General features: G+C 31.9%; 5 protein-coding genes across 7 annotated transcripts; 3 read left to right on the top strand and 2 right to left on the bottom strand.

The window, feature by feature from the left end:
- Window positions 1-8,251: 8,251 nt before the first annotated feature.
- On the top strand, window positions 8,252-9,997 carry LOC129885564 (uncharacterized). The gene is made up of 5 exons (XM_055959885.1): window positions 8,252-8,642; window positions 8,725-8,860; window positions 9,025-9,599; window positions 9,686-9,910; window positions 9,994-9,997. Exons 1-5 carry the CDS (start codon window positions 8,311-8,313, stop codon window positions 9,995-9,997), a joined length of 1,272 nt encoding a protein of 423 aa, XP_055815860.1. The 5' UTR covers window positions 8,252-8,310.
- A 29,658-nt stretch (window positions 9,998-39,655) lies between these two features.
- On the top strand, window positions 39,656-40,766 carry LOC129886817 (transcription factor HEC3-like). Its single transcript, XM_055961684.1, has one exon. The coding sequence runs from the start codon at window positions 39,808-39,810 to the stop codon at window positions 40,675-40,677; it is 870 nt and encodes a 289-aa protein (XP_055817659.1). The 5' UTR covers window positions 39,656-39,807; the 3' UTR covers window positions 40,678-40,766.
- Window positions 40,767-47,295: 6,529 nt separating this feature from the next.
- On the top strand, window positions 47,296-52,804 carry LOC129900926 (protein trichome berefringence-like 7). 3 transcript variants are annotated; one of them, XM_055976011.1, is made up of 4 exons: window positions 47,296-48,998; window positions 49,856-50,014; window positions 50,647-50,955; window positions 52,541-52,804. In XM_055976011.1, exons 1-4 carry the CDS (start codon window positions 48,184-48,186, stop codon window positions 52,557-52,559), a joined length of 1,302 nt encoding a protein of 433 aa, XP_055831986.1. In that variant the 5' UTR covers window positions 47,296-48,183; the 3' UTR covers window positions 52,560-52,804. The 3 variants fall into 3 exon arrangements, with proteins under 3 accessions (XP_055831986.1, XP_055831993.1, XP_055832002.1); XM_055976018.1 differs by lacking the exon at window positions 49,856-50,014; XM_055976027.1 differs by lacking the exon at window positions 52,541-52,804 and having other exon boundaries at window positions 49,856-50,094; window positions 50,647-50,745.
- A 209-nt stretch (window positions 52,805-53,013) lies between these two features.
- On the bottom strand, window positions 53,014-59,909 carry LOC129900915 (chromatin assembly factor 1 subunit FAS2). The gene is made up of 12 exons (XM_055976003.1): window positions 59,639-59,909; window positions 58,055-58,166; window positions 56,908-56,934; window positions 56,709-56,781; window positions 55,814-55,917; window positions 55,521-55,732; window positions 55,335-55,431; window positions 54,191-54,263; window positions 53,979-54,067; window positions 53,755-53,893; window positions 53,552-53,652; window positions 53,014-53,454 (listed from the first exon to the last, which is right to left on the bottom strand). The coding sequence occupies exons 1-12, from the start codon at window positions 59,750-59,752 to the stop codon at window positions 53,252-53,254; spliced, it is 1,344 nt and encodes a 447-aa protein (XP_055831978.1). The 5' UTR covers window positions 59,753-59,909; the 3' UTR covers window positions 53,014-53,251.
- Window positions 59,910-61,135: 1,226 nt separating this feature from the next.
- On the bottom strand, window positions 61,136-67,034 carry LOC129900906 (uncharacterized). Its single transcript, XM_055975992.1, has 5 exons — window positions 66,661-67,034; window positions 64,252-64,341; window positions 63,346-63,582; window positions 63,159-63,263; window positions 61,136-62,141 (listed from the first exon to the last, which is right to left on the bottom strand). Exons 3-5 carry the CDS (start codon window positions 63,527-63,529, stop codon window positions 61,411-61,413), a joined length of 1,020 nt encoding a protein of 339 aa, XP_055831967.1. The 5' UTR covers window positions 63,530-63,582; window positions 64,252-64,341; window positions 66,661-67,034; the 3' UTR covers window positions 61,136-61,410.
- Window positions 67,035-72,089: the final 5,055 nt, after the last annotated feature.

Genomic DNA, 72,089 nt, shown 5'->3' with positions numbered 1-72,089 from the left:
ATAATATTGAGCCTATGCATTTGGATGTAGCTGATTTCTTTAATTTTTCAGAAGAAAATACGAATATTAATAAAACTAATAATATTTAAATTATTTTTATTTTATTTTATCTGTACTACATATTATGTTTGTATTTTCTTAGTCCATGTAAACAAATAAAATTTGTGTAATAAATCATGTATTAATTATAATATTTACTTTATTTTCTTTTGAAGAGAAATATGGATATACCTCAAATTTTGTTTGGATCAATGATTAATCACGAGGATTTGTATAATTGATAGTGGAACAACTCATGCTATTTTTAAAGAAGAGAAAATATTTTTTCAACTTGCTTAGAAGGAAAGCAAATGTTAGTACAATTCCCAAGAAACTTGTTAAGTTTTAGAGATATCCGCAGAAATGGATATCATGTTGAGACACTAAATAAAATAAATACTGAATACCTTGGTACAATCAAGAGTGTCCCAGGCCAGAAATATGTTTTGGAAATTTTTTTAACTTTATCGTCCGACCTATATTATGCAAAAATTAGTGCAATTGAAGCACATTTGATCGTAAACCAGAAGTTTACTGATCTAAATACATTTGTGCTATGGCATGATCGAGTAGGTCATCCTGGATCGATAATGATAAGACGAATCCTTGAAAATTCAACTGGACATCCGTTAAAGAACCAGAAGATTCTTACGAATGATGAATTTTCATGTGCTACTTGTTATCAAGGCAAATTAATTGTCAGACCATCGACCCTGAAGGTTGGCATCGAATCTCCTAACTTTTTAGAGTGTATACATGGAGATATATTTGGACATATTCATCCACCTAGTGGATTGTTTAGATATTTTATGGTCTTAATAAATGTATCATCTAGATGGTCTCTTGCGTGCCTCTTATCATCCCGCAACTTGGCATTTGCGAGCAGGAGGTCCAGAAGATCATCAACTTACAGAACATAGCAAATCAAATGTCAAATGCATTTATTGATTTGAAATGGATAACTAAGTCACATATCCCCGCAGTAAATGTGCCTATCTGGATTAATGTCCCAAAAAGACCATCTACTAGTATCCTAGCTTTTGAATCTCAAACACGCCTGAAGCGTGGTAGACCATTGGATTCAATGGATAAAAATCCTAGAAAGAGAAGCGTAAGGAATGATAAATATGATACTACAAAAGAACCTCCTGAAGAAGGTCAATATTTGAGTAATCCTGATATTCTTGAACAAATCAGTGAATCCGAGACTCAAGTGAATGAAGAACTTTCAATAAGTTCTACCGGTGATGAGATAAATTACGACCGATCAAAAATTATGATGAATAATATTTTTGTATATAATATTGCAATTAACCTCATGCAAAATAGTGAAAGTTTTGAGCCTAAATCCGTTGAAGAATGTCGACGTAGATGTGATTGGCCAGAATGACAAAAGGCAATTCAATCAGAATTAGACTCACTTGCTAAACGTGAGGTTTTTGGACCTGTAGTCCAAACCTCTGAAGGTGTAAAATTAGTTGGCTATAAATGGATTTTTGTGCGAAAACAAAATGAGAGAAATGAAATTGTAAGATACAAGGCACGCCTTGAAGAAACATATTCACCTGTTATGAATGGAATAACATTTCAATATCTCATCAGTTTAGCTGTACATAAAAATCTTGAAATACATCTAATGGATATAGTTACAGCTTACCTTTATGGTTCACTTGATAATGAAATTTACATGAAAATCCCATAAGGATTAAAATTGCCTGAAGCATGTAATAAGTCTCAGGAGATATACTCAATAAAACTGCAAAGATCATTATATAGTCTAAAATAATTAGGGCGTATGTGGTATAATGCTTTAGTGAGTACTTAATAAATGAAGGTTATATAAATAATGTCATTTGTCCATGTGTTTTTATTAATAAAACGGAATCCAAGTTTGTTATACTCGCCGTTTATGTTAATGATATAAATCTCATTGGAACCCCTGAAGAGGTCCGAAATGCGATTGAATATCTAAAGAAAGAATTTGAGATGAAAGACCTTGGAAAGATAAAACTTTGTCTAGGTCTGCAAATTGAACATTTAGCAGATGGGGTATTTGTCCATCAATCTGCCTACACTGAGAAAATCTTAAAACATTACATGGATAAAGCACACATCCATTAAGTATTCCAATGATTGTTCGATCACTTGAAGTGGAAAAAGGTCAATTTCGACCTCCAAAAGAGGATGAGGAACTCCTTAGTCATGAAGTACCATACCTTAGAGCAATTGGTGCACTTATGTATCTTGCTAACGCAACTAGATCTGATATAAACTTTTCTGTTAATTTGCCGACAAGATATAGTTCATCCCCAACGCGAAGGCATTGAAATGGTATCAATCATATTTTGCGATACCTAAATGGTACTATTGATATGAGTTTGTTTTATACTAATAAAGGTTGTGTAGACCTTATTGGTTATGCAGATGCAGGTTATTTATCAGACCCACATAAAGCTAGATCTCAGACAGGCTATCTATTTACACACGGAGGAATTGTTATATCATAGCGATCTACAAAGCAGTCTATTGTTGCTACTTCTTCAAATCATGCTGAAATAATAGCAATTCATGAAGCAAGTAGAGAATGTGTGTGGTTGAGATCGATGATACAGTAGATCAAATAAAGATGCGGCCTAGAAAATGAGGTCAAAGTACCACAGTTATATTTGAAGACAATATCGCGTGCATAGCTCAATTGAAAAGTGGCTTCATAAAAGGAGACAGAATGAAACATATTTCACCAAAATTATTCTTCACACATGATCTACAGAAGAATGATGATATTGATGTACAACAAGTTCGTTCAAGTGATAATTTTGCAGATTTATTCACAAAGGCATTACCAACATCAACTTTTGAGAAGCTAAGATATAAGATTTGGAATGCACCGTCTCCAAAATATCAAATGAAGTTTTCATCAGGGTGAGTAAAATACGCGTTGTACTCTTTTTTCCTTAACTATGGTTTTGTCCCACTGGGTTTTTCTAGTAAGGTTTTTAATGAGGCAGCAGTCAAGGCATATTACCAGATGTGTGTACTTTTTTTTCTTCACTAGGCTTTTTCCTACTGAATTTTTCCTAATAATATTTTAATGAGGCACAAGATTTATGGATATTGAAAATAACTATATATATAGTTATTCTTTCGCTAAATTTTTTTCTTTATATAGACATCCAAGGGGGAGTATTGTGTATTGAATGTCATTTTTCAAGTAGTGAATTGGATGTAATCTTCCAAGTGGGCCCCACTTGTAAGTGGGCAACTTGCCCACTTGGTATTTGCTCTTCTTAATTATGCCTATATATATGGGCAAGATTGCTATGAAATTGGAATTGAACACAGATATAGAAATATATATACGAAAAACAATATTTTCTAAATCTCTCTCTATTAATCTTTCTTTTAGTGTTTCTCCCTCTTATAAATTGCTAAGTTAATTTATTTTACAACAAATCGTGTTTTCTTTAGTTTTTTTTATTAAAATTACAATAAAATAAATCTTCAATGGGGCTTTCTGACTTTTCGCTGCTCTAATCATTAGGTAAACTTTACATAAAATTATTTCTTTCTCCTATTCCTTCAAAAGTTGATGATTAAATTCTTTAGGATGTATGATATTTATGTTTTATATTTGAGTTTTTTTAAAACCAATTTGGGTGTTAAACTATTAAAATTTGAAGAACAAATATTTTTTGGGTAAATTACCGTTTTACACATATTCCCCTAATATATTTACTTTTACTCCCATATACACCAAAATTTTTCCAAATTCCCTCCTTTTCCTTTCTCTCTCTAAACCTCACTGATACATCCGCCCTATTCCTTCATTCTTGCCCTAATTTGCTCTAGTTAATTAGTTACTCTTCAACTGTTAATCAATTTCAAGGTTCCAAATAAGGTACTGTTTCAATCTTTCCTTATATGGAATTTTAATTCATCCTCATTCAATCTGATTTCTTCTAAAATTTGTATATTTTGATTTCTTCTGAAAATCTTTGAAAAATCTTCTTAATGTTTATCATTTGCTTTCTTCTGTAAATCTTTCTATTTTTGTTTCTCATACCTTCAATTATACATATGGAATCCGTTCATGGTCTCAAACAGTCCACTAAAAATCAACGAATTCTTGTTTCTCCTGGTTCTGATTCGTCTTGGGAAGGTTACGACGAAGTTAGATCCAAACATCGTAACGATCCAGCAGTGATGAATAAGCTACGTGAGAATTTGAAGTCGAAAGCTACAGTTAAACATGCACCCAATGAAACAGACAAAAAGATTGAAGGGGTTACAACACGCCCTAATCTCCCAAAGGTATGTGTTCAATTAAGTTTTTTGTTTTAGAATAAAAATTTTGTGAAGGTTTTAATGATTCTGATACATATCATTTATGTATCAGATACATAATATCTTTTTAAAAGGAAATCTTTTTGGAGATTTTCTATTTCTGATACATCATGTTTAAGTGTCAGTTTCTGTTGTTTTAATTTTTAATGATTCTGATACATATACATTTATGTATCAGATACATAATGTCTTTTTCAAATGTATTTTTTTTGGAGATTTTCTATTTCTGATACATCATGTTTAAGTGTCAGTTTCTGTTGTTTTAATTTTTAATGATTCTGATACATATACAGTTATGTATCAGATACATAATGTCTTTTTCAAATGTATTTTTTTGGAGATTTTCTATTTCTGATACATCATGTTTAAGTGTCAATTTCTGTTGTTTTAATTTTTAATGACTCTGATACATATATATTTATGTATCAGATACATAATATCTTTTTCAAATGTAATTATTTGAGATTTACTATTTCTGATACATTATGTTTAAGTCTCAGTTTCTGTTATTTCAAGTTTAACTATTCTGATACATCTACATTTATGTATCAGATACATAATGTCTGTTTCATATGCAATTTTTTTTTAGAATTACTATTTCTGATACATCATCTTTAAGCCTCAGTATTTGTTATTTCAAGTTTTAATGATTCTGATACATATACATTTATGTATCATACATAATGTTTTTTTCAAATGCAATTTTTTGGAGATTTACTATTTCTGATACATCATGTGTAAGTGTCATTTTTTGATGTTTCAAGTTTTAATGATTCTGATACATATACATTTATGTATCAGAATATAATATATAATTGTTTCTGATACATCTTCTGTATGTATCAGAATCTCATCTCATGCATCAGATATTTTAATGCATATGATACATCGTATCTATGTATAGAGTTCAAGTTGTATTTAACCATTTTCATGTCAATGCAGGGAATAAAATACGTCATCAAGAAGATCTCGTCCCACCCATTGAGATTCGGAACGGCATATAGGGCTAATTTTCTTGATGATTTTGAATCATTAATAGGTGAAGAAGGTATAAAGTTATTTAGGCAATCCATATTTGGTCACTACTTAGATATGCCAAACTGCAACTTTCAAGGGCAAATCATCAAATGCCTCTTACTTCTTGAGGTAGACCAAAAAAACAAAGAAGAACTGCACATTCGTCATGTGCAGGGTAATATACTATGATTTACAATAAATGATTTTGCTATCATTACTGGTTTGCGATGTACCGGTAATATGAATGACTTCAAGTATTCTGATGATCAAACAAGTAGATTATTGTCTTTATATTTTCTTGGTGCTAAAAATGGGGTCAACAAAGCTCGTTTCGTTGAGCGTTTTCTGGTTGGAGGATGGAAAACAAACAAAGATGCCGTTCAGATGGCCATTCTCTATTTCATCCATACTTTTGTTTTTTCTCAACTAGGTGATGCACCTATATCAGTTGATGATTTTAAGATGGTAGAAGATGGTAGTTATGAGCAATATCCATGGGGGAAATTAGCATATTCAAAATTGATAAAAGGAATGCGTCAGGAGTTTTCAAATGCCAAACAAATGTATCGTCTAGGCGGCATGCCATACGCTCTGAATGTTTGAATATATGAATGTGCATCTCAAGTTCCCTCTGAAATTGCTGTAAGAGTGGGTAATAAAATTCCCAGAATTCTTAACTGGCGTGTTGTCGCCGTGAAGCCAAAATTTGAGACCTTCATGTCTACCATCTTCAGTGAGGTACATGCTTTGAATATTATTCGTTTATGCACTGATTCATTATACATAAAATCTAAGATACATTATATATTCATGACCTTGATACAGTATAATTTGATTCATAAAGTAGATGTATCAGCTCATATATTTATGTATCAGGATATAAATGTATCAAGATATAATGTATCTGATACATATACTTTATATAACCTTTCTGATACATATAATTGTATATATCAGAAACTCATTTATCAGTATTTACAGCTCATTAAAACTCTATCTTATGTATCAAATTATAATGTATCAAGAATTACATCTCATGATACATCTGCATGTATGTATCAGATAATGTTGTTTTTCTATCAGTTTAGCATATATGAAGGATTAATGTTTCTGATACATCTTGTTTATGTATCAGCATTAACATGTATCAATTATTCAATTATTTTCTGACAATCAATCAATATTTTTTGCAGTATCCATGCTCCAACATTGTCCAATCTCAACATGAAATGGAATCTATTATCGTTCATGACAGCCAACAGAAACCTGAAGCTTCAACATCGGCTGCCAAGGTCAATTTCAGAAAACCTCATGAAGTCCCTGGATTTGAGGACTTTTCAACAACACCACCCACTGAATTTTTAAAGAGATCTAGGGATGTCGCTGATACATCTTCTCCACCTCCTTCCAAGAGAATGAAGACTTCCTCTGCTAAAAAGCCAATTCAAGTAGAAACAGCCAACATGCACAAGGATTTCATACCACCAAATGAATCAGAAAAGCCTGTTTCTCCTGACAATGAACCAGGGGCGAAGTCACCAAAGGAATCAGAAAAGCTTGTTTCTCCTGACAATGTACCAGGGGCGAAGTCAGCTGTAGGAGGTGAATCTTCCGGTCATTCGGATCAAATTATTCATATGCAATTCAAAGCATTGAAGAAGTCCATAAAGAAGTCTCTAAAGAGATACGTAAGTTATTACTTTAAGATGTATCACATACAATATACTTTTAATTAGGTGATACATTCTGATTTTTCATATACATGTATCAAGGTTGACTGGAAGTTCAAGCGATTGGAGAATAAAATGGATTCAAATCACATTGATCTTTTGAAAGCCATCGACAGTATGGCGAACCGAATGACTGGCATATCATCTCAAGTTAAAAAAGATGATTTTGATCAATCATTCCATGTGGTTGAACAACAAGAAGCACCTACTGAATTGGAGGTGCACAATTTTGCAAATAAATCTGACCCACCCCAAAAAAATGACAAATCTAATGTCCAGGAAGATATTAAGGTACATACATCATGTAATATTTGATATTTATGCTTTTAATCTTCTGGATACTTTTCATTGTCATTTATCAAACGTAAATGTTATTATGTTTTCAGGGACCTGAACCATCCACCATGATAAATCAGGTGGACAATATATCGGAACAAAGCATTTCAGCAGATGTTCCTGAATTATTTGATCAGCAAGTTTATTCTGATACATTAAAGGTAATGTATCAGAAACAAATTGATGAACAATTTGATTCTATATATATATTTTGTATAAGTTCAACCTCTTTAAATATATATATATATATATATCTAAACATTTAGTACATATATATCATAAGTAAATGTTATTATGTTTCCAGGAAGATGAACCATCCGTCAAGATACAAAAGGTGGATGATGTATCACAACATAATATTGTAGCAGATGATGTATGATATCTGCACAATTTTTATTAAGTAATTGGTTTTTTAAGATAATGTATTATATCCACAGTTTTTTATTTAAGTAATTGTTTTTTTAACATTTGTAGGAACCGAAAACATTAAATTTTACACCACAATTGAAGGATGTATCAGCACACCAAATGGAACCACAAAGAGCAGATACTGATCAGCTTATTGCTGATTCTGATACATTACCCTGTAATGTATCAGATACATTACTGAGATAAAGTCAACATTATTAATTTTTTTAATGACGTTATACATTACGTGTAGAACACTGGAAAGAAAGATGGAAGAGTAGCCGATGATAAAACTGACAAAGTAGAAGAGCAAGTTGAGGAGATTGAAAAAGAAAAAATCAAACCAAGCACATCAGAATCCAATACTTGAGCACCATTTTCGACCGAAACTCTGGATGTGATAGATGCTCTAATATACGGACTTCCATTACCAGCCATGCCATTGACAGCTGTTAGTCATGAGCAAGTTCAGGATGAATGTCTATTACGCGATAGCCAGCTACCAACCACTCTTCCATCAAAAGCTAATGTATTGTCTGACGATGCGAAGACACCATTTCGAAGAAGCAGGATTCCTTCGAAGATCTTACAGTCGCCGTATCTTTCAAACTTTGGGTCGAGTGAAAAGGGAAAGGAAAATTTGTCAGATGTTATGCATCAGACACACCCTTTTGAAGGTTTTGGTATATGCTATCAACCTCCATCCGAGCTTGTCACAGACTACTCTCAATGGATAGATAAAGGACTTCTAAAATCACATGGCAACAAGTAAGTATGATATATTCAACTTATACCCATACAAGTCGTGTATTATATTTGTTATGTTATTAAACTACAAGTTTCCATTCAGGAATTCGAAGGAGGATCATTACAGATCTAAGTGCTCTTCATTCGGCTTTGAAAAAATGGACTTTGTTGTGGCATTTCCTAAAGATAAGAACTGGTTCTACCTAATGTCACAGCCGAACAGATGCTGGAATGATGAGGTAAAAATTTCATCATAAATAATATGATACAACTCATACTAACTACCTGATACATACATATTAATGTATCTGATACATAGATAGATAAATGTATCTGATACATACATAATCTGATAGCCCTCATGCTAGTTGTTATATAACTAATACTTTTTTAAAATGTGCAGCACATCGATGTAATATTTTACTACCTTCGGAAGAAATCGAAGATGCAGTTGAGCAATCAGTATCGATACACAACGACAAACTGCATTTTCAAAAATTACATCGAATATGCACACATACGCTACTATCACCTTCCACCTAACATTTCAACACAAGAAGATATGGCAAGGGCCACTGTTACAGCTCATCAAGAGAGATCCGTGAAGAACATAATAAGAGGTTTCTCAATACCAGCCGGTTTGCCCTGGCATTTGGTAGATGAGGTATACATTCCAGTAAACTGCGACATGGATTTTCATTGGGTTCTTGCGGTAGTTGTGTTGAAAGAGAGGTTGATACGTGTGTATGATTCATCGACTAGACGAAGAAGTAGCAACCCTTCCCAAGAGATCCAAAAGATAGCAGCAATGCTACCAATATACCTGCAAGACAGTGGTTTCTTTGACAACAACGAACGTACTGATTGGTCGTCTCTTGATTCATACAAGGACAAATCAACCGGTAACATGCTTGAACCACATCACCCATTTGCAGTTGAGTATGTTGAAGGAATTGCGCAACAGGGAAGTGACAGCTCGTGAGTATTAACATCGGCTATGTATACCTAAATCATTCATATGTCAATTTTAATTTTTTTAAATTAGTGTATTCCTTTCTTTGCAGGGATTGTGGAGTTTTCCTGGCCATGTTTGCTGAATATCTTAGTGATGGAATTTCTATTCCAAATACCGGACTAAACGCTGAATTCTTCCGTTCAAGATATGCCATACTCTTATGGAGATATGGTTGTCAGAAGGCCATGGATGGTTATGTTAGCGATAACGACGATCCAAAAAAACCTAGGAGAGACATCTCTCCAAACCAAGGTGTAACAACCCCTAAAATGTTGTATGTCGGTATTTCAATTCTCGACAAAAATAATACAGCCTCTGTATTTTAGGTATAACTGTTCATAGGTTGGTCCAAATTAGGTGATTCAAATTTCTGGGTAATCACAACATCCTTACCTACAACTTTCATGAAGAACATAACTTCAAATTCGGAGTATAAGTAGGTCAAATAAATTAATCTTTGTAAGACATAGTGCTGTGACGAAATTGAGTGTTGATAGAAGAAAATTCATATCTCACTGTAGGTTTCTCCAAATTGGTTGATTCTTGAACGATATGAAACTAGACTTCCATATCTACAATTCTTATGAAGAAACCAAATCCTAATAAGGAATTTATCTTATTCAAACGTAGCTTCGAAAATGAGTATTCTGTTAAAAAGAACTCATCTTACCTACCATGGAAACATCTAGATGCATTTGACATCATGCATGACATAAATTGTCCTCCATTTAACATCATCCATGACATCAATATATTCCATTAAATTTTCAGATTTTTCTTTATAATTATTTTATTTATTGTTAGGTCCCTCTTTCCCACCTATAAATACCCACCTTATTTCCTCATTTTATTCATCAAGCTTTCCTAAGCATTTCTTCTCTCTATATACTTCTTCTCAAATATAGTTTTAGTTTTAGTAGTATAAAAATACTACTCCGGTTATTCTTATACTCCGGGTAGTACACAAAACGCTCCGACGAGAAGAAAAGGCTAGGGATCCAAGAGTATTCCAATTCGGAGTAAACCTTCGGATTTAAGGTATGTAAGGCTTTCATAGCATTGGATTGAGTTCGTCCATGCGCCCAATATTTAAATTTATTATAATTGAGTTATAGTTGAGTTTTATTCAAATCTTGAATTCTAGATGAATTAATTCTTCTTCTATTGAGTTTGATATATTTATGCATTAATATTATTATTATTGTTATCTCTCATATTATTGGAATTATTGTTCATGGCTACTTTCCCATGAATTCTAATTGATTTGATGTTCATGAATATTTTTACATATGTTTTGAGTAAAGATGTTGACTTTTTATTATTTTTATTGATAAAAAGAGAGTTATATGAATTAATACTATATATGTATTTTATTGAGTTTTGAAAGAGTAAAAGAGTTGAATTTGAATGAATTTGAGAAAATGATATTTTGATCAAGATGTTTTGATGAGATGTAAATGATGTTTTTGGAAGTATAATGATTGATGAACATGAAATGAGATGAGTTTGATGATTTAAATTAAAGTCCAATGAGACTAGATGATGAGTTCAATATGAGCACATATTTTGGGAGTAGTATTGAGCACCGAGTTGGGTAAGAGTTTAATTGACTCAAACCCCAGAACTACGTAGCCAGCGTAGGATGGAGGCTATGCCTCTTAAGTCCCAAAAAAAGGACTTTGATGAATGGATCCAAGATGGTGATGTCCTTTACCCTGGCAAGGTATTGGATGGATGTGGCAACGACATCGCTTCGTTGTATCATCGCTAGCTCATAAGTGATGGTTGTCGGTTAGAGAAACTCCCAACTGAGTAAGCATTGCTTATTACTATTATTTTTATTATTATATTTTAAACCTGCATTACATATTCATGTTGAGATGATGTTGAGTTCTGAGCTGAGTTTTATTGAGAGGAGTATCTTGATATCTATCCTTACCTTCCTGCCATTTTACATACTCGTACATTCCACGTACTGACGTCATTCGACCTGCATCGTTTTATGATGCAGATACAGGTGTTAGAGATCCTCAACAGGCGCATCGTTGAAGATCATTTCTTTTCAGCTATTTGGTGAGTCCTTCTTGTATTCGAAGGAACTCCTTATCCTTTTATTATTGTTGAATGTGATGTTTCTTTTGAGGTAGCCATGGACATGTCATTGGCACCATCTAAGAGTATTAGAGGCTTCATAGACAGAGTCTGATGATGTAATCGGAGTAGTTCTCCTTAGAAACTACTTCTTCTAATAATTATCTATTTTTCCTTTGATTATGACAAGCCCACATTAGTATTCTTAAGTCTTCCGCTCATGAATAAATAAGAAATGAGACCAAGTGGTTCTCTCAGAAGTCAGAAATGGTTTTTGAGTGCCGGCCACGCCTAGGGTACCCTCTCGGGGCGTGACACAAGGAGAACTGATTGATGTCGAATAGTTTTTTTTTGATAGTAGACATTTTAGGTGATTCTGATTCTTTCAATGTATCTGATACATAAAATATAATGTATCAGATTTTATATGTTTTAATATTTCCATACATCAAATTTACTATGTTTTTCTCTGGTGTCAAAATGGAATATAAAATCAAAGTTTATGTTTTATATTCTACTGTATCAAACTTGTATCGAGTATAATATTCATAAGTGTCACATTTTTTGAATTCTGATACATGAATCAAGTTTTATTTATTATGATACATCATGCACATGTATCAGATTCTCATTTCTCAATATTTAATGATTGTATCAGATTTAATATGTTTTAATATTTCCATACATCAGATTTACTATGTTTTTTCTATGGTGTCAAAATCAAATATAAAATCAAAGTTTATGTTTTATATTCTACTGTATCAAACTTGTATCGAGTATAATATTCATAGGTGTCACATTTTGTGAATTCTGATACATGATTCAAGTTTTATTTTATTATGATACATCATGCACATGTATCAGATTCTCATTTCTCAATATATAATGATTCTGATACATTAATTTTTTTTTGCATAAGAATTCTATGTCTCAAGATTTAACGTATATGATTCATCTTGCTTATGTATCAGATTCGCATTTATCAAGATTTACTGTATATGATAATCTACAATCTATATCAAATAAGATCTTATGTATCACCAACAACTCTTGTGTAATTATGGTTGTCGAAACGACAAGAATGTTTATGTTTGGGAAAATAACGATCCAAATAATAAACCATGTGAGATTTCATTAATCCAAGTCAAGGCGAACCGATGGACGTCCTGTATTTTATTTTAAAAAAAATTATAGCAATAAAATGTTCTAATCTTGATACATATCAACTGAAAAAAGATTTTTATATTTATTTCACGTGTCAAACTCAAATATAAAATATAATAATAGATGTTATTATATGATTCAATTAGAATGTATACCGAGATACCACAAACATCATTTCTATTTAGGAATGAAATTACAAGTCTTTCTGTTGTGGCCTTCGTGGCCACAACGTCTACAAGAATTTGTGCTACTTGTTATCTTCTCACTAGCGAACTTTTTTCTCCCTTTCTTTGGTCTTCCTCGCATCCTTTTGTATATTGGCGGCAAGACAATTTCTTCCAAAATTTCCTTCGGAGCAGTCCAGTCTTTCTTATCTGGCATTGGAACCATTGGTAATTCATAAGTATTTGCCAACGCCTCTGGTTTGTAGTAATCAGAACAATATGGGTGCAGGTCAGTAATGTTCTTGCTCTTCAACACTGCAATTGCATGTGGACATGGTATCTCATCTAGTTGAAATCTACCACAAGTGCATGTTTTTCTCTCTAGACACACAATGTATCTTATACCTAATTCGTAAACAGAATAAAGATACTCTGATGAAGCAACAACCTGCAGGAATTATATTTCAAATATATGTATCAGTACTGCTTCCCCACATACACAGGGATGTATCAGAACTGATGTAAAAGGGTAATAATTATCAGAGGATATACATAACAGATTAATCAACAGCCAGCAAGAAATAAATTTCACATATATGTATCAGAAAGTACGTATCAATTACAGAAATAATGTATCAGAACTGATGTATTAGTATGTATTTTAAACATGTTATGTTTATATGTGTCAGTACTTATGTATCAACTACACATTTGATGTATCCGAATTGATATATCAGTGTATAATGAGCACAGGCTATACCTGAATGACGAAGCAACAAATTGATATAAATAAACTTCACATATATCTATTAGTACTTATGTATCATTTACACAACTAATGTATCTACACTGATGTATCAGTATATATTTAGAACATGTTATGCATAACTGATTAATCATCAGCCTGAAGGAAAATAATCTTTACATATATGTATCAGAACTTATGTATCAAATGTAGAACTTATGTATCATAATTGAAGTTTCATTATTTAATTAGCACATGTTATACATAACTGATGAATCATCAGCCACCAAGAAATAAATTTAACATATATGTATCAGAAAGTATGTATCAATTACAGAAATGATGTATCAGAACTGATGTAACAATATATATGTATCAGAAAGTATGTATCATGTACCAGAACTGATGTATCAGTATATATGTGTCAGAAAGTATGTATCGTGTACCTTCATTCTCGAACACTTGATCGTGTTTGAAACTAGGATATCTTCGAATTTTCTACCCAAAATATGTTTTGTATAAGATGCTATTTCCCTATTTTTGCAGTTCCAAGAACAAAATAACATTCTCGTTTGCTCCAAAAAGTCAATTATAGGCAGCTCTCGTGCTTCAACAAGACATCCATTGATACATTCTGCGATGTTAGAAGTTATCATTCTACCCCTGTTGACAGTGGCATGAACCCTTGACCACTTTTCGTATCCTGCATTTTTTAAATATTGTGCCACCCGTTGATCGATTCTTTCAACTTTGGCCATTAATTTATCGACTTCATCTTTTCGGTATGCCTTGGCCATTGAATAGAAGATATCACTTAGTACAGCTTTGCTCCTTCTGTATTTAGTACACACATTTTTCCATATATGCCATATGCATGCAAAATGAGGAACATTAGGAAATACCATGCTTACACTCTTGATTATGCTTTCGTTCCTATCTGATACAACACACATATTGTCCCTCTCTCCAAATGCATTCTTGAAATTCTGAAAAATCCACGTCCATGATGAATCATTTTCCGTATAAACAATACCATACGCCAACGGCAATATGCAACCTAATAAATCAATAATAGCGATACAGTAGTTATTAGAATTCATCAGAATAACAACAAACGTGAAAAATGAGATGACACACAGTTATTCAATAAGAAACAGTATAAGAAAGTAATACCTGCCCCATCAAGTGTGCTAGCTGATACAAACGTCCCTTTATAAGGTCCATCAAGATGTGCACCGTCAACAACAACTACTGGTCGACAAAACTAAAACCCCCCCATCAAGGGCCTTAACGCTATGAACAAATACATGAACTCATCAGTTGATGACTTGTGCATACTTATGTACGAATTTGGATATATGGTTTTTAGAATATGTATGTATACAGGCAGCTGTCTATATCCATCAGCAGGTTTTCCCCTTAACATCTGCAAAGCATGCTCTTTTGAACGCCATGCTTGTTGATAGGTAATATCAATTCCATACGCTGATTTAATATCCTCTCGTATATCATTAGGGGTGACAATTCTCTTATGATTAACCAATTTAGGGACTGTGAATGCACTAACAAAAGCCTTTGTAGCATGAACTTTGTTGAAAATCCTATCTCTCAGTGCACATGAATGTTCACTATTGAAATATCTAACTTTGAATATATCCGATTTTTTCCAACATGAAGCTTTCATTCTCCAACAACATCCTTCTGAAAGGCATACTAACACATAACTGCATTTGTATAAAAAAATGACATGTATCATACCAATATTTTTTCATTTATAATATCAACAAATACAGTGACATACTGATAGGAAGTGTGTCAACCCATGTACTTGATACATGCTTCTTTGTATGTATTATTAAAAAAAAAACTTCTGATACATAGAGAATTATGAATCTGATACATACTGACAGCATTATTATCATTTTTTAACTGAGTTACAGAAATGGAGTTTTGATGAATCATGACAGGAAAAATTATTTTATTTTAAGAATGTATCAGATACACACAATAATATGTATCTGATACATATTGTTGGATACTATCAAACTTCAAAAATTCCAAATGCAGAAATGGAGTTTTGATGTATCATGACAGGAAAATTTATTTTATTTTAAGAATATATCAGATACACACAATAATATGTATCTGATACATACTGTTGGATACTATCCAACATCAAAATTTCCAAATGCAGAAATGGAGTTTTGATGTATCATGACAGGAAAAAATATTTTATTTTAAGAATGTATCAGATACACACAGTAATATGTATCTGATACATACTGTTGGATACTATCAAACATCAAATTTTCCAAATGCAGAAATGGAGTTTTGATGTATCATGACAAGAAAAATTATTTTATTTTAAGAATGTATCAGATACACACAATAATATGTATCTGATACATACTGTTGGATACTATCCAACATCAAATTTTCCAAATGCAGAATATGCGCATACCTTTTACTGTCGGATCTTTTAACCTTGAAATTAAATTCATTATTGATTTTATATTTGGACATTACATCAACTAGAGTTGCTTTATCCTTATAGAATTGATTCTCCTTCACTTCCGCACCATTTGTATCATCTATGTAGTTCGTCAACTCCAATTCTGCTATATAACAATTTGCAACATTACCAGATTCTTCTAAACCAAAATTGTGGGACTCATTCGCATTTGATTCGGCACAAACGATTGCTCCAGATGTACTGTCGAATGATTTTATCTCACATCTTTTTATATCAAAGCTTGATATGCACAGGGGATAATTCACGAAACCAGGCTCTTTCTTCTTCAACTCTATGTAAAGATTAACACCCATATCATTACGAATATATATTGGCGACGAGTTACCTTCAACTATGTATCGGATTTCAAGTTCTTTCTCTGATTCATCCACACTCAATTCAGCAGCGATTGCTGCTTTTAGATTTGAGTAAGATACATTGTCACCGACAACGATTCCATCACTTTTGTATTGTTCATAAGTAATATCGGATTGCCAAACTCCAGAATGTCTCAGTAGTATCGGGATATTCATATCGATTAATTGATGAAACGCGAAGTTTGCTTTGAATTGATGCTCTGTTGTTTTTCTTGGAGTCGATGCTCTGACTTTTGGCTTCAAAATTCATGTACATAACTGTCGCCTTCTTTAATAGATCAGTAATTGATATAAAGAGCCAATCTTTTATCCATAAATAGCTGATGTGCATTAACTATTCTATAGCTAAAGTTATGTATCAGATACATAACTTATGTATCAGCAAAAGTGAAAAAATAATTGAAATCAACTTCGGTATGAATTGATGCTCTGTTTTTTCCATTCGAGACGACGCTATGTTTTTTGGCTTGAAACTTCATGGACATAACAATTGATTTTTTTAACAATGGATGTATCAGATACATAACTTATGTATCACCCAAACTGAAAAAAAAATTGAAATCGAAGTTGGTTTGAATTTATGCTCTGTTTTTTTTTGCTTAAATCTTCAACTGCACAACCGTTCTTTTTTTAACCAAATTAATCCCATTAATTAGATCAATAATTGATTTAAAGAACCAATCATCCCTTATATTAAGATACTATCCATAAATAGATGATCTTCATTAATTACTCATTAGATAATTGATGTATCAGATACAAATCTAATGTATCAGAAAAGTTGAAAAAAAAGGGGATATCGGGTAATTTTGATACAATCAGGGATGTATAGTAATTAGACTTTTTCATTATGGGATTTAGGTAAAGTTTACATATTTTTTTGACAAAAAAGTTTAGCTACACTTCAGACACGATTAAAATTTTAGCAAACTTTTACATGCACCTTTAGTCATGTAAAAGGGTGAATATGGTACGATAGATATTGAATATCATATTGAAATAAAAAAATTTAACATCACAGTTTGATATTATGGTATTTGATATGATATTTGATATGCATTTTATAAAATTTGATATTCGATACGATGTTTAATATTTTTTAAAAAATATCGAATACCATACCGAAATATATAATTACATATAAAATTTATATATATGTAATCATATAATACTAGCAAATATATAAAATAGTAACTAATTATTTAGATGTTGAAATTGTGACTGCTCTACCTTGATATTAATGTTCTTTTGAAGTGATTGATTAATTAAGAGAATTGTTTGTACTTTATTTTGAATATTTTTAGATATGCAATGTATTAATATGATATAATTAAGACGTTTGAATAGCCAAAGCCATAATTTTTTATTATACGAATATATGTATATTGAAGTTCACCAAACTTGGTAATCGATTTACCGTACCGCAAAATGTCGAAATCGAATTTTAAAATAACCATACCTAATTAATTTGGTATGGTAATGATATAGTATTTTTTAAATCCGAAAACCTAAATTACCGAATCAAACTTTTTAATGTCGTATCATACCGTACCATGCCCACCCCTATTCATGCAGGCACACATGACCAATTAAAATGGTGTTTATAAATAAATTTGTTGTCATTTTGACAAAGTGATGATTGGGGTTTGTTTTTTATGATTTATGGAACTTCGTTTAAAATTTTATTTATTTGAAATAGATTTAGATATTGAATTATGTGTAAAATTATTGAAATTTGATGAACACATTATTCTTTGGACAAAAAAAATTTCAAACAAACATGATTAAAGTTCTTGCCAATTCTTATATGCTCTTTAGTCATATGACTGAAGCATATGTAAAAGTTTGGTTTTTGTTCACCAAGTGATCGAATTTTATCATCCCAGTAAAAAATGTTTTATATTTGGCCTTGTCAATTCTACAATTTTCAATATAAAAAAGTTTGAAGTTAGCCTTCATAAATTAGGTAAAATTTTAGTAAAAAAAAGTCCGCCTTGTCAAGTCCACAATGTTAATTAAAAAAATATATATATTCAACATTGGCCTTGGTCAGTCATATCAAATTTCAAGCAATTTTTTTTTATATTTAGGCTTCTCAAGGCCACATTCCAGATAGAAAATTCTGAAGTCAAACACAAAATTTTAATTTCGTGTCTGAAATTATTATTTTTAAAAAAAACACAAAACTTGTAAAAAAAAATAATTAAAAGAACAAACACAAATTAAATCACTGCCCAAAAATAGATATTGGAGCCCTTCTCCGATTAGAAAAGGCCTAAATGCCCATATAGAAATGACCCAATTTGAGACCTAGAAGCCGTTTGATTTGACTTATAATCTGCTTTCAGTTTTTTTTAATTGTTTGGTTGGTCAACTTAAAGTCATTTTGTGCTTAAAATAAGCCTCAATAAATAGTTGGGTTTATTTGGATAAACTTATTTTAAACAGTTTATAAATTGAAAACAATTTATAAATCAAAATTTTTTTTTGACCTGCACCTACTTTTTTTTAAACTTATAAGCAGTTTTCAACTTATAAGTTGCTTAAAAATAAGTCAATTCAAACAGGCTACTAGATATATTGGGAAAAAAAATATGAATATACTATTTAAGAGTCAATATATAGAACCAATAGTTATTGAAAATAGATGTAATTATCTTCTTTCAAGCTCTATAGATGAAAGTTGAGAATATTATCATAAAATTTCAACGGTAAAATTTAAAAGGGCAAACAACACAAATCTCACTAGTTCAGGAGTAAATATTTTTTAGTCACGTGAATTTTTTGTATTATGAATTTTATCAAAATTTAAACTTTGGATATATCTACTTCGAAAATAAAGTCAAAATTAGGTGTAATTTATTTCAGATACACTGTATCCAAGAGGATTCACATGTATCTGGCTCTCTCGCTCGCCTCTATCCCTATGTATTTGTATTTCATAATGTATTTGATATTCCAGATATATATATATCTAGTATGATTTGATGTATCTAGGATACATAGACAGGAGCGGACCTAGAGGTAACTGAGGGGGTTCACTCGAACCCTCTTGGCAAAAAATTACATTGTATATATAAGATATTTTTAAATTTTTTTATGTCTATATACAAATTTTGAACCTCTTAAACATAAGATTAGAGGTTGGCTTAGTGGTTGAGGGGTTCAAAATTAGCTTTAGGTCCCAAGTTCAAATCTTAAGCACTAAATTTTCTTTTCCAGAATCCCCTTAAAAGAAATCTTGAATGCGCCACTGTACATAGACTATCTCGCTCGCCTTCCTCCTATCTTACTCGTCTCTTTCCCTATTTCAGTGTATCTGCTAGTAAAAATACATATATTTAGGTAACTTAAAATCTGGTTTGAAATTATTAATTAGTGAGACATTATGTAATTATTTCAAACTATGAAGAGAAATAGTAAATATGATGGGAATATTTGTGTAATTAGGTAATTTTTATAAGGAAGGGTTACACAAATCCCATAGTTTTAAGAGCTAATTATATTCTATTCCTACTCTTTTTCAAATTACAAAAATCCTTTAAATTTGGTGAAATCCGGATACATCACAAAACGTCTTGATACATCACGTAAAGTGATGTATCTGACATCCCAATATAATGTATCCGATTGATACATCGCATAAAATGATGTATCTAACCGATATATCGCGTAAAATGATGCATCTGAGAATAAGAGAGAGTAGAGACTTTTGTAATTGTTTCAAATGGTAGAAAATTTTAGAGAATATGATAAAATAAGTTGTGTATTTAGATAATTTTTTCTTTTCAGAATTTAAAACTTTCATAATAATAACTATTTTTCAAGGGAAATTACGCGAATATCAAACATATACTAGTTATTTAGTAAATATAGTTATAGTTTAGTTAATTTATAATTCACCACTAATATTTAGTTTTAATTACGGTTTGAGTTTGTATAATTTACACGTTTGTATAATTTAAAATTTGTATACCTTTTGTATAATGTAATTTTGTATGATATAATTTGTATAACTGTTTAAATTTCAAATGTTTGTGTTTGTATAAATTTGTTATTTCGAAATTATACAAAAATAGCTCAATCATCTACAAATTACACAAAACCGCGAATTATACAAAAGAGACAGATTAAGCTATAACTACAGCTCGTAAATATGCAAACTATAGCTAAGGAGCCTAATTAAGTTTATTATAGGAAACATTACTTGAGTGAGTACTATTTAATAATTAATTACTAATTTTAGAGATACTTTTTATTTATTATCATTTATAGCAATACATAACAACACTATGATAAATCTACATTATTTATTAAAAGTGAATTATGCATGTGATATAAATGTATTATAAGTATTTTAAAAATATATTATGCTTTCTTTATAAAAAATTGACACAATGTATTATAAGTGTATTAAAGTGTGTGATAAATATATTATTCATCAATAAAAAATGTATTATACGTGTTTTATAAATTATTCTCCATAATATGTATTAAAACTGTATTATAAATGTATTATGAATATTTACTAAAAATAAAAATGTTATTGCTATAAATAATAAATATTTTCTTAATTAGTATATCTATATAAGTTTCCCTTTATTATATTAGTTATTTGTGAAATTTCCTTATTTTTCAATAAAAGATCCAAAAAGTGGTCCATGAACTCTATTTCTACGATGGCCCAATCACTTCTATTACTCAGCCCAATTTTCTTTATGATAAGTTTTCATCTGCCGTTGTGTTTGCTCTTTTCTAATTTAATTTCAAAGTTCAGAAATTTTGCTTAACAAATTTTTCCAAATATAATAATTTATTTGATTATGCTCTAGAAATTTAAGAAAAAGTTTTTCCTCCGAAAGTCCATTTTGCTTGTTTTTTAATGACTATATATTCACCGTATAAAATAATTTTTTAAATTACAATCTAATGGTAATTATTTTTACAGATTGTAATTTTTCTTGTACATAAAAACATTAGAAATACCTTCATACTTAGTGACCAATATAAAATAAATACAAATTCATCATCAATATGATTCATAAAAACATTAGAAATAACTTCATACTTAGTGACCAGTATAAAATAAATACAAATTCATCATCAATATGATTCATATATCAGTCTTATTTTGATGTAGTGTAATGGATGAAACTGTTCCTCTCTTAATCATATATCTCGAGTTTAAGTTGATAAGAAACCAAAATAAAATAAAAATAAAAATATGAGTCTTATTTCTTTTCCTTCTATGCTTCACAATATGTTTATTTTTCCGTACCAAATTGTCAATTTCATGACTTGAATTCAAAATTTTAATTAAGAATGAAGGAATTACTGCACCCTTCAATAATAGTTAGAGTTGGATTTCAAGGGAGGTCATTATATTTGACTACATGTATAATTTGTGATGGAACTCCTGTAATAGATAATATATCCCCTCTATTATTTTGCTTCCCTTTAGTGAGAAGGGTAAGGTGGGGCTTTAGTATATGGGTTCGACACAATTTAATAATTTTGATTTAAATTTTATATATGTTATCTATATCAAATAAGTAAAAAGAACCAACAGAATTCAGTTACTAACATTTGAGATCACTTTTCTATAGTTCAAACTTTCAATCCACTTTTGAATCAGGAACTTAAAATTAAGGGTTAAGTTACTATGGTTGGTAAAGTCTAGGTAATGTGTATTTCCTTTTTCTCATATTAGTTGTCATGTTTCACTTTTCAAAAATTAAACTATATAAATTTTGTCTAGTATTTTACAACATATTTTTTTTCTTCATGAAATATAATTGATATGAAAAAAAGTTTCAATTGAATAATTATAACATACTTAGTGTAATCCTATAGATGAGATCTAAAGAGGTAAGATATACGTGGACATCATGAAGCAACAATATAAACAATGTAAATTTTCAATGAAAAATATATAATATAATGTTGGAATAATAAAACCTGACTCAAAAATTTGAAAAGTTTATATAATGATACTGAAATAATATTGCACTGATTTGATAAGTTGATATAATGATATTAAAATAGTGTTGATTAGCTTTAGTGCTTGAAATTTGAAGAAGAAACCAAAAAACAAATTTGATCTCTTTATAAACATATATAGAGTGATAGATTTTGCATAATGTAGAAGGTTTGATCGCTTGAAAGACTTTAGTATATTCAATAACGAGAGAATAAAATAGTAAAAGAGGAATGAAAAGGTTAACTATATGAATAATAATGTTGGTTCATGATAATCGTTAGAATATATTTGAGGAAACAAAACAAATAGCCACATAAGAAATGATGCTACAATTAACTAACATTATTCCATTCTGAATTATTACAACAATTCTTATATTGAATTATGTAAAAGATTATTATATTTTCTATCCAAAAAGTTCTTTTCAAATTTATCAATACATGAGATTTTTTTAATAATATATATATATATATATATTCATACATCTTTGGGAGAAAGTGAGGACTCCAAAAAAATTGAGGTCCCAAACAATTGCTTTAGTAGCCTTATGGTCGAGTCGGCCCTGATTGTTACGTTCCATATGATATAAAAATTTATCGACACAAATATTAACATTAAATCAATAGATGTATTGATCATACGTATGAATATACACTAACATTACTTAGTCAATTAACGTATATAATCACTCCATCAAATTACTTAACTACCATATATTACATCAGTCTGATATACACATTCGATGCAATACGTATTTGCCATTTATGTATCACCACTTTGTAAAAAAAGGTCTAAAGTAAAGAGTGAGGACAGGGTACCCTCATGTATAAACGTGTGCAAGCATTTATTTGTGTTATGACATTTATTAATTTCTCTTGCATTATCAGCCATTTTGCTGAAGCTACTTATCTATTAGATCATAGGCATATGGGCGTAGAGCCATCGTATCGTTTCATATTATCTGTCTTTTAAAATTTTACATAAATTTAATTAAAAAACATTTAATTTGCAACATATATGCATACTTGCATGCATAGTTATAAGATGTTAGCTTCTTTTTATTGAAAATGTGAAGGTGCGAAAAGCAGTGACGAAATTAGAAATTTTATTTAAAGTATTCAAAATTTAGTATATATATATAATATAATTTTCCGATAAAGAGTGTTCAACTAACAACCCTTCACCTTGGTAGCTACGATACCGCGGGAAAGTTCCATCTATCCATATTTATTAAGCCTTTGACTTGAGGTGGAAATTCAACAAAATTATTATTAGTTTGAACTAAACGTGATTAAGATTTGATTAACCATAACAGAAAAAAATTATTAACATATATTGGGAATTATGTCTTCATAATATAACATGTTTCTAAGATTTGCTACATGTTTCTTATAAAGAATTGGTTAATATGGGACATATAACATGATATGCCATCATGAAAATTGAAATGCTTTGTGGGACATGTAACATGTAAGATTTTGGAAATGTAGTAGTACTTCCATATAAGCATATATCAATCTTTAAATTTAATGTAAAGAACTTTATAACTGTCTATCACTTGAGCAAGATAAATATAAAGGTAAATTTTATAGAGCCATTAAGTCGTCCAGCTCATGATAATTTAATTGTCCATGCTACCGAGTTTAACATAGTACTAATTATAATTACGCTTCAGGCTCAAATAAATTATAATTAAAATTTATATTGTGAAAATTTATCATTTATTAGTTTAGTTTTTCATTGGCTTTTTTTCTACAATAACCTTTTTTTTTTGTGGGGGGTGGGGGGCGAGGATTTCACAAATAATTATTATAAGTATCTTAATTATGCTGTTTAGCTATAGTTTGCTTAATTACGCTCCATAGCTATAGTTTTATTTGCTATGGTATTTCCATTCCTATATTTCGCTTGCCAATATACAAACATGGTAAGTATATACATATTATGTATTTATACATTTAGAAATTTTTCAGAACTCCATTTGTATATTTCGCTTGCCAATATACAAACATGGTAAGTATATACAAATTCTGTATTTATAAATTTAAGAATTTTTCAAAACTTATACAAATCAAATGTATCAACAAATCATACACAAATAAAATAATTATATACAAATTCTGAATTTATACACTCATGAATTTTTCATAACTCATTCAAATTAAATGTATCAACAAATCGTATATAAATAATTAGGGTAAACACATACAAATTCTGAATTTATACAATTAGAAATCGAATTATATAAATTCCGGATGTATATGGTATAGAGTTTTTTGTTTCTTATTTATACACATTTTCTGCACTTTAACAAAATTAACACACTTCTAAAACACAGTGCAATATAGGCATGCATGCAAACAAACTTGTAAACACAGTTGCATGCATTACAGGCATGTGGTACGTACAGCTCATTTACTCTAACCATTAATTGAAAGGCTTTCTGTACTACTCACTGATTGAATTTGCATATGATTAGTAGTTCGAATTTATTGAATTTGTACCCTAAAATGTCATAACAATATATATATATATATATATATATATATATATATATATATATATATATATATATATGCTTCCTCCGTCTCAAATGATTTATCGTTTTAGAACTTCAAGGCAAAATTAATTAGTTAATGTTTCCTCATTTTACAGTTAGTATAGTTTTTATTGAATACTTATATATGGGGTGTTATTACTTTAACTTAGATTTATTTCTAGGTATCTATTTAGATTTTCTACTCATTTTTGTTGATATGCTAGCACTACATACGATAAAAGAGACATTTAATTGCTATAGATTTTCAAAAATATTTAGCAGCAATTGAGTCGATGTTACTGTAGCCAAAGTCGCTAAACCCTTTAGTTACATTTATATAGAGTGTTGGTTGTACATACACATATTTACTATTATCGCTAAATATAATATATTAACAATTATATTATTATCGCTAAATAATTGCTGCAAATTCTTTGTTGTAATTGTAGTATAGCAAGGTGTATTTGACAATTGCATACTTATTAATTAAGATGACACATAAATTGAATAAACATTTAATGGAGGTATATTATAACTTAGATATAAATAAAGTTAAAATAATGAAAACCCCTTTTTAGTTAATAGTATCTGACATGCGTGTAAAAGCAAAAACACGACAGATAATTTGAGACGGAAGGAGTAATAATAGTAAATGTAAAATGGCTGTCTTTGTGGGTGCGTCATATGTAAAAGCAAAAACACGACAGATAATTTGAGACGGAAGGAGTAACAATAATAAATGTAAAATGGCTGTCTTTGTGGGTGCATCTTCCCAATGACATGAAAACTCTTTAATATTTTGGTTGCTTTTGCATGACCTAATGCTACTTGGAACCATTATCAAAACATCATTTCAAGACCCAACAAGTGATATATTCACTTTTCTCCTTCTTTTCCTATATATGGTAAGTTGAAAATTTTCTTCAAAAACTAGTCATTGTTAGTGCAGACTCTGAGGAGTGAGGAGCAATTGCGTTGAATTTTAAGCCCCCCCCCCCCAACCCCCTCAACCCCCATGTACCCAAACAGTTAATTAATCATAGTGCATTGGCATTTGCTAGAAAATTGACTAGGCAAATTGAATGAAAATCTTTATACAATCTATAACGGACGAGTATATATTTCTATAATACGTACCCTCCCACACGCGTAACATGGTTCTAGAGATTATACGCGGATTAAAATTATTTTTTCTTTTTTTCTTTCTTATTGAAGATCGAAGAGAGTCCGGGTAACAATGTTGGTTATGGTTTGAAAAAGGCACTTCCGCTAAGCGCAGGGTTCGGGGAAGAGCCCGGCTACAATGATCTATTGTACGCAACCTTACTTTGCATTTCTGCCAGAGACTGTTTCCAAGGCTTGAACCCGTGGTCACATGGCAACAACTTTTGGTTATGGTTTGAAAAAAGGAAGAAAAAAAAAAGATCAAAAATGTTGGCTATCCCACATCGGTGGGATCGGGATAGCAAATGTAAATAGCTTTTGTTAGCTATTTAAGAAGCTTAGCTCCATTGTTTGTAGGTACACCAAAAATACACCAAATATCAAAAGAGATTTAGGGAAGATTCTCTTGGAGATCTCTTGAGTATAGTATTTTAGGTATTTGGATGTGTGAGAAAAATATTGTGTATTATATGGTTGTAACAATTTTCCATATAGTGAATATTTCTTTTGGGTGGTCTATGGTTTTTCCCGCATTGGGTTTTTACGTTAAATCTTGTGTTGTTGTTATTCTCTTTAAATTTCTCTATTATTATTTTCTGTTTTAAAGCTAGACGTAAATTAGTTGGGTACTTTTTTTCCCAACAAACAAGACGAAGAATGGGTCTAAAGAGGAGATCAAGTAGGCTCAATAGGCTAAGGAGTAAAACTTATGGCTTGATTTGTTGAATAGAGAGGGAGAAGAAGCTTGTAGTGGCTCCGGGAGCTAAGTTGAGAGAGAAGCTCGGAACGACTTAATCAATGATTAAGGGAGTAACAACACATGACAATAAGTAAACTTACATTAATGATGTAAAACATTTATTATATATATTGTCAGTATATATAAGTTAAATTAGGAGGAAAAAAAGACCTTATTCACAAGTACCTTTTCAAAGTCCTAGGCACCTAGCTAACTTCTCTTTTGCATGGTTCAGATCCTACTAAATCCTTCTCGTTACGTAGATTTCCCTTTTTTTTTCAACTTTTTGATAAAGCTGGTTTCTTATGATGAGGCCATAAGTATACACTTTCTTTTGTAAATGTGGATCATTTTTTCATATTTGTCTTCTTCTCTAAATCTTTTGACTACATATATATAGTCTTTGAGGCTAACAATTGTTGTAACCAGTAATAGACCTTTTTAGTGTTACACAACAGTTTAATCTGTATTTTGTGGTATCCGTACTCCAAATTAGCCTTTTACGTTTGGTTTTGTTTCTCTATATCTGCCAAAAGGAAAAAAAGAATAATTAGTGACGTTGTGATCTCTAGCTGTTATCTGCTCGAACAAAGTAGAGACTCCAATACTAATATAAGTTGTGGTGCAGTTGTAGAATTGCTCATTCTTAATCATCAAAGGTCTCATATTCGAATTCTGGATATATATGAAGAAAACTATGTTGGGACTCTTGGGAAAACAAAAAAGAAGAAGTAGAAACTCCAGTAATAGGAAAGGTTAAAGGTACCATTTTATCTAATTTTCACTCCTTCCGTCCTTTTTTTTTTTAATTCGTTTTAAAAAGAATTTTTTTTGGACAATTCTTTACTTCTAATTTTCATATGATATATTTAAAAAGGACATTTTGGTACATTCATTATATTTTTGGTTTGAGACTATAAAATTTAAAAAAATTCTTTATTTTTTAAACTTTTGTATTAAATTAAAATCAGACAAACAAATTAAAATAAAGTGAACAACATTTAGCTGATCAGAAAGTTTGTGTAAATATAAATGAAAGCATTGAATGGTGTAAGTTAAAAATCATACTCCTTTTCCTTAAAAGAAGAAATATTAGCTATTATTCTTTTTCTTCATCTGACAGAAATTAGCTAAATATACAAGCCATAAGTGGCTACTTGTGCATATTCCTAATCTTAACACTCTTTGTTCGAGACTAACACGTGATTATTTTTTAAAAAAAATAATAGGAGATATAAATAATATTTTTTACTTGCTTAGCAAATAATAATTTATGCGATTATATTTATTTAATAATTTTGAATTATTTGACTAATTAGAAATTGAATTTAAAAATAGCAGAAACATATTTGCTTCGATTATCTTTTTTTTCGTTTTTTAGTTTTTCGATCAATTTCAGTATTGGCTTTGGAATATATCGATTTAGATTTTGTTCAAGAAATTTTTTTCTAAAAAGAAAATATTTCCTACTAAATACAAATTCCTTCGAGAGTTTGAATCTCAGACTTCTCAATAAAAAAATAAAAATAAAGAGATACTTAAAATCTCATCATAATCTTTGACACTAATGTTCCGATGATCATTAACAACTCAAGCTTTGGATTCAAGAATGAAAGGAGGACAACATTTTGCCATTCCTTGGATGCATATTAATTATGGAAAAATATCTTGTTATAGTTGTCAAAAACATTTCAAATTGTTAAAGCGTGTGACAATTTTATTTAAAAGTAAATTGAATACCCTTTTAATTATTTTATAATGTCTTCAACGCACCCTTTAGATACGGTCTTAAGCCTTTTTTATGGGCGAAATATGTGTAATTTTTTTTATAACAAGTGTCGATGAGACTCAAATTCAAGACTTTTGTCTACTCTGATATCATATTAAGGTGTGTGACCATCACCTCTAAAAATATTAACTTATTATTAGTAGGTAATTATGTCTTTAACATAGATAATTGAATCATTAAGGTCTAATTAATTTCCAGATACGGATGGATCATTCGTCAATGATGTTGATGTCTCAAGGCATTCCAACTAGAATAATTAATTTATTCATTAATTCTTTGTATGAAAATGTGCTTTTTTGGACATGGGCACTTGCCAAACTCTCTATATATATTGCATCATATTTTTGTTTCCCCAATAAATCTCACTTTTTTTTGTTTGTTAAAAAAAAAGGAGTAAAAGAATCATGATGAGTTGTATTTCTGAATTAGGTTAAATATAAATTTGTAGAATAAAAAGAATATTATTTGTTGTCTCTATTATTATAATTTTGAAATGATCTCTTGACATGAGAGGTTGGCAAACTTTTTATGTTTTTGTCTTATCCATGTTTGTAAATTGAACTTGCATACTCCAAAATCCACTACCTACCTTTTCCCCAAGTAAATAATATATAGAATATAACACAAAAAGGAAGGAAAAACACTTGTATATTTTATTTTAATTAATTATTGAATTTGAGAAATTTGACGATAAGAAGGGAGCATAAGGTTTTTTCTTATTGATTGATAATATTATAATTAAACACATGTACATGCGATGGTGTATTTATAATAACTAAGTGTCATTACTCGCCACTTAATACTTAGTTAAAGTCTAAATCTGTAACATAAGGCTCTATACTCTATCTCTGCACTTGATCTTACAATTGTGTTTTATTTTCGAGAAGACTAAAGAACACAATTTGCTCCAAGATATATGTTGTAATTAATAGACAAAAACCATATAATTTGCATGAGGACTGAGATGTAATGCATAATTCATAGTTAATAGTCCCTATAATATATCATAGTGACCTCTTCATAGCTTGGAGGTGCACAAAATTTGAATTCTACATAAATTGACTTGCAAGATTCACTACAGAATTTGTGTATGATTTGATTAGTGTCAGATTTGCAAAATTTTCACAATGTTTTAATATAATGAGGGATCAATTGAAGTTCCAACAACTTCCTGCAAACATGTTTCTGAGCTAATGATGCATGAACTACTTCGATTCTAGTCATCTTCATCTTCTTAAGCAAATTATTTGCATATTTGATTTAAGTCAAGTGAATTTCTTCTAAGAAGTTGTAATGACCTGTTCAGTCATTTTTGAAAATTTTCGTAAAATGACCATCTTATCTCTCTCGATAGTTGTCCCGAGTCATATTTGATCTGTTTACGATTTTGGTTTTGAAAAGTTGTGATTTTTGGAAGTTTTAAGTTTAAAGGGCTTAAGTTGTGAAATCGTTGTTTTTGGTGCCTTTCAGAGTTTCGAGTCTCGAAATGGAACTTCGTCGATTCCATCACCTCCGAAATGATGAAAATGGTCTAAGAGAGTTGTCGGTTTTAGATTTGGGGTTTGTATCATGGAATTGATGTCCTAAGTTGGATTTTGGTGAAGTTTTAGCCTTAGAATGGATTTCGAATGCTCGGAACAGATTTCTAACGATTTCATTGGATCCAAAAAGTGATTTTAGGCCTAGGTGAGGTCTTGGTGGATTTTTTTCAAAGGTCTCGAGCTTGGTTTGATATTTTAAGCCTAAAGTATAGTTTAGTTGTGACTAAACGAATTTCAAAGCCGATCACGAAAGCGACCATCGCTTAAGCGAGGCCCCATTGCAAAAGTGATGTTCGGCATTTACGAGGGGGTCGTAAAAGCGACCAGCGGATCGCAAAAGCAGGAAGCACGAAAGCAACCCTGGTCCGCTTTCGCGATATCTAAGGGGGTTTTGGCCGGGGTTTAACCCATTTCCTCTATTTTTGAGTTTGGAAAATATCTTTGAGGTGATTTTTGAAGGGATTCTTGCTGGAAATCGATTGAGTAAGTGTTTTTGACCCTAAAACTTTAATTCACCATTATCAAATATGATTTTAACATCGAAAACTGAGATTATGAGGCCGTTTGGATTAGCTTATAAGCTGTTTTTAATTTTTTTTGATTGTTTGACTGGCCAACTTAAAGTCATTTTGTGCTTAAAATAAGCCCCAATAAATAGTTGGATTTATTTAGATGAACTTATTTTAAACAGTTTATAAGTTGAAAACAGTTTATAAGTCAAAAAAAAAGTTGGCTTGCACCTTCTTTTTTTTTAAACTTATAAGCTGATTAAAAATAGATCAATCCAAAGAGGCTATATAATTGGCAAATTTGAGGTTTTCAAGTACTTGAGTTTTAAAATGAAAAATGGTGATTATCAGTTGAATTCAACTCCGTTTTTTAAATGGTTTTCACTAATGGTTTCGAAATGCCTTGTGGAACATTTTCATATAAAAATTTCAGAATTTGAACTTTGTTTTGGAATCAAAATTTTGAGTCGTTTTGACCATTTTACTTGAATTTTGTGATTTTGATGTCATTAATTCCAGAAGTTTATTGTGAATCATTATTTGATTGGATTGTGGATTTTCAGATACTATTTGAAAGGGGAAGGCTCAAGTGGTTGATTGATCGTGATTTGATTAAGCAAATGAACTTCTAAAACTCCATAAATCTTGTAGAATCCTCAAAATTCCTTTCTTGTATGTGTTGGAGAGTAATGAGAATAAGGTTATGAGTTATTTTCTCATATGAATTAATCTAAATTAATAGACAGGGTTAACAAAAAGGCAATATGTGCTAATTTTATGAATGAGAAGTATGAAATGCCTTGATTTTGATATGAATGTGTATTTGATGAAATACTTTGATAACTTTATTGTGTTTGTGAATTTCGTGAACTTGCCATACCCTCATTATTGTGTGAACATGCCGAATTATATTTTATTCTTGAACATTGTGATGAGATGGACATGTGTGATGCCAAGGTCATTTCTAGCGAGTGTATGATGTCGAGGTCATTTCTGACAGAATTGTGATGCCTAGGTCATTTTTGGCAAGTGTGTGATGCCGAGATCATTTTCAACGAGAGTGTGATGCTGAGGTCATTTTTAGCAAGAGCATGATACCGAGGTCATTTCCGTCGAGAGTGTGATGTCGAGGTCATTACCGGTGAATGTGACTAATGCTCGATTATCAATTGTACATGAGCATCCTTGCATATTTATGTGTGATGTATGGATTCTTATGTATAATCCGTGTGATAGTTGTGATTTTTGGGTGTGATGATTTAACTGTGATTGTGGGACTTATTTGAACTGTGCCTTGTAAACTCTAGGTTGACCTGATTTCTGCGTTGGTTGTAGTTACAGAGGTTCAGTTGAGATGAAAGGAGTTTGTGTATGCTACTAGATTTGCCTAGTGTTATTAGTTGGCTTGTTGAGTACCGTGTTCTTTGGTACTCAATCCCTGCTTCTACACTCGTGTAAGTTTCAATCCCGGATAGTGAATTTGAGTCATTTCTTTTCCTCCAATGCTTCAAGGTAACTTTGAGAGATAGCTGATTGACGTCCGACGATCTTTCTTATCCCTTTACTTATGCTTTGTTCTATTTGAGGCACAAATACATTTGAGACTTGTATTTATCTTTCATTCCATATTTTTTAGTGGCTTGTAAATGTGACAACTAGATTATGGGATTATTTGAGATTATTTAAGACTTCCACATGTGTATATCTGATCTATTTAGTTATTTCCGCATTATTTTTCATAATTGTTAGGTTAGACTGACTTGTCCTGGGGGATACGAGTGCCATCACACCCGGTTTTGAATCATGACAAAATGGTATCACACTCGATTTCAGATCGTTATAAATTTTGTCCATGTCTGGAATGCCTCGCAATGAGCTTCACCCTAACCTTGGCATTGTGAGGTTATTTTCTTCGCCTTGGAAGAGGTTGTGCAGGGTACAGAACTTCAAAAGCTGCGGGGTGTACCCGATGGGTGGGGGGGTGGGGTGGAAGTTCAACCCTTTTTTTCCTTGGCACTCATGCCGCAACTGTTATGACCCAACCTACCGAAATGTGTGGGCACCTACTCTAAGACCTAGATGGGAGAATTCTTTCACCCATTTTTAAAACAGATCATGCAAAATAAATGAAAATATCATGATTCTCTTTTATAACAACAAAAGAAGTTTTCAAAATTAGCCTTTCAATAAAAAGCTTGAAAAGTACAAAAAATCCTTTTGAAAATTACCCATATATCTCTTCCAAGAAACTAGTCTAAATTAGTAAAAGAGCTTCTAAGACTGAGAAACAAATGTAATAATGTAGACATAATTTCCACCATAGGCCGAGAATTGTAAAAGCTGATTGAGATTGTTGTCATATTCACCAAAGAAAAATCACTGACCCTGCAACTAGACTATGCCAAGTGGCATAGCAAGAGTAGTAACGGTACGAAAAATTACATACTGGTAGGCATCATCGGCAACCCACCCATAATATCGTGTAAAACAACTAAAAGAAACATGCAACTTGAATTTATAACCTTGGTCCTCAAACCATCACCCGTGTCACTACTTACCTTACATTCACTCATCCATCCCGCCCTCAACATCACAACACACTCTTACGCTGCCAACTCCATCACTAATAGGCAACTTACCTTTCGTAAGTGATCATAGCCCGACCTTCTATCATACTCAAATCTTTCCACACCTCATATGCACCCGTGGTTTCCCACCAGAGTGAAGCTCCTCTATCATTTATACTACATCAAAGTTTTTCAAGTCTAACCCTTTATATATACTAAGGCTTTTTAAGTCTAACCCTTTTACATAATTCATGACTTTCAAAAACTGCATTTATCAGATAACTCCAAGACCTCTTAAACAAACATACACAACCCAAGTAACCAACTAAAGACAAAACTTCTAGTCATCATCCTGAACTAACCACTACATGCACAAGAACAATTGTAATGACCCGTTAGGTCGTTTTGAATTCTAGAGTTTCTTATTCCATAAAAGACTCATTCCATAAAATTTTAGGTGAAATTTTGGACTATTCGATAACTACGGTTATTTAGTTAATAGATAGTTTTAGATAATTAATTTAATTGGTGGGCTAAAGTAATACTTTAGTTAATACTCTATACCACTTTTCCTATATTATTAATAAGTTAATGAGATTTAACTTTTATTTATTGATTGATTCATAATTAATTGCCCTAATTTTTAAAAGAAAACAAACAAAAAGAGACAGAAACTTAACCTGCAGCGTTAAGACAAGAGCACGGTGCATTCAGGTAAGAGCTTTGAATTTTTAGTCCCTTGAATGCGTATTAGTTTTTGGGTTCATGAATAAAGTGGTGCACTATGATTTGGAGAAAGAGAGTATTAAATTATGGGTGTGGAAATCAATTGAATCACCCAAATTGATATTGCTGCAACTGTTTTTGTTTACTAATTGGTGGGTCAAGTGATAGGCTAATGATAACTAAAGGAATGGGGGATTAATTGAGGATCAATGATTAGGTAATTATTGGACAATGATCGTAGAATGATTAGGATATGGCATTAGTTAGCCTTTGGGTCATGTGATGTAGTGTTCAAAAGTTAAGGTTACTGGTTACGCCTTTAAATTTGATTGTCATAATATGAATTAAGTTTTGACATATTAACATGGGTAATTAAATATTAGGTGTATTGTAATATATAAATATTATTAGGTTTATGATATTAAAAGAAATTGCGACGTAACTCTAGGCTTGAGATTTAGGAAATTGATTATAATAAACTAAGTGACTACGGACTCGCTTACTTACGAATAATGTATATTTGATAGATTGGAAACGTTCTGAGGCATTGAAGAAAGAAAAAACAATGGTGAATTACCTTGCTTGATTTCGATTCTTTGGTTGAGGTAGGTTATGGTGTATTCTATATCATAGAGAGACTCTTAATAGCGATTGATAGTCATTGAGTAATGTTGTAAAATTTTCTATGCATTTAGTTATTGTAGTTTAGATAATTGATATGTTGTTGTGATTGGTCTATAATTTCAAGATTGCGAAATCAATAATCTTGATCTTGCTCTATTTAAAGTGATGCCTTGAATAAAGAAGGCTTGATGAAATTTATTAATGAAGTGGAAAAAGAATGATAAATTAATCATTTGTTGGATCAGATGTCACCACCCGGCACGATATATTTGGATCGGGTGTCACGTTCTGACACGATATTATTGGATCGGATGTCATGTTCCGACACAGTAATATTAAAGGTAAACATATTAAAATAATAACTTAATATCCGCAATCTCAAAGAACCTATTTTCCAAAAGAGTGTGGTGTGGAGGATTGAGTCCTCATGTGTGATCTTGATATTGTTAATTGATTACGTACTTTCTTCATTGTGCTGTCATGTGATCCTATTGCTTGTTGTTTGCCATCTGTCAAGTGTTATAGTTGATTTTCTGTTATTACTTTATGTATATTAATTTCTATTTGGAGTCGGCCGATGATACCTACTCAATATTGTTGCTCTGAATTGACCCCTACTTGCAATTTTCTTTGTGTTCTTTTGTGAAGTACAACAAGTGTACCATCAACTTTAACTCACCCTCAGCTCTAGCCAGTCTCCGGTATATCAGATTCTAGGGTGAGCTATCCTCCTAACTCATGTTGGATCCTCTCAATCATGTCGTGATGTCCTTAATTTTCGGACAAAAACTCTATTCTGGTATTTGATACTTTTAGACTTGATATTTTGAGATTAGATGTCCTCTATGTGATGACTTACAGATTTTGAGAAATGCTATGTAATAAACTCTAGTGGTTTGTTATTTCATACTTTCATAAGTTTGAGTTTCCGCATTACTGTCGTATTTCATAAGTTGAACAACTAATATAAGTTAGGGTTTGTATCGTTGGTTCACCCTCTTAGAAGGTTAAGTGTGGGTGCCACTCACGGCCCATTTTGGATCGTGACAAACAAGTCAACACACCCCTATATCTGAGTCACTCAACCTTCAACTAGCCCATACCTTTCAAGAATCCTTAAAGACATAACCCAAAGTGTAATCAACATGCAAATTTCCGATCCTCACAAAAACTACCTTAACATATAAACACAACAACCTAACAACTCATGGACCAACATATCATAATAAAATCCGATTCACTCAAAAAACCAACAAACATACATAATGATAACCTATACTAAGTGTGGTACCCGAGTCAATCGATATTTCCGTACAAGGCACAGTACCCGAACCAATTAATAATATGTATTAGATGTGGTATCTGAGACAATCTAGAAATATCATGTATCAAGCATGGTATTCGTGCCAATTGAGATTATTCCGTACAAGACGTGATACCCGATTCATCCATCAATCATAACCAACATACAACATCACAATCACTAATATCACAAGATATTAACAACAATTAGACTGTTAGTCATCATTCTTACTTAATAGATGCATGAAACATGTGTCACGTGATCATCGCTGTAACACATAGCTACACATAAATATTAATCATACCACATTGGACCCACAACATATGTAAATATTTGTTCCTTAAGGATTAACCTTCCAATCTGCATGAACTAACACATCTTTTCGGACAAGCTCCCTATTACAATTTTATACCCACAGTTATTACCCAAGATATCAAGCACCCAACATTAATGATATGACAAACTTTATCTACCCCATAAGTTTTCACCCCCTATAAAATGGTGAACAACACCTGTAATAATTCTGACTCTCTGTCCGAATGTCTAGGCATGAAGTCTCTCGTTAATTTACAAAATAATATAAGGTGGATGCAGATTAAACTATTCAGTTAATCCTAACATACCTGGACACCAAGCAACTATTGTAAAATTTGGATTTTAGCGAGTTTCTAATTCCATGAAGGCAAAGTCTGACGGACGTAGATCAGAAATCCTTGGGTGTTTGCCCTCCTTACGCTGAAATCCCTCCCCTCCATGGTTCCCAAGCTTAGAATGACTTAAGAGAGTTTTTGGAGTAACCCTCGTCTGTCTTCTCAATGAAAAATGGGAGGAAAAATAAAAGATATCGCATTATTTAGGGTTAGATTCCGTCAGTCTTGCTATAGTGGCCATGCAAGCGCTATAGCGGAATGGCGTCAGTCCGAATTAATTTCAATTTTTTTAATTTTTTGTCGTGCACCCAAAATTTTAAATTGATAACATATCTCAAGAATTTTTGGATCCCGCACGAAGTGCCTTCAACATCTTGTGTTTCACCTTGAGCTTGGTTCGAGTAGGCAGTGTGCATCTCCCTTCATACTTAGTCAGATTCTTGGTATTTTCACTATAATTCACAAAACACATTATATAAGTTACAAAACATAAAATTCGTAAAAATAAAGAGTATTTTTCTTGATTATCCTTAAAATAAAGTACAAAAATGGGAAAAGCTTGACTATAAGGTGTGTAAATACATCCAAAATAACTTGCTCTGTAGTTGTTTGGCTTCGTAAATTACTTGTTAAGGTTGAATTTTTCTCAATCTAGTCCTACTGCTCTTCATGCTGACAATATAAGTGCTATTCAAATTGCTATTAATTTGGTTTATCATGAGAGGAACAAACATATTGAAGTATATTGTTGTTATATACGAGAAGCTGTAGATAAAGAAGTTATCACTCTTTCACACATGTCCAATAGGGGTAGCAAACAGGCGGGTTGAGTCAGATTTGAATTGATCAAAAATGAGTTAGATGAAAACAGACAAAATATTCTACATGATCCATACTTGATATGGACAAAAATAGGTAAATCCAATGAATAATATGGACATGTTATTCGTTGCTTGTTTATTATTATATAAGAAAATAAGAACTTCCAGATTACAAAAAAAAAATTAATTCTTTTTTTTTCCTTTTAGGGTGTGCTTGGTATGAGGAAAAATACTTTCATGCTAGCCTAGAAAATGTTTTTTCTAACAAAAGAGTGGTTTGAGTCGGGATATAAAAATTTGGATCTCGGATCAGGTTCGGAAGTCAGATGCTAAAGCTAGACCCATTTTGAGTGGTAAGGTTTAAGAAAAGTTTTGAAAAATATTGTTCCAATTTAAGAAAAGTTTTGAATTTTGTTCCTTTACTATATGTATGAAAGTCACTTTTTCTTAAATTAAAGGTAAATAATTTCATTTGAAAAATATTTTTTGATACATGAAAAAATTCAAAAACATTTTTCTTCATACCAAACACACCATTAATGAGTGTACTTTTTAGAGGTTCCTACACCCTTTCATACTTTAAAAAGAGTGCAACTGATGAATACCAATGAGTTATCCATATTTTATGATGGATAATATGAGTTGATTCATATTTGACCCATTTTTAAATGATTGAATAACCAACCCATTTAAAATGAATTAGATCGAGCCGATAACCATAAATTTTACTCATTTTGCTACCCTTAATGTCTAGTGATCTTCAAATAGCAGATGCATCTACAAAATTCATGGTGCGATACTGCCATCAACTTCAAGTAGGCAAATTGATGTTTCTTAATCCACTAACATCAATTTTATTTTTTTGGGGGGCGGGGGGGTGGGGAGGGGGCTAGCATGGTGAGAACTCACAAATATCTTGAATTAGTAGAGAATATTAATTTGTATATATTATGTAACTATATAGTATTGTATATAAGTATAATTATACAAATTTGATGTAGTAATCAAAGAGAACAAATATTGTAGTATAACAATTAGGAATCACATATTTTGAGGGATAGAATATTTACTCTTTAGGGATAAAAATGATAGATCTTTAGAGATGTAAATTCGAATACTTTCTATGTAATAGCATGACTCTCCATTTGAGAGGTATCCAACAAAAAACTAATAAAGATTTGAATACATCCTACCCTCTTTATATTCATTTGAGGAATTACACTAAATATGTTATTTTTATTGAACTTTAATTTTCTATAATTTTTTCATGTGGCATTAACCTCTAAGTCAGCAAAAATTTATGAGTTGATTTTGATGGCTAGCAAATTAAGCAAGGCAAATAGATAAATTCTAGGGATGAAGCAAATGCAACAAGTCTATACTAAATGCACTTGAACACCAATATAGTAAAAGGAGGACATTTATGGCCCTTGTAACACTCTCCTTCGCAACCCACAGCCCCATAAAAATGGAAACTTCTTTTTCTTTTTCGATTTATTTTGAAATACTTGATCTTGTGGTCCCTTCAATAATTAATTTAGCTCTTTTAGCATTTTCTTTTATTTAGGAAAGGAGCAGGTGTATAGTATACGATTTAGTCGAACCTAGTAAATTTGATTCAAATTATATATTTATTTTTAAAAATTTATTAATGAGATTGTTGTTGTTAGACCAGTGACTTAAACAAATAACTGTGCAGGTTGTTGTTGTTAGACCAGTGACTTAAAATGACTACAATCTCAAATTAATAAACTTTAAATCATGGCTCCGCCTTTTACTTTTATTAGAGGTTCAATAAAGTCTGCAACACCCCCACCCCCACCCCCTTCCCTTTGTCCCTCTATATCTTGATATATATACATATAAATATATATGTACGAATTGTGTATGTCATAATGTATATAACTTACGCCTTTTCTCTACCCTAAGAAGGTGTACTATTCAGACCTCTAAGGCTTCACACAAAGTACATCTTCAAGAGCTTTGATTCAACTTTGCAATAAGTCACCTCCCTTTTGCCCCCCCTTTTTTACAATTTTTGCTTAAGGGGTTTCAATAAATATGAGAAAATCTTTTCATAATGACACAAGAAAAACACAATAGATATTCTTCTTCTTCTCCTTCCCTTCTTTCTTCATATATTCACCCTTTAATATTCTTCTTGCCATGGATATCAATTACATTAAGCTCACTACATCCACTTGGGAACCAAACATGTCCAATATGGACGACCATATCTTCCGCGATCATCATCAACAACAACAACAACAACCATGCTTGTCCAGTATACCAAATGACCATGTCTTCCACGACCATCATCATCAACAACAACGACAATTTCATTTTGAACATAGCCCTATTTGGCCTAGTTTTCCTCTTCAAAACCCTCAACACCATCACCTTCCCTCTTCCTCAAGACAATTGCAACAACAAAAGCAACAACAAGAAGAAGAAGTTCCTTTTGATCATGGTTTAAACAACCATGTTCAAACCCTAATTGAGGATCATAATGATCAAGAAACCGATGATCAAGACGAAGACGAAGAAGAGGAAGAGGAGCTAGGAGCTATGAAGGAAATGATGTTCAAAATTGCATCTATGCAACCAGTAGATATTGATCCAGCCACCATTCGAAAACCTAAAAGGCGAAACGTCCGAATTAGCAACGATCCACAAAGCGTTGCAGCTAGGCTCCGCCGTGAGAGAATAAGCGAAAAAATTAGGATCTTGCAAAGATTAGTCCCCGGTGGAACCAAAATGGACACTGCTTCCATGTTAGACGAAGCGATTCGCTATGTTAAGTTCTTGAAAAGGCAAATTCGTCAATTACAATCATCAAATCATCACCTCCCACCAGCACAAATACCAGTACCGCCATGTCCTAATAATGAAAATAATTGGGCAAATATTGTCACACCAACAAAACCTCTAATTCTTGGCTCCTCTATCACTACTACTACTACCATGCCCAATAATGTTACAACTTTTGTTGGTAACACTTCATCGGATCCTACTTATGAGGTAATTGGTAATTGAAATGATTATTATATATGATAAATATCATTGTGTACTAATTGGAATTTTTAAGAATAAAAATATTAATATATAGAGGAATTAATTATTTATGTATAGTGGATCATGTGAATTGTGAACTAAAAGAAATAGGTTTGTTAGGATTGTGTTGACTTAAAGGGCATGATAATCATCACAACGGTTAGACTTGAGTTACGTATGTTTATATAGTATATAATAATTATACAATATGGTTTTTATCTATTTTTATTTTCTGATCATACGAAAGTTCGTTTGGCTGAATTCTCTCCCGGGAATAAAACAGTGACGTGAGAAGCAATTGAATATGATTATACTCTTGCTCCCTCCCCCCCCCCCCCGAAACCCCCAACACACACTTGTATGTGCGTGTTTGTATAATCATGTATGTGTATAAATATATATACATCGATAGTGTAAAAAAATTATATTTACAAGTACTAACTTATGAAGATTTCAAGTCTCATTTTGTATAAAAAATTACCTGTAGATATCTTTTAAATGACCTAATAGTGTAAATAAACTTTTTTTTTTGACTGTTAATGTGTGTAAGCTAAACTTATATATTTACATATGATAGTTGCCAAAAAAAAGAAGAAGAAATTAAATGGTTGAGATTGGGGGTCTTATTTGCTCCCATTTGTTGATTTTTCAGTTGAGTTTGTGACTAAATTTAGAGCATTTGAAGTTTTATATGTATTTAGGGATATATGTCGAATTAATTTGGATAAGGATCTTTTTTGTATATACAGTCTCAATCATAAGGTATTAGAAAAATAAAAAACTTAGATATAAAAAAATAAAAATAAAATAAAAACTAAATATCTTGATGATGAATCAATTTTGTTTTCTAGCTCCCTTTCCCTAAAAATTGCTTTCTTTATTTTTAATTTTGTCCTTTCAATACTTCAATGGCTTCACTTTAAAACCCTATATTTGCAATTCCACAAATATCTTTTCTCAGTCTAGTATCTACTGAAGTCCGACTAAATCTGGATTCATGTACTAATGTATGGCCTATTTTTTAGGGTGACGCTTCCATCATGATTTTTTTTATTTCAAACTTTTTGAACCCGAGACTCTAATTAAAGGTGAAGGAGTCTCAACCATCCCACAACAACCTATATATATATATTGATCTCTTTATGTGTAGTATGAACTAAAGATCAACTTTAAAACCCTAATTTTCAAACTAAAAGAAGGTAGTCAATAATTTTCTGTTTCTAGTTCCTAATTATCAACTTCTAGCTAAATTTCATTAATCATTATATTTGATTTGAGAAGGTTTATTAAGTTGTATCTCTAATTTATTAAATTTGTCTTTAAGTACAACACTTAATTATTTTTTCGAAGACAGGGGAAAGAATATTGAAGTTTATTTCTTTCCTAAACAATGTATGTTTCGTTAATTTGAGGAATTATTCTACTTTTTTATTCTGTAAAAATATACGTTAAATATGTACAAATATTTAGCTATTAACTCAAACTAAAACGAGCTATGCAATTGGTGGCAAATTCAAAATTCAATAATTTTAAATTTTGATTCCGGCTCTGATTTGAGCTAAATAAATTCCAACATATATGATAAGGCATAATTTCAATTGAATAAATAGCTGATTTCAAGTCTGACATGCTCTCTCAATTTTTATTTTTGTTGAATAAATATTGGTTCATTGGTTGTCCTTTTTTGTTGTTGTTTTATAATTTAAACGTCTTTTATTCATTAAAAAAAAGTTAGAAGAAACAATGTAGTTATTATAATCTTGTATTACTAAAATTTTGTTTCTTGTATTACTAAGTTTTTCTAAAATTATTGGTTGTATAAGCTTTCATATTAATGATCCGATCCTCGTTTCAATTTTTCTAGTATATGTAATTCCTGTGTAATTTCATAACGACAAATTAAAATGTCTATAATTAAGTGATTTAATGAGATAAAAATTTATATTAATTGGTCATGACTATAATTAAGTGTTGAAAAAGTCTGTGCAAATATTTACGTGACATGAATCTGCAAAACTCGAACCAACCGATAAATCGAATCGAAAAAATATTATTGGGTTATTGGGTTAATGGACTTTTAATGATTTTATAAAAAAAATTATCGAGTTAACGGTTCGCTTTCGATTTTTAGTATTGGGTTCTTCACCCAATAACCTATTAATACAATAGTAATTTACTATTTTACCCTTCACTACTCTATACAATCTACCCATTTTACAGTACTACTTCACACCGCTTTAGTCCTTACTCTTTTCTCAAAACCTAAAGATTAGTTTGTAATTATAGATTTTGCAAGTTTGTAAACATCTGTAGTTTGATTAACATCAAAAATTTCATATTATGTTTTGAATGTAACATGTAATTGATGTGTAACCTTCGTACTACATCTGCTCTTATTGATGCAATTTCTCATTATCTTTCTTGTTTCACTATATCAAAGCATTTATAGTTAATTTGCTTGTTTCACTGCATCGCGCTAAATTATTAAAGAAGTGAGAAGACATAAATTTATTTTATGACTATTTTTCTTATTGGGTAAATCGAAAATCAAACAGTTAACGACCAAAAACCGATAAATCAAAAATCGATAAAAAATATCTTATTGATTTTTTATTGGTTTAGCGTATTTAAAAATTAAAAACCGATAAACCAAACCGATAATTCATAAAATCGAATCGAACTGACCGATGCACACCCCTACATGCATCTATTAATAACTTTATGTAAGCATCAAATACGAATAAGTTTTTACTATTTTGAAAATATCAGTTCAGATATTATTTAACTGAAAAGGGTCAGATATACCTCTGTAATATTTGAAATAATCCAATTATACCCTTCGTTATATTTTAGGTCCAAATATACCCTTTCGTTATACTTTCAGGTTAAATATGCTCCCGCCATTATACTTCGACACAAATTTATCCTTAATTTTAACGGAAAGACAATTGGCAAGTTTAAACTCAAACGATCCACTCTCAATTTCTTTAGAAACCCATTCCTTTGCTTTGGGGTTTTTTCTTCTTCTTTTCATCATCTTCTCTTTTATAAATTTCTTGTGCTATATATGCTGAAATATGTGTATTCACTCAACAAAGTTGTGCTACACTTTTCCAGCACAAATTAAAGAAGGTCATTGTTCAAATTTGTTTTTATAAATTATGATTATTGTACTGAAATCTTTTTACTACAACAAGGTGAGGAAGCAATTGATTTTTGAGTGGCTCGTCGAGTACTGAAAATTTTTAAAAGAGATTGCAATGTACTGACACTTTAAAAAAAAGGTTAAGCACAATTAAAAATCATTATATATTTTTACTAAAGATCTCAATTCGGAAGAATAGGTAAATGATTCCAATTTTCGCATTGTCATTAGTTTCTTTTAAGAAGAAGAAAACAAAAATAAATCAAAGCCGAGGAAGTGGGTTGGAGATGAGATTCGAAAAGAATTGAGTATTTAAAATTGGGGGTAATTTATTTGATTTTAGGCTTGTCATGTGTTTTTCTCTCAAGATTAAAGGCAAATTTGTGTCAAATATAATGAGAGGGTATATCTGGACCTAAAGTATAACAGAAAGGGTATATTTGGACGAAAGAGTATATTTGGACCGAAAGTATAATGAGAGATATATTTAAATGGGAAATTTACATAAATGTACCACATTAAGAAAATATTTACCATTTATAGCAATAATATTATTTTTTTCACTGAACACTTATAATACAATTATAATACAATTTTAATACATATTAGTGAGAATAATTTATAAAACTCATATAATACAAGTTTTATTCATGGATAATATATTTATCACATACTTTAATACACTTATAATACATTGTGTCAATTTCTTACCAAACAAGTATAATATATTTTAAAACACTTATAATACATTTATATTGTATGCATAATTCAATTTTAATACATGACATATATATCATAATATTGCTATATATTGCTATAAATGGTAATAAATAAAAAGTATAGCTAAAATCAGTAATTATTTATTAAAAAATGTTTTTCCTAGTAATTTTTCCTATTTAAATTATTTTTAATAGTACAGAGGTATATTTAATCCTTTTCTGTAAATATTTAATGAAAAATATTGCCATTACTTGCCTTTCTATGATTAATTTTTCATCTACCATCAGTTTAAATATTTGCCTTTCCTATTACTAACAGTCTAACACCATTTGCTCCCTCTAGGAATTAAATTCAAGGAAAACATTTTTGTTGAGTTCTGTTATTATGTGGTTTTCTTAACATGTCTAAAGTATAAGTTTAATTGATCTGGGACTCATTTTCGTGCTTAAAATATTTTTAAAAATTGTTAAGTTTAGCAGCCACAAAAAATAAAAGAGATTTTGGCATATCTTGTTAAATTGTTATAGGGGAGATCAGTTTTTACAAGAAAGTTGAATTGGTTAGGAGTTGTTTAAAGAAATTCATATGGCTTTAATACACATTACTACTAGAAATAGAGGTTTTTCTTATCACAAATAAATGAAATTAATGTTCAACATAATTTTTCCACTAAAGCAGCTCGCTAAAAAAATGTATGATGAAAAATAAATTCTCACTGAAATACAAAAAAGCTTCCTAATTTTTCATTAGAAATCAAAATATTTATGGGAAAAAACATTGAATATTTTTGGATGGGAAATGAAAATAGTGAATTTCTTTTATTAGTGACAATTTGTTTATTCTCTAGATCTAGTTAGATGATATTATTTTGTTTATGCTTATCCATAATTTTGTTGGTCTATATTGTATTAGTTTGTTGCAATCTGAGAGAATTATGAGCAAAAGTAAGAAGCATTAATCATGAATATTGAGAGACCTAATTGAAAAAACACGCAAGTCCATGTTTATAAGTCTTTTCATTAAGTTCTACCCCTAATCTAAAATTTGTAGTAAGTGTTTTGAAGTATTATAAATTGATAAATAATTTGGGATAATTATTTATGATAAGATGGATAATTAATATGGAACTAAGGGAATAATGAGTTTGAATTATATCGTATTTCATTGTTTCAATTTATTTATCTTATTTTTTTTAATCTATTTTAAAAGGATTGTCTCCTTTCTTTTTTAATAACTGTTAAATTATAACTTTTTACATAATGTGTTTAATACCACAAAATTTATATATCTTTAATTTAATATCACAAAATTTAAAAATTATACTACTCTCTTAAACTCCATATATTTTCCTTTGAGGCATCGATATAATTTCTTAATCTTATCCATAATAATTGAAAGACATTTTTATAATTAATTAAGTAAACTCCTCCAAATTCCAAGAACATAGCACATGTGAACACAACTACAGTGGTATGGAGAGCTGAGACATTCGATGTTCGGTACTTATATTGAAGTTCGATTAAATTTAAATTTATGCCAAAATTTTTTATATTAAGGGTAAAACACTCTCTAACTATCCTATATATAGACAATTGAATTTTAGGTTAATACTTGTTCATTATATTAAAAATAAAATATTTATTTTTATTAATTCAATTTATTAAATAAAATAATAAATTATTATCTAGTTTTTAATTTATTTTTATTATTAATTATAATTATTTTTAATGTATTTCTCAAAGTGTTGAATTTATTATATTCAAAGTTGATATGATAAAATTATCATTTTATTTGTTGATTTTTAAAGAATGTATCAAATCAATATTAAACAAATAAAAATAAATGAAGGATATATTTAACAATCAATTATGATTATTGTACTTTGGCAACTCTTTAAGTAACAATAAAAACATTGATTTTGACATAATTTCATCCTTTAAGCATCCCAAGGATTCAATTTTATTAACTTGTATGGGGCTCTACAAAGGGGAAAAATAAATTACACCGACTCATTTTATTTATATAAATCAATAAAATATAGCGAGTTGTATTTTTACATACAAAATTAAGAACCATATACTTAGATATATTTAACAATCGTTCACTGAAAAAGTGATTATTGTTATTTAAAAATCATACCAAATATATAATCAACAAGGTGCAAAAAAAAAAGTTGAAGGTGAAGGGAACGTTTTAGAATTTAATACAACCTAATAAAAAATTAATTCATGCAAGGATTACTTTCAATGACGATAATATTTGAGATCTTTCTCGGACAATCCATTTTTTAAATTATATCATATCTTATGATACGAGATGAGTTATATTCTTCTTAAGAATTTGATATATAATTGATATATCCTTGTTAAAAAAGTGACTATCATATATAATTCTATCGTTACATAAATGATAAAAATCAAATATAATAAATTCAAATTAATCGTTATACATGACCTGATATATTTAATTTTTGTTATTTGTATAATAATAGTGATATATATGAGTTATTCTTTTGACAAATATTATAGTATCTCTAAATGAGAAAGTTAATATATATATATATAAGTTTTTTTTTCCCTTTAAAAACTTTTGAGACAAATAAAGGATCTAAAGAAATTTCCAATTTTGAATAAGAACAATTGAACCGGTGACAAAAAAACAAAACTTTGAACCATCAAGTTTTATTTTTAATAAAAAGGAATTTGACAAGAAATAAGAAAAAGAAAATTGAACATGGGGGGAAAAATGAAGAGAAAAAAAGGCACCCACTCTGTTCTGTTGGATAGTCTGCATCCCACGTACCAATCTTGCAACTAATCTCTCTTTCTTTATTCAGGTGCTTCTTTCCATAATCACAAAAATAATGCAATTATTTATCTAATTCCAATATTCAAGATTTGCATAAAACCTCTGTAAGTTGTCTACATCATTCCCCAAATCCTTTCATTTGGCAACTTTTTTGTGGGTATTTATTCTTTGTAAATGTTTGTCTGCCATCAGATTTGTTCAAGATTTTTAAAAGGGTGTGGTTTTATTGAGTCGTTTGGTACACAATCAATGGTTATATATGTCCCTTGTTTATAGCATGGTTTATGATAGTATTTTATGTTGAAGTTTGAGTTTTTATTGATTAAGTGAATCAAGATTCAAAAGGGGCTCTACTGGATTTGGTATAATAGTAGTTGGGCTGGAGGTTTCTTGGATAATTTGTATTAAAGTTTTGAGTTTTTATTGATGAAGTGAATCAAGATTCAAAAGGGGTTCTACTGGATTTGGTAAAATGGTAGTTGGGCTGGTGGTTTCTTGCATATTTTGTGCTAAAGTTTTTTATTGATGAAGTGAATCAAGATTCAAAAGGGGTTCTACTGGATTTGATAAAATGGTAGTTTATCTGGTGGTTTCTTAGATATTTCGTGTTAAAGTTTGAGTTTTTATTGATGAAGTGAATCAAGATTCAAAAGGGGTTCTACTGGATTTGGTAAAATGGTACTTGGGCTAGTGGTTTCTTGGATATTTTGCTGATGGATTATTTTGGCGTGTGAAGGATCACTAGTTCTGTCTATAATGTGTTTTGAAGGTATTGCATTGGTTATTGGAAGTGGTGGAACCAATAACTAGGACAAATGAGTACTTTCGGTAGAAGTCTCTCTCATAAACAGAGGGCATTGACAGTTAGCAGCCCTAGATTGTTCGATAAGTCGGTTAGCAGCCCTAGATTTAGTAGGAAAAGTGAGGTTTCAAGACTTTTTCGTGTACTTATAGCAATTGGATCTGTTGTTTCCTTTTTCTTGGCAATTGGAGGAGGGTATTTATATGTCCTACCCAATCTTACAAAAACATTTCATGAGGAGAATCTTGTTAGTTTTAATGGTTCAGATAGTTTTTGTGACATATTTGATGGAAAATGGGTAGTTGATAACAGCTACCCCTTGTACAATGCCTCAGAATGCCTCTTTGTGGAGAAAGGATTCAACTGTTTGGCTAATGGTAGAACCAATGATGATTATCTTAAGTGGAGATGGAAGCCAAGGAATTGTGAACTCCCTAGGTTTAATGTGCATAATATGTTGGAAACTCTCCGAAATAAAAGAATTGTTTTTGTTGGAGACTCGATGAGTAGGACTCAATGGGAGTCTTTGATATGCCTGCTAATGACGGGGGTGCAAAATAAGGGAAGTGTATATGAAGTAAATGGGAATAAGATCACAAAACTAATTCGCTTTCTGGGGGTGAGGTTTAGTTCCTTCAATTTCACTGTTGAATTTTATCGATCAGTATTCCTTGTCCAACATACTTGGTCTTCCAAATATGGAATAAAGAGAGTTAGATCAACCCTTACGTTGGACAAGCTTGATGATATCAGCAATGAGTGGATCAATGCAGACGTCCTCATATTCAATTCTGGACAGTGGTGGGTACCTGGGAAGCTTTTTGGAGTGTAAGTGCACTTTGTTCTTTCACTAACACAAGTTTCATTACTCTGCGAGTATATATACATGATAGCAAACTGTAACTTCCTTCATATACTGCAAAATTGTCATTGAGTTAAACTAACAATAACATGAGAATTTTGCAGTATATGAAGGGCCATCATATACGGACTTTCCCTTTTAATCGTCATTCTCTGTTCCTCCTTTTCACTTGTCTGGATTTCATCACTCCTACATTCATGAATACTAGTAAAAGATGCTTTCTTCACCCTAAGAAAGTAGAAAGCCTCTTTTTGTTTGTATGTTCACAGGTAATGTCTCTGCTTTAGCCTCCCTTGTTTAGCATGTGCGAGTATCCCTGTGTGTTCCGCAAGAATTTGGTTCAAGTCTCAATAGAGGTGTTAAAGCCACTTAAATTGGAATTGCTTGTTCCAGTGAGGACACACAATGCTGACCCCCACTAGCTTGGATTGAAGGTAGTTAGTAGTAGTTTTTGTTCCCACAGTGAAAGATTTCATTTTAGGAGGTCTCTCATGCATGAGCGCATTGCTTCTGTTTAGTTACTTTAGTTACCTCAAATCATTTGTTTAAGGCCTTCAAAGAAAGTTGGTATTAGCCACTCGCTATATGAATATGCACAAAACAGGAAGGTCTTCTCTCTCTCTTTTCTCAATCTTAAGCTGTCTGCCAAAAATACTTATTTTCTGTTCTCCTTTGCTATCGGTAAAATTGCAAAAACTCAATTCTTTTCCCTCTTGCTTATGTTTTCCAAAATCACTAGTGTTTCCTTCTTAGTTTTCATGCAGAAGCTGGTATTTTGTGTTTCAGCTGTTCTCACGATGCTTCCAAATCTTTCTTTGAATAGGGGGTGCTATTTCCAACTAAATAGTACACTGAGGATTGGAATGTCGATCCCGACGGCATTCAGAACTGCCCTTGAGACTTGGTCATCCTGGATTGATACCAAAATAAACCCTAACAGGACGCGTGTCTTTTTCAGAACGTTTGAACCTTCTCATTGGAGGTACTTGTTGATAGCTATGCCTTCTATACAGATGAATGCTTTTGGATCTCTCAGTAGAAAGTTTCTACAATTTAGAGCTGGTAATAATTGGATGGACCTTTTGAACATTTCTTTTGATATTTCCAGATCCAAAGCAATTCTTTTAATAAGTAACGAAAGTTTTGTTGAGTGTCTCCGGCAAAAGGAAAATGTTGCGAGAGAAATACATCCAGAATATAGTACCATCTCAAAGTAACTAATGACTTAGCACAACTGTGAAAAGATCATAAAACATCAACATGTTTTGAGACTTTGCTCAAAATTGACAAACGATGTATAAGTCTTTAATTTAATCTTGTGAATTTTATTGATGTTGGAAAAGTTATAATGTTGGTTTCTGCCAGTTCCAATTTTATGGAAACTATTCAATAGAACACCACATTTAGCTTCTCTGGTATTAAATATAACACTAAATTTGACTCCACAAGGTAGGGGTAAGGTCTGCATACATTCTACCCTCTCCATACCCCACTTGTGGGACTACACTGGGTATGTTACCTTACCCCTACCTTTGTGGGGTAGAGAGGTTGTTTCTGATGGACCTAACATACTATATCATTGCAACTAATGAATACATATTGGTTTTGCATCAGCAATTTAACTCTCCGGATGTGCAATGTGACAAATCAACCTCTTTCAGAGACTAATGGTCAGGAGAGTAGCTCATTTTCCGATGCTGTTCTAGAGATGGCACACAGCATGAAAGTTCCAGTTAATGTGCTACACATCACTCCCATGTCTGCGTTCAGGAAAGATGCTCATGTTGGTCTTTGGAGTGATAATCCAGCTCTATCTGATTGCAGCCACTGGTGTCTACCTGGACTTCCTGATCTTTGGAATGAAATGGTCTTTTCATACCTGCATGATAGCTATCGACATACGTCATTGTATCAACAAAGAGAGTAAGTTTTGATACTTGCGTACAAAATTGGTCAATTCAATAGTATTTCTCTTTTTTTCACTGTGTGATGTGTTATGGTTAATCCAAATTCTAAGTGGACTCAAACAGCCAGTATGTACTCAGACATCAAGGCATCGAAGTTCAAAAACTAATAAGTACTTTTTCCATCTTATGTTTCTGTCTGAATCTACCAGAGGCATAAAGCACAGGCTCAGTTAACTTTATAGATTTTCAATATGTCGAATTGTAGATCTTCTTTGATATTCTCCTTCTAGGATATGTATTTCGCTGTACCTTTAGGAAATTAAGTTCTGAGCTATAAAACATGTGGCGAAGATGGTGAGAGGTTAGCAATTTGATCTGTTAGGAGTGACACGTTGAGGGATCCTTGGAAGATTAACGAACAGCTTCCTATTCATGTCCAACATTTATAATAACAACAACAACAACATACCCAGTGAAATCCCACAAAGTGGGGTCTGGAGGGGGTAGAGTGTACGCAGACCTTAGCACTACCACGTGGAGGTAGAGAGACTGTTTTCGAAAGACCCTCGGCTCAAGTGTATCAAACTCAAGTAAAAGAAGAAGAAAACAATAGAGAAAGCATAGCGGCTAAAAGAAAAACAATAACAATAGTAAAATAATGTGATAATCGAAAAGCAATAACAACACAGCTATAGTGGCACGGCTAGTCCTATGACAGGCCCTAAACCGTCACAAAGCAAGACAACACTCTGCCCCTACTAGCCTTCTACCGTAATACGCGACCTTCACACCTTCCTATCTAAATTTGTCCAACATTTATAACACATGTGAGAATGTGTGGAGGCATGTCTCCTTGATGTGTTGAACTTGCATCCTTATCCAGTTAGTTGTAGCACATTAATACTGTAAAACATTTGATATCCTTACTGCATGGTCCAAAAAATAGAGCCACACTTGCAATTTTTACATTAAAAGCTAAATTCAAGAAATAGTGTATTATGAGACCATAGCTGAAAGAAAATTTTACAGGGTTGCTATTGTGTGACATCAGTTTTGCTCCAATATTTCTCATTCATCACCTAAACTTTACGTGAACAACAATAAAAGCTTGGATTCCATCTTTCTCGACTCCTTGCTTATATTTGTGCAACTACACTTTTTTATAAGCTTACTCATAAGTTGGTCTACTAGTTTCCTTAGCGGAACCAAAAGTTGTCATTTTGAAGTGAGTATTTGGTCACATCATTGGTTCAACTAGTCAACCTGTCTATTAAAGCTATTACTTTTTTCCCAGAGTTTGTGTTATTAGTGGTGAGGTTTCTTTTTTACACGCCGAATATGCTGTATGCCACTGTAGCAGCAAAACCTCGTTCTCTTTATCTTTGATTTGCTGGTTAGATATCAAGGGGTGGAGTCAAAAATCACTCAGCTTATGCAGGTTTCTTTGCCTCCAGTTAAGCACGAAGAAAATGTTGCATAGCCTCATAGAAATTTGATTCACTTAGGTTCAAGATCTAAATTGTGAAAGAAATTGAAATACTTTATATTTCCAGATGGCCAAAGTTGTTTTCCTTTTAAGTGAGGTTACTTGTTTGTTGCAGATTCAATAGCTTGGACTAATGATGTATCATAAGAAGGAACTCTACCAGCTTATGTTTTTCTATGGAGGTCTATCAATTTTGCAAAGCAATTTTGAACAGAAATGTATAGTTACAGTGAGAAAGTTGTGCACCAGGAAATTGATTTCTTCTTCTTTCATTTTTCGTTTTGTAAGAGGGAAGGAGAAAAAAATGTATATCATTCCTAGAATGTTTGTCTGGTTTTGTATAATATTTGGAATATGTAATGTAGTTTTCAAAAAATTATACACTGATGAGAAGTGTTACATCTGAAGTTAGATATCTCCTGAGCTTTCTTTGGTGTTCGCTCATGAAAGATCCAAATTTTCTTCCTCGGAGCTGAAAGGGACATGGCCAAAACATATAAAGATTGATTCTTGTTTCCCCCAAAAATGTTGTAACACAAATGATATAGCAACAACTTAAATTAAGCAATAACTTGAATAGAAAGAAAATGAGGCTGCAAAAATCACTTGTGTATATATTAATGTTTGGTCTGATTTAGCTTTATATTAGGTCAAAGTCAATATATAACAGGAAACATTAAGCAAATGATTTGGCTTACAATAATACTGGTATACATATGTACATGAAAAATTGTCCAAATTTACCTCAACACTTTCTGAGCCTCATATCCCCTTACAAAAGGAAATAGAACAAAAAAAAAACTATAATTTCAGAGAACTACTATAATCAATCAATGGCCATTGGTGTAATCCTCTTTCTGGTAGCCTTTTTAGAAATTTGAGGGGTTGATATTGTTGATTCTTGTTTCACTTCTGTTTTCTCTTCTGCTTTTGCACTATCTATATCCATGCATTTATCACTGCCAATAATTTCTAGAACATTTTCCTCCTGTTTCTGCACATTTATTTTATCATCAACATTTTCTTTTTCTGCATACAATTTTCAAATAGAAACATATTTTCAGTCAGCTATGAGGAAGAAGACATGAACAAAACAATAAAAATTAGTTGGAGGAACACAGCAAACCTGGCCTACGGAAAGTGGATCCTAGTTCCTCATTATCAAACTCTAGCAGAGTGCAATAACCATCTTGGGAGGATAAAGCCAGATATTTCCCAGTAGCCGACCTTCATCAAACGAAAAGGAATTAAAAAGATTTCTCGAATGCTTCACAAGAGAGAACGGGAGTACTTATAGCATTTGAAAAAGAATAGGGAAGCCAGGAATACCATGCTATGTCTGTTACAGAAGCATAATGAAGACCAGCTACAATGACTATTGGTTGAACACTTTCTGTGTCATAGATGTATAAGGAATTCAACGTAGCCACAGCAAAAATAAGACGATAAGGAAGCTTGAAGAATGATGCTGCAGTCATTAAAAAGGATTGGGTATCAGAGCATAACATAGTGCAATGCAATCAGGTCAAAAGGAATCCAGCAGAAAAACCTACAATTGCTTGATCCTCTCAAGCTAAATGTCACTGGGCAGAAGCGTACAGCAATGACAGGTTTGCTGGCACCTGGGAGCATTAACGCTGGCCTGTCAATATCCAACAACGTTGAGGCGTAAGTATCAGAATGTTGTGACTTGTGAGCTAGAGGGAATATAATGGATTCTGTCTAATAAAAATACAGAAGTACCAAAAAGACAGAAGATCCTTGCCTTGTGAGATCTTTCCTAGAAAACACATAAGCAGTGTTCGCTGGTTCTGAAGCAGGTGTAAACTTGTAAGAACCTGAAAGAGCAAAACACGTCTATATTCTCAAAACCTTCTACCTTTACCTTGCCAATTCCCTTTTCCCCATCCACCCTAAAAACGACAATCATAAAAGTAATGATAAGCAAAAAAGGAATAAAGGTCAGATGCCTTTAATCTATCGCATTAACAGTACCACATGAAGAAACAGCTATGAAGAATTCCAACTTCCTTCTTGAAGCTCTATCTCAAGTACAGTTCTACCTTTCAAAAGCAGTAAGAGCCTGTTTGGATGAACTTATTTTTAAGTAACCTATAAGTTGTAAACTGCTTATAAGTTAAAAAAAATAAGTAGGTGCAGCCCAACTTTTTTTTTTTGACTTATAAACTGTTTTCAACTTATAAGCGGCTTAAAACAAGTCCATCCAAACAAATCCAATTATTTATTGGGACTTATTTTAAGCACAAAATAACTTTAAGTTGGTCAGCCAAACACTTTAAAAAGATGAAAACAACTTATAAGGAACTTATAAGTCAATCCAAACGGGCTCTAAATTGCAAGAAATGCAAATGAAGAGTTGAAAGATAAAGCTTAAATGAGAATTACAACACAGATGTCACGTGGAAATTAACCTGACACTGCGAAGTGTCAAAGACACAGTTCACAAAGAGGGCTATGGGATGATTTTAATCTGAAAACTTCAGTGTGCTACTTTTATATTTGGACTGCAAAAAGGTCTCGATGCTGCATTATTGGCTTATTCTGAAAGTAGAGAAAAATTGTAAAACTCATTCGATGAAAAAGAGAACTGTTTGAAACATATCAGAATATGATATTTCACAGGGTGACGAACTGACACCAGTGTCATGTCACTGCAAGAACAAAGAAGTCTGTTCAAGGCAAAGAACACATGAAGTCTTGATAGAGCTTTCCTTTTCTTTTTATCTTTGAGGATGGTTTTCTTTGTCTTTTCCTTTCTTTTTCTCTTTTGGAGGGGTGGGGGTGCAGGGGAGAAGATGCAAAGAGATGAATAAATTTCGGGAAACGAGTAGAAGGAATGATCAAAATGCACAGATTCATGTTAGGACTTCTAAGTTTCAAGGTTGTACCTGCAGGCACAAGCAGAAAGGAACCATCAGGAGACCAAGATAATCTTCGGAAGAAAGATGGCAGTGTCTCATCAAGAAAGAGATGATTTTTAGTAGACTGCATGAATTTGGAAGCGCCAAAGTTATTACGCATGTAACATTCACTTATAATATAGAAGGCCTTGAAAAACTGATATGATATTTGACCTTGGACTCATCCGGCAGTTGTGGTTCAACCTTCATAATGACATGTTGACAGACAAAATTCAACTTCTCAACTCCTTTTGTTTTAGATGGTTTATTGTTGTAAATCCTGCAAGATCTATCTGAACTGAGTGAGGCAGTATACTTGGACAATGGATCCCATGCCACACCCTGCACATAGTGCAAATGAGCATCCAAAATCTGATGAACAGAACCTAATGAAGGAACGACTGTCAGTATAAAGTTTATTTATCTTGACAAAACCTCTTCAAGTTAGATCATCTTTTATTTCTTACCTTTGTTGACATCCCATATGATGCATGAATTATCAACAGAACCAGAAATCAAAAAAGAACCATCAGCAGACCACTGCAAGTCCAATACATCCTTACGGTGAAATCTGAGAAAAGTAAACTCATGAGCACTAGTATCAAATTAGAAATAATTCCATGACAACAATGATTATGCTCCTTTTGTGACTTAAATACATTAGGTGAAATATCTTATCCATGACTATCACAGTCACAAAGCACTTTCTTGCAGCAAGATTAAGTTGGAAAGTTCTGACCAACATTCAAAAAGTCTGTTTAATATGGGTTATTAAAATATTATGGATTATTTGTATTGTGTTTATTTAATAATTGAAGTAGAGGTTAACAGAAGTTGACTATATATACAATAACATTCTTGCTAAATGTTGATTAACACATACAACTGTTTTTCCCTGCAAAATAAGGGATTATTATACAGATGCTGGTTTATTGCAACATTCTGCTTAAACCAAAATATAATCCAAACAAACACACTTAGAATATGATCTATGTTAATTTACTTTATTTTATTAAAAAATGAAATAATATAATCAATGTGACTTGCTTTTATTGATGGTAAATAATCAATGCTACTTGTTATCACACAGTTCGACTGTATGGCCGGCTACTGAAATGTCAATTATAACTATTTCTTTCTTTCAACATCAGATCTAAAAATTTATTTAACAAGCAAAATAGGATAAAGATCACAATCAGAAATGCAGGACACGAACCAAACAGCGTGTTCCAATTATTCTCTGGCTAAACCATAAGAACAAAACCAGAAAAACAGTAGCTAATGTTCCATAGAGCGACTCTGTAGCTATCCTAAGAGTGCTTAGTAATTCATAATGGCAATAGGACCAAATGAAAGGCTTACGATAATGTCTTTAGGACTTTCCATGTTTCGCTGTCATCTGAAGAATGTAACTTCCAAATGATGAGCTCACCACCTACATCAGGAGTAGTTACTCTTAAAATATACGACGATACATGCAGGTAAATAAAATGTAAGTGTAGAAATTGTTAAATTATTTGATCTGGACTAAATTGAGAGATTTATAGGGACAAGTCTATACCATCTGCACCAGAGGCCAAATGCTCTCCTGCATATTACAAGAAAAATGGTAATTCAGTTTGCTGGCTAACTAGATAGGTACAAGTATATTAGCTAACAATTTAAGAAATCAGATGGAGGCATGCACTGGAAGTTCTGCTATAATAAAAGTTTTGATATATGAAAAGGTTGCTAAAAATGAAGTAACCACAGTTATGCAGGCAGCAGAAATATTAACATTTCCAATGTATTGATCAATCCAGAGAAGCAAGTGAGGTTTGTAAGATGAAATAGACTTAGAAGTAAGTCAAAACCCCAAAAGATTGTCACCATGACTCTCCATCAAATTGTGCTTCAGACATGTTGAATCAAAATCTGTAAATACTTGCAGAAACATTGTTATCTGTGATTTCATTTTGTAGTAAAAGCAACGTTCTCTACATAGTCAAAGGTAATTGATGATCTCGTGAACGTCATTGCAACTAAGCATCTAACAAATCTGACTACGAAAGAGGTTCCCACTCCACTCTGTATTTTCCAGTTCTCAGATCAACAAGTGCTCAAATATAGATCCAGCAAAAAGATTCAGACTGCAGGAATTTCATAACCTAGAGCAATAATACCAGGAAAATCACTCAATCTAATGGAATATCTACAACTGACATTCCAACTTTCCAATATTAATCAGCAAAGCACTACATAGGACACAAGAATAAAAACATGTCTCACGGCAATTATTATTTCAAGAAATTGGCTAACAGGCCATCAGCTTTCTGAAACTAAAGGGCATGAAAGCCTACAAGTCTATTTCAAACAAGATAATTTTTTAAAGAAAAAAAGAATTTTTAAACTAAGTTCACAGCTAATTGCAAATTAAGAATTTTTTAAACCAAGTTCACAGCTAATTGCAAATTAAGTAAGCAATAACATTTCCAATGCTGACCCTCTCAAAAACCAATATTACATTTTGCTTCAGAGAGGTATACAGAAACAGAGAGAAGAAAACCAAGTCAGTCAAACAACCATACTCAAAAAATGCACGAAACGACCTGCAGCTTCAGATGAAACTCCAACACTCGAAAGGATATAATCATGTATCGATTCTTGCCTTGTAAAATTAAAAAAATAGCTACCAGAACTTTTTAACAAAGCAAGATGAACAACTTTACCTGAAGGGGAGAACCGAAGAGCATTCACAGCACCACTATGGTAAGAAAGGCTAGCCTGGTATGAAACTGCAGGTGCTTTCTTCTCTTTTTCCTCAGAATTAATCACCCACATCTGTTGAAATTTTTTTGAACCCGATGTTATCATATTTCATCCCGAGCATAAATAGTAATGTGAAAGTCACTTTAAATATCAGCAAACTTTGAAACTAGTGGTTAATATGTCAACATGCAAGTGTCTAATTTAAAATTCCATCATACACATCACTTTGTAATCACAAGCATAAGAATTTGCACAGGTCAAGCCAGAGTCACTTCAGGTTGAAGCTGAAGTAAACAAGTTCAAGTAGATGGTAACATTTCAAACACTAACACAATCCGTATTAGAGGTGAATTATTCTGTTGAATTTGAAGACCCAGATTGGTTTTAAGAGTTTTCATTAGCTATTAAGCAACCATCATTAAAGGATATTCGTCTTATAGTTCGAGGTTGCGGAGAAATAAAAAAAGCATAAACTTCCTCCTACTCTCAGCCAATATGGATTAATTCAACAAAGTTGAGTTTTTTGGGTCAGTGGTAAGGGGATCATGAAACTCCCTGAGTAGTTGCTCGGTTAACTGGATGGAAAAATCTGGTCCATTAAAGAATACTCTAAAATTCTTACCAAGTTCTGTAATTCTATTAATGTGGGCACCCATCCAAATGATGAATCAATCGGTAAGAATATAACGTGCTGAGAATATAGAACCAAATGCGTACACCCAACGCTTATATTGTCCTGCAAGAAGATGATTCTAAAATCTGTATCTGAAGTACCAACCCTTGGTTACCTTTCTGGGCCAATTGAGACCATACTAAGAAAGTGAATGGGAATTTTCCTTTCTATGTCTTTTACTATCCAATTGGGATGTGAATCCCTGTTTTATACATTTAAATGTACTGCCACATTTTTGCTGTCTATACAATTATGGTAATTACATTTTCTCCCACTCACTCAAAGAAAACGAGGATATCATTATTGGAGAAAAACTCCTCTTTTCCGCTTCTAGATTTTTTGTTATTTCTTCACATTCTAGCAACTTAGTTAGCCCTGAATATTAGCACTGATCAAACTTCCCTTCTTCTTTCTTCTATCTGATTCCCTCTTTCCCCTTCTTTTCTGAACTTTTTCTCTTTTTTTCTTCATTTCCCCCTTTACTGTGTAGTCATTTCCTTTGAATTTCAAAGGTTCTTCCACTATCTTAAAAACGCATAACCCAATTGTTAAAAAAACAAAACCCAAACAATTAATTAACTAATAAAATACAGGCTTCCTCTCTTTTCTTCTTCACTTCCCCCTTTAGTATGTTTCCATTTCCTTTGAATTTCAAAAGTTGTTACACTATCTTAAAAACACATTACCCAATTGACACAAACTAAAACCAAACTATCATTTAATGAATAAAATGCAGAAGAAAATTGTGATATTATCCGTCTAACCAACTATAATAATTAAAACCAAAATTCAGCACAAGCATAATCGAAGCATGCAAAACAAACCAAATGCAGAAGCACAAGGCTCAGAAGGGTAAAGTAGTAATTTTGACCTTGATATCATAGTCGGCTCCACCAGTAGCAAGAACACCAGTGAGGTGGTGAAAATCAAGGCACAAAACGGGCTTCATGTCGTGCCAATTGATCTGAACTGTACCACCTTTCATTCTTCTTGTTTCTTACTGATCTCTCTTTTTAGTGATATTAATTTTTGGGATTTTGTAAGAAGAAGAAGAAGAAGAAGAGGAAGGTAGGGTTTATATAAATGGTGAATGATTTTGTTGGGGAAAATTGGGGAATTTTTTTGGATTTTGGCGGGAAATTGACCGTGATGGGGCGCCTTATTTATTTCCTATTTCTTTTTATAAAAATTGCCGCACCGAAAAGCGGTGTATTTTGAATTCAAGAAAATGATCAAAATAGTCTTTAATTTATGAATAATGTTTTATTTTAATCCTTATATATTTTACTTGATTGAAATGATTATTAATGTGTGATAAAAGTATTCATTTTGATGCTTAAGATATTTCAACTCATTGAAATGATCTTTAAAATATAACAAAAGATGTTTATTTTGATCTTTTAGCCTAAACCTAATAGATTTTTTTAAAAAAAAGGTGTTAAATTTAACTACGGATCCTATGTGGTTAACAAAATTCACCATTTGTTTTGTTAGAGAAAGTAAAGACAATATTGTTAGATTTCATGGAGTTTTTCTTTGGAGCTAACAAAGAAAAAACAACAATGGTGGATTTTGTTAGCCACGTAGTATCCACAGTTAAATTTATCATTTGTTTTTGGATAAATCTATTAGGTTTAAGGTAAATGACTAAAATGAATACCTTTTGTTATACATTAAGGACTATTTCAATCAAGTAAAATATATTAAGGATTATAATGAACACATTTTTATACATTAACGACCATTTTAATCAAATAAATATATCAAATATCAAAATAAAATATTACCCCGATCATTTTGGTCATTTTCTCTTTTGAATTGCACCTCTCCATCTTATTTCTTCATCACTTTTGAAAACAAAATAAGTGTCCTATAATTTATTCCGTCATTTGAATTTTGTCGGATATTTTTTCTTTCTATCATATGAGAGAAAACCCAAAGCCTCTTAGCAATAGTGAAAAAGTTGTAATTTCTTAAAGACACACCGACAACTTGTAGATTCAAAATAAATATGCGTTCAATTCTCATAGTTCACCTTCCTCCTCCATTGGCATCTTATGTATAGAATTAAATTTAATCAAGGGAATGAATCATAAAAAAGGAAACAACAAGATTCAAATTTCAATACGGTAAAATACACTAAATAATTTTTTCTTATCTGCTCTAAAGATTTGGTGAGTAAGAATATCCAAGACACATCCTAATCGAAAGAATAATCGAGGTGTACACAAGCTGCTCCGACCATTATGTTGAAAAAGGTCTTGCTTGGGGAGAATTATAAGAGCAGACCAATAACTCTCTTTCCATGTTTGTTTTGGAGGTGACAAAGTCAAATATCATCATATTGCTGAGCAAAAGTCTTAAAATATATAGATGAAAAATTTCAATGCATGATGAACCATTTTTACATGTTCAGCAACACAGGAGGCAATCCTCAAACTCAAACCACCTAATACTACGCAGGTATATCGGAAATCGGTTCGTCGACATGATGAACACAAAACAGAAAAGAGTAGGTAGGGAGGGGGGCAAGGAAAAAACCTAGATAAAACTGAGAAAAATAGCAATTCCCATATCATGAAGCTTAAAATCAATCAAGGGAATGGGAAGCAAACAAAAAGAATACACAACTCTAATGCGAACCTACAAAATATTTGGGAGCTGAGCATCCAATCTCTGTTGCAGCTCCTTGACCTTGATTGAAAGCTCGGCGGTTTGCTCCTTGTAGCTCCTGATCAGATAATCCTTCCCTTCAATCACTTCTTTCAACTCATCTTTTTCGCGCTTCAGCATTTCAAACCTTTCTCCGTCTCCTCTTCCCTTCTCTGAGGTATCCGAATTTCTGTCAACATCCAGGTGACCGTTAGTATGACCATATCGGACTTCAGCTGGCCATACAGGTACTGTTGGAGGCTTATCGCAAGAACCCAGTTGTCCAACACAATGATCTGCAATTGCCTTCCTCAGCCTTTGTATCTCTCTCTCCGAATCAAACAGATCCCTGTTTGCAGCATCCAGCAATGACTGCTGATGAGCGGAATGTGACATCTGAGCGTTGAGAGAAGCTTGCAACTCTACAATTTGTTCTTGCATCTCTAATATCGTTTCGTCCCTTCTCTTTAACTGTAGCCTCAGCTTTTGTATCACTTCTCGCTTGCTGTATATGTCGGAACCAGATTCTGAGACACATGGCGACTCAGAGCTGTTAGAGCGATGAAATGGTTTCTGTGGCAGTTCAAGACGGTCAGGAGAAGTTGACCAAGCCCTGCCATTCTCTTTATTGAATCCGATGGCAGGAACTGCCACGAGAGGGAGCACCATTTCAGGCTCGGACCCATTATACTGCTGCTTTGTAATTCCCAATTCTCCAGCTCCTGTCTTATAAAAATAGCAAAAGTTCACTAAAAATAGCCAACACTAACTAGCAGACTATTATAAGGTGTATAAGAGCTGGAAAGCACATTAAATCACACCATTTCAAGCACACTAATCTTGAGAAAAATCATTAGATGAAAACAAAACTCACAAAACACAAGAAATACTGAATTGTCAAAAATAGCAACCATAATACTAATCCACCAAATGATACCTAAGAAATTACAGGACCTATTCACACAGCTTGCGTTGCATCCTGGACTAAAGACCTGAGGGGTCGTTAAGAGTTCTAATAGGAGAAAAAAGAAACCCTAGCAGTTCCCAGCAAATTGTACATTCAACTAGGCTAGATGTAAGTTGCATGAGCCGTCAATAGAGATACCCCAAATCATGCCCCATGATATGAAAGGAAACACTGACCACGCATAAGATGTTATAGCATACATGTCAGCAAACAAACTGGACCATAAGATCAAATAATAAGAATGAGCAAAATGAGAACAAAAAGGTTAGACATAAATGGAACTCGATTTTTCCAATGACTCTCCATTTCCTTAAGGTTAGCTTTTGGACTTAACTGCAGTAGTAATTTAATAACCTTCTGTTTTTGAAGAAAAATTAGCATAGTGCATACCAAGAAAATCATCATATTGATCACATAACATGTATTCTCGTTTGTTCAGTTTCAATCTTTCACTTGACATTACCATAAACTTCTTTGAAGCGAGTAAGATAACTGTAAACAGGTCTAAATTGTGAAGAGTGTCGTGTCTAATTTTCATGTTACAAAGCAACCAAATAATCAACATTAACATGTAAACATTGTTCAAATGCATGCTTCCATAATCAACTTAACTAGTTCAATCATACTCTCGCAAAATTGGGAGTTAGATAGCTGACAGGAGTACAGGAAGAAGATGATGCCAAAATCAAATCACTAGCCACATTCTTTACACCAAAAAGAACAACCTAAATTCTAAGATAAAACTCCAAAGGGATGGCAAGAATTTGCATACCCGTATTGCAATTGTAGAAGCCATCATCATCTTGGGCAAAATAGTAAGTGCTTGACTGTATATGACCATTCCCTAACTTACTTCCATCAGGAGACTTTTCGTTTCCTGCAATTTAAGCCACTTCTCATATCTAAGAGGGCAAAATAATTTCACAAGACAAACCAAATTGCTTTAAACAATGTAGGACCTTTCAAACTGCAGGTAGTCTTGTTCTGTTGTCTCGAATCAAGCACCTGCTTCAGCTTGTAGCCTAAGCGTACAGATAATGTACTTAATAACGCACTGCCTGCAATTATGACCCAGTTAGGACCCTCACTCTGAACACCTTTGGACTTCTGGGACCTTGACCCCCCGTTGGTTCTTGGCTTCATTTCTGGAGTAATTGAAGTTGTAGATGGAAAGGCTGCAGACCATCAAAGTAATCCTATATAGAAAATGCGGAATAACATCAATATATGCCAGGAGAAGCACAAATACCTGAGCACTCAAATCAGGGTGCTTGTAGGCTATTGAACTACAAGAAACTTTGCAAACTAACAAGTCCATAACAGATATTTGATAGGGAAAAAATATCTAGAAAATGCAAGGTTAAGCTGTCCAGATACAGTCTGGTATCTGTTGAACTCTGAATGTAGCCAACAAGGGGATATTTTCTGAGTCATTTTATTTATAATATTGCCAATACTTTATATGAAAAGTGAGGTCTATAATGGCAAAACATTTTGGAGCTCAATCAGACTTTGACTGAAGGGAAGAATGAGGGCTTTCCTTTAATAAAGACTAAGTTATTCAACTTATCAAGTGTAAAAAATAAAAGAGAGTTATTTGAAGAAGGATCTGAAATTTTCTATAAAACATATAGGTGGACATGTATAATTAATTTTTTCCCATATCCATATCCTTGATATTGTGTTTCACATCTGTACTTTATTTCCCTTTTTTCCTAAAAGATACCAGAAGAATAAGTACCAGAGTGTAGAGCAAGCAACAAAATTCCCAGAAGAATAAGTACCGGAGTGTAGAACAAGCAACACATTCCCAGTTCCCAGAAGGAAAAGTAACTGCAATCATGCTATTCTGATAGCATACATACCTTCACGTCAAGTGCTGGTGCCACATCTTCATGAGTCTGATTACAGTGGACAGTACAATGACAGCAAGATCCCACAGGAAATAATGGATTCTGAAAGAAAATGCAATGGAAAGTACAGCACTGATTACCCATAAGAATACTATAATAGGGAAAGAAATGATTAATTAAAGTACAAAATAGGATAAAATCCTGTAGACAGATCCGCAACATTGCATGCTTGCTCATTTATATAATCTGTATGTTTGGAATACACTGCTTTCAGGATCCATGAGAATCACAAAAAGTTACATTCACTTGGTTCATTGATATTAGTTTACAGCTTTAATTAATAGTTCACACTTCATAAAGATCACTCAAATAAATGGCGACAACTTAAACCAGTAACTGGATCTGTTACTCTCTGTTGAGTTTTTACAAGTTTCCATCTTCCTCTATAAATTATGCAGTTGCGAGGAACTTTATAAGGGTAAAGCAAAGAATCCAAAAAATAACAGCTACGGAGAAGGTTGATGTGTTGCAGAAGAGTAGAAGCTGTAAGGTCATTCCAGCCTCTTGGCAGTGGATTGGGATATCCATTGCTAATTGAACATTTTGAAGGAAGAAGTGACACGGGGAAGGAATCTCAGTTCATGATGATAATTCTCTAAGGCAGGATAGTGAGCTAATTATGGAGAAAGTTGCTTGAGGGAGATTATTCATCAGAGGAAAATCTGAAGAAAACAGAGAAATATTGGTCTAGAACGAGCTGAGAAGGCCTAAAGTTCCATGATATATTACTTCCCCCTGAACCACAAAATAGAACAGTCCTAGTTTCAATGACAATATTGCACCTGATGAAACATAATCAATAATGTCAGACTTGGATCCTCTCACTTAAAATGGCTAATTCAAACTAAGACAATTAAAATGGCTCAGAACTAAATATCTTATTTTTAAAGGCGGAGTAAAATTTGAACCTCGATAACATCAGCAATGAATAAGTCACACAGTACACACACACACGACAGAGACAATATAAGACAGAATATTATTTTTTTGATAAACAAAATAGGACAGAATATCCAAAGTCGAAATGGCAAAAAAAATTACTGAGCCAGCCTTTCCATGTAAAACACAAAAGCGGGTAAGCCTATAAGAGCCTTCAAAATGAAGACTAGAAGACAAGCAGATTCAGAGTGGCAACGATATAAGGAAATTGGCAACATATCAAAGTCTCCTGGAGTTCAGACTTCAGATGACTAAAAGGCTAAGACCCTAATGAGGCAAATTGGTAAAGGGTGGCAAGAAAAAAGTGACAAAGAAATTCCAGCTTTTCGCATGAGTGGAGATAAGTTTAGTGTCATTTACTTTCAAAGTTGATGGCTAACCTAATCCAATTATACACTTATCTATCTAATTGCCCTCCATCACAAAAGAGTCTGCTAACTCAGAGGCTCAAACACGATTCAAGACTTCAAGAAAGCCAGATAAAACACAACAAACGATATTGGAAAGTCGAAAGCTGAGAATTAAAAGTATTAAGGTAGCTAATTAAAAGATACCCTAGAAATTACTTCTAGCCTAAGGAGGAGCAAGTTAAATACTGAATGATAGCATGACATTCAGAAGTTTTAACAAGCAACACACTAAACACACATTATACTAGCACCGTTTTCACATAGATTGCTTCCTTCATTGCTTCTAGTGAAACACACTGTTCTTTTTCAATAAAAAGTAAGTCAAGCTCGAATATATAAGACACAAAGTATGGCATCTGCAATCTGTTACTAGTATGTGCTGCCTAGTATAACAAATTGAAATTGACACATGCCCTTTGCCAATTTCTTTTGGACTTCCTCCATCAAAAGATGTTCACCTCATTGATCATTAGGATATCAAATGCTCATTGATACACTAGGTGCCTTCAACATCACAACTCAATTACCCACCAACTCTAGCTATCTCTGACTTACCATACAACCAAAAAAAAAAGACGTAAAGAATTTCTAATTCACGAAAACAAAACTGAAACACAAACCCCCAGATTCAATCTCGAAAACAAAACACTAGTACACACGAACAACCCATTTATTTGCACACAAATTAACAGGTCATAGCAAATGTAAGATGAAACTTCCCATAGAAATGCAAGACCCACCTATCAAATGAAACCAAAAAAACAAAGAAACACAAAAATTCAAAGACCCAAAAGGTTATATAAATATATATATATATATATATATATATATATATATATATAAAGCTCCCCAATCCTTGTTCTAATCTTGACAACCAAATGCCACCAAACACACACACACACACACACACACAACCCACGAATTTCTACACAGCTCAGAGACCATAACCAATGCAAGATGAAATTCCCAACATTAAAATTCAAGAAAACGAAAAGGGTATATGAAAAAGTACCTGATTAATCAAGAAGATGCATCTATCGACCAAGATTAAAGTGAAAGACCAAGAACTGATAAAAGAAGTTTCTGGTGTAGGGTTTTGTTTTTGTGGAATTAACAAAGAACTACACTTTCTTTCATTCTAATACAGGTAATGTTTATCTAAGCAAAACAAACCAAGTAAAGCAAAGATTTGGGTGGTGGGGTTGGACTGGTGAAGTGTGAGCCAAATTCAAGAATTGGTAAATCCAGGGAAATTTTCAGGAGAAAGTACAAAATATTAAGCACGTCTTACAAGTATTCGAATGCACGTTGAACAATATTTTTTTATGTGTCCTACGGAATCTGAGGCCGTTAGAACAGATTATGCTAATCTCATTTCCTAAATTTATGCCAACGCGAAATTTTAGTCGGTCAAATCTTAAGGAAAAAAAACCTTTTTAAAATTATATGTAAAATTACAATTAAATAATAAGGGATCGTTTGGTAGTTTATTTGAAGGTGAGTTATGCACGTATTAAATCATGTACGAGTGACATGATATCATGTATGGTTGCTGGTTAGGTGCAGTGACATAGTCACATATAGCTAGTAACAGGTGACCAGTCGAACATCCTTCGTCAAAAAGTTATATTATGTATATAGAAAATTATGCAAAATATATAGATCAATTTTGTTTTCATATGTATATGTTAATTCTTGATCACATTTAACTAAATTTTTGAATTCGTCATTAGTTAGGTGATAAATTATTCATGTATAAAATTAATACGAATTTAAAAATCCACATTAATAATACGTATATAAATTAGGGGGAAATCTATATATTATTTTAAATTAAATAAAAAGTGAAATAACTAATACATAAATAAGCAAACCGTGTAACTAATTCATGCATTACTTAACATAAAATAATCACACTACTAATTTGCGTATAATAACCACATTACTAAGTTTTGCATTACTTCTTATAACCCCCAAATGACCATATTCATGGCAACTTAGGACAACATTTTGAAATTGGTTTTACAAGACCCAAAAAGATTATGAAATTGATTCAATATTTAGCATTTCAATATAACATCTCTTTAAATATTAATTAACGTAAAATAATCACATTGCTAATTTTTCATAACTTACTTATAAATCGTACAATCACATTAATGATAACCCTGGGACAACATTAAAATTAGCTTTACAAGACCTAATATGTTAACCTTTTATTAATAGCGACAACATAGAATAATGAATATTTTTTTAATATACCTAATTCAATTATAACATCTTTTTAACTATTAATTAACGTATAATAATCATATTACTAAGTTTTGGACATCTTACTTATAAATCAAACGAACATATTAACGACAACCTTGTGACAAAATTAAAATTAGATTTACAAGACCAAAGAGGTCATGAAATTGATTCAATATGCTAACCTTTTATATTAATAGCTTAAAACAACACACACTAATATTTTTTTTTAATGTACCTCATTTAGTATAATATCTTTTTAAGTATTAATTAATGTATAATAATCAAATTACTAAATTTTGCATAACTTACTTATAAATCAAACGATCACATTAATATGGTAACCCCGGAACAACATTGAAATTAGCTTTACAAGATCCTAGATGCAAGAAAAGGGAAGAATTGGAGGAGGAAGAGAAAGAGAAGAAGTATATTTTTTATTCGTTTATTTATTTATATAGTGTTTGATATTTTTATTAAAGCTTAATTTAGTTAGATTTAAATTCTTATTGCGAAATTTTACATTTAACATAAAATATTATTTAACAAACATTATTTTATATCTACGATACAAATTCAAGACTTATGATATATATCACCCACCTCAATCAATATTGATAAGGACAAAGCTTTCATTGCTTTTCTCCAGCATCCTTAAAAAAGGATTCTTATTGGAGTAATTGTTTCACTCAAAAAAATAATAAAAATAAAGTACCAAAGTGGGCAACTAAAAATAGCTCTTTGTGATTTTAGAAGCTTTTATTGGTCCCACCAAGTGCCCTAATGCACATGAGTAAGTTTGAATTCTAGAATAAAGAAATTAGACAAGGTATTGCAATAACTTTTTTGCAATTTGAAGATATCAAAGATATTCGTTGATATTTATATCAAATTAATATATACTTGTTATGTGTTGGAATGTCGAGTTTTTTATTTTCTAAATGCTATTTATATATTATACTTTTCCAATTATTTGTTAGGTAGTTTTTATCTTTACATTTTCCTTTTAACTATATTTTTATGTGCATTACGTGAGCCAAGTTTTTGAAAATAATTTTCTACCTCCACGAGGTGGGGTAAGGTCTATGTACAATCTACTCTTCTCAAACTTCATTTATGGGACTACTTATTATTTATTGCCTGAATAAATAAAATATGAACTTTTATTTTATTAAATCACTTAATTATAATAAAGTGTATTAATTTGACGTAAGCACTGACTAATAATTTTTTACTCAAGAAGGTAACAATAGGTCTTTGTCATAGCCTTATAAATTAGCTTTCTCGATATAAGTTGTTGGGAGAATTGTATTCTATAAAGAGTCCATAATAAGCAAAGAATCATTTTACTCGAGTAAAAGGTTTACTACACTCTTAATTATTTTTTTCTCACTAAGCAGTTTGTTGTCCACTTTAGTCAAATCCTTGAGATAAATGTTACTTCATTTGAGTTGATAACCTAAAAAAGATGAAGTCAGCAAATTGAGATACATTTATTTTATTAGGGTGAATTAAATTAAATTAATTTTGATGATTAACAAATAAAGGTTGATGAATCAGGTCTATTAAAAATGTTTGCTATACATATTATTAAGGTGTTATGATAAGTACTTGTCTAGTAGATATCAATGAACTAGCTCTCTCTATTATAATGACATTGAACATGTATGAATAAATAAGTGTTCTATTTTTTTCCCAACACAAACACATACACAAGTTCTCAGATGTGTTTTCTTCTGTTCCCGTCATTTCTTTTCACTCACAAAACAAACAACCAAAGTAAGCCTGCTAATTAATCTCATCACACAAGACTGAACTTTCAAAACATCTATTTAAGAACAAAGTTTATGAAAAACAGTTCAGTTTTTGAACCCTTAAAATAATGCATAGTAACATCTTTGAGCTTGTTGAGCGGCTGGTCCAAGAAAGTTGGTGTGTCTATATATTTTAAAACTGCTCTATTGGAGGAATTATAGACCTAATGGTATCAAATAAATACCACACGTTAGTTTAGCTTCTCCATCATATTTTAATATATGAAGTGAAAAAAAGGAAACAGATCATACATTTCTTACCCAAATCTTAAGTTTACTCAAATTAGAGCAACTCTTAATCAATTCGAATGCATAATAACTATGACCGATTTGAGTGAAGTTTACACCTAAATGTAGATGATACAAGCAGTTGAGCGTAAAAGGGATCATCTTTGGAACTTCACCTGAACTCAAAAGCTTTGGTGCAAATACAAGAATGAAAAACAAATCACACCCAATAAGACGGGAAGTAAAGTAATTTACGTATGTCAGATTCTTACTTCAAATTCAAATGAACACAACATAAGTTCTTCAAGTTTAGTCAAGCTAATAAGAAGTTTTTCCAAAGTTAATCTTTCAGCAGGCGTTGGATAATTTTTAACCTCGAGACACAAACTTGTCAATTGTATGTGGTTCATGTTATTCCTCCTTTATTAAGGTTAGTAAACCAGAAACTATAAAGATGAAAATAATAATTAAAAAAAATCCGAGTCCATAGAATTCACTGTGTGTCCTTAAGAAATTTAATCCCCTCACTGTACCCGACGTTATGGATTATTTCCTCCCAAGATAAAACGAATAAACTATTAAAGAAGTAGCGGTACCTCAAACTTCAATAATTTCAGCGAACTCAAAAGCCAACAACAAAATCACAAAGACTCAACTTTGTTTGTAAAAAAATATATGCAGAAGAGGAAGAAATTCAATGTTTAAAAATGAGAGGAAAATCCTCTATTTATAGACAACAAAGTATACTGTGAACAAGTGCTTATTGTGGCTTATCGAAAAAGGCACAACCTTTCACAAAAGTCACAATCTTTCAGAAAAGTCGCAACTCTTCAAAAAAGTTACAATTTTTTTTCTTTCGGAAAAGTCACAACCTCTCAGAAAGTCACAACCTTTCAAAACGATCACAACCCTTTGGAAAAGTCACAACTTTTCATTTTTCATTCACACCTTTAAAACCCAACAGTTCATAAAACAGTTTAGGTCAAGATTACACCGACTCTCACAATACTGCAAGTACTTCAACCCAGCTGAAACAATGTTGAGGTATTGAGTACCAATACATCTCATCAAGGTCAATTTGACAACAAGGGGGGCAGTAATAACACAAATATCTGTAGTTGACACAAAAGTTACTTTTTCCAAAAAAACCATTGTAAGACTTTGAAATCCAAGAAAAGATTTTGGGAGTTTAATGACAGTTGAAGAATTTCAATTTTGTCAGGTTTGGACAATTAAATATATAAGAAGGTACTTTGAAAGTACTATCCTTTGGCATGTTAAGCTTTAACTTCTTGACATTATTTGTGGTGGCATAAAGTATCCATCTATCAATATCTGGAGACAGAGACAACTCTAGTCCTGACATATCGAGATCAAATGTAACAATATCTCCAATATGTTGTAAGAGAATCTTGTCTATTATTTGTTCGAAGATATATCGAGATCTTGATGCTAATTTATTGCAAAAGAAATTATCTTGCACCAGATTTGGAAGCGCGGCCCAAATGTATCTCCACTTTGTGGACAAAATACTAGTTTTTACTGCATCTTCGACAGGCAGGAGCTCAAAGATGTGATCTATAACATTTCGTAGTTAAACAAAAGTAATTTCGTCACTAAAAACACTCTTTTATACACTAAAATATATTTTGTCCCTAAAGATTTAAATTAGCGATAATTTTACTTTTACAAAAATGACTTATAATTTTATAGCTGAAACCTATCATGTCGTCACAAAAATAATAATTTTAGTGACAAAAAAATTATCGTCATGATTAGTGACAATAATACTTGTGTTAGTTACAAATATACCTCGAAGAGTTTACCTGTAGGATTTTCTATAGATAGAGGTGGTATATATTTGATTTTAAAATACACAAATATATTAAAAATTGAGTCATATTCTACTGGTGTTCCGTTTATTTAATAATATAATTTTACCCACTAAGAATTATATGTCAAGGATTAAAAAAGTTTATCCAAAGAGGAATATAAAACTTTTGTAGGTATTAAGCATATTTAATTCACGTGTAAAATTTATGTCTTTTTTTTCAAGATAAAAGTTTGTTTGATATCAAAGAGTCAACGTTGAGATTTTTAAAGTTTTACAAAAAAAATAAACTTTGAAAATAATCGACACTTTCGCCAT

This window comes from Solanum dulcamara, chromosome 1 (assembly GCF_947179165.1).
Source record: "Solanum dulcamara chromosome 1, daSolDulc1.2, whole genome shotgun sequence".
NCBI lineage: Eukaryota > Viridiplantae > Streptophyta > Magnoliopsida > Solanales > Solanaceae > Solanum > Solanum dulcamara.
The sequence above is the reverse complement of the archived record's forward strand: the minus strand, read 5'-3'. Positions and strand labels throughout refer to the sequence as shown.

Excerpts from the sequence above, each read along its gene's own strand:
- LOC129885564 (XM_055959885.1), top strand. The coding sequence starts at position 8,311 with ATGCCATTGACAGCTGTTAGTCATGAGCAAGTTCAGGATGAATGTCTA. Across the intron at positions 8,643-8,724 it reads CTAAAATCACATGGCAACAA|GAATTCGAAGGAGGATCATT; the intron begins GTAAGTATGATA and ends GTTTCCATTCAG. Across the intron at positions 8,861-9,024 it reads ACAGATGCTGGAATGATGAG|CACATCGATGTAATATTTTA; the intron begins GTAAAAATTTCA and ends TAAAATGTGCAG.
- LOC129886817 (XM_055961684.1), top strand. The coding sequence starts at position 39,808 with ATGGATATCAATTACATTAAGCTCACTACATCCACTTGGGAACCAAAC.
- LOC129900915 (XM_055976003.1), bottom strand. The coding sequence starts at position 59,752 with ATGAAAGGTGGTACAGTTCAGATCAATTGGCACGACATGAAGCCCGTT. Across the intron at positions 56,935-58,054 it reads TCTTCGGTTCTCCCCTTCAG|GAGAGCATTTGGCCTCTGGT; the intron begins GTAAAGTTGTTC and ends TGTAATATGCAG. Across the intron at positions 55,733-55,813 it reads CATATGGGATGTCAACAAAG|GTTCTGTTCATCAGATTTTG; the intron begins GTAAGAAATAAA and ends TTCCTTCATTAG.
- LOC129900906 (XM_055975992.1), bottom strand. The coding sequence starts at position 63,529 with ATGAAGCCAAGAACCAACGGGGGGTCAAGGTCCCAGAAGTCCAAAGGT. Across the intron at positions 63,264-63,345 it reads GACTACCTGCAGTTTGAAAG|GAAACGAAAAGTCTCCTGAT; the intron begins GTCCTACATTGT and ends CTTAAATTGCAG. Across the intron at positions 62,142-63,158 it reads CTTCTACAATTGCAATACGG|GAGCTGGAGAATTGGGAATT; the intron begins GTATGCAAATTC and ends TTTATAAGACAG.
- LOC129900926 (XM_055976011.1), top strand. The coding sequence starts at position 48,184 with ATGAGTACTTTCGGTAGAAGTCTCTCTCATAAACAGAGGGCATTGACA. Across the intron at positions 48,999-49,855 it reads CCTGGGAAGCTTTTTGGAGT|GGGGTGCTATTTCCAACTAA; the intron begins GTAAGTGCACTT and ends TTCTTTGAATAG. Across the intron at positions 50,015-50,646 it reads TTTGAACCTTCTCATTGGAG|CAATTTAACTCTCCGGATGT; the intron begins GTACTTGTTGAT and ends GTTTTGCATCAG.